At 40.4% G+C, this 72,089-nt stretch overlaps 2 protein-coding genes across 2 annotated transcripts; one reads left to right on the forward strand and one right to left on the reverse strand.

Moving 5' to 3' along the window:
* Window positions 1-603: 603 nt before the first annotated feature.
* syt9b (synaptotagmin IXb) lies at window positions 604-38,719 on the reverse strand. Its single transcript, XM_088299196.1, has 8 exons — window positions 38,226-38,719; window positions 17,484-17,659; window positions 16,013-16,230; window positions 15,313-15,853; window positions 9,262-9,382; window positions 8,940-9,111; window positions 8,741-8,870; window positions 604-1,848 (listed from the first exon to the last, which is right to left on the reverse strand). The coding sequence occupies exons 1-8, from the start codon at window positions 38,371-38,373 to the stop codon at window positions 1,771-1,773; spliced, it is 1,584 nt and encodes a 527-aa protein (XP_088155322.1). The 5' UTR covers window positions 38,374-38,719; the 3' UTR covers window positions 604-1,770.
* Window positions 38,720-60,273: 21,554 nt separating this feature from the next.
* olfml1 (olfactomedin-like 1) lies at window positions 60,274-66,085 on the forward strand. The gene is made up of 8 exons (XM_088298851.1): window positions 60,274-60,768; window positions 62,436-62,539; window positions 62,659-62,849; window positions 62,988-63,091; window positions 63,537-63,728; window positions 64,540-64,720; window positions 65,235-65,394; window positions 65,766-66,085. Exons 1-8 carry the CDS (start codon window positions 60,625-60,627, stop codon window positions 65,920-65,922), a joined length of 1,233 nt encoding a protein of 410 aa, XP_088154977.1. The 5' UTR covers window positions 60,274-60,624; the 3' UTR covers window positions 65,923-66,085.
* The last annotated feature ends 6,004 nt before the right edge of the window (window positions 66,086-72,089 follow it).

Consider the following 72,089-nt stretch of genomic DNA (forward strand, 5'->3'; position numbering starts at 1 on the left):
GAGAGCACCACTACCACCTACTGTAGTGGATGTGCAATTACACTTTATTCTAGTATATTAAAAAAAATGACCAAAGAAAAAATCTGCAAATATGCTGAACCACATCGATACATGGGTCAACATGTTTTACTAGCGCAAGTTTAAACTGGACCTCAGATTTGGGAAATGTGGCATTTTAAAAAGCATTGTATGACAATAAGTGCACGGCTGCAATGTTTAATGGCACAAGTTACGGTAAATATCCCAGACCTGAATATTTAAAGATTTCTGTTGCTATTGGATCCAACGTCAATCTCTGCATCATTTTTGACACTACCATGAGTAAAGAACATGTGATTAGTATCACAAGTTCTGAGAGCTTTTGATGACAGCAATCAGTAGAGTGTACTCACAGGGCAGTTATGAACTCTGGCACATTCAAGACGTTTTCTATTTCTATGACATAAACAAATCCATTCATGAAGAAAAAAATATGAATAACACCCAAAGAGACATTTTAACCGGTATAGATTATGTTTACATTATGGTCTGACACGAACAAAGCTTTAAAAGAAAAACCAAATTAAGCATAATGCATGCATTTATTTGACACAAAACAAATCATCACTGCTACAGTATTTATTAATTGTGTCTTCAACACTTTCTCAAAAACGAAAAATAAAACAGCTTTTAAAATACAACATGGTGTGAGCTCACGTTAAAGAACATCATTATCGATGATATGTTGACTGTTTTTGGCAACTCTTGAAATACAGAGCTTGCGCCAGGATCTGTCCATGATCAAATTTAAATTAAATTACTATATGTATGTTTGCAAAACATAGCAAAATTAAATGCAAATAAAGCAGTCATTGTGGGAAGGTTGGACTTGGTTTATTATGTTTAAATGTATATATAAATATACCATCGAATTAGGAAAATTTTTAAAATAGTATATTGGCAATGGTTGGTTGGTGCTACTTGCCAGTGCTTTTATTAAGTAAATCGATCCCTCATTTTGTTTCACTTACTGTATATGGGGCATATTTCTAAATTAGGATAGTTCCGTTAAATTGCCCAGAAGCGAAATTGAATACGTAAAAACTGTAACCGCCCACTATATAAACAGTGTTTGATCATAACAAATGGGAATGATTGCAAAAAAAAAGCATCACTTTGCTGAAAAATACACCACATCAATATTTCTCTACTATGGCTCTATTTTCTTTATTTTGACCAAACACTGTGAAAAATTCTACTTAAACATGCTATTCAAAAAGAAAAGAATGTCATTTTCTATTTGTTAGTCTCTTGACATATTCTTGAAGCAAATACATATTACTATAATCTTTGAGGAGAGACGTTGCATATGAGACAGCTTAATTAAAAAAAAAAAGCTAATATATTCACTACAAATCATTGACATTTCTGTTAAACACACCTTAACTTCATAAGCCTTACTGCAGAGACAATGTATGACAGCTCGTCAGTCACAGTTATCTAAAGTTTTAACTTGCACAAAAGTTAGTTTCAATTTTTTTAGTTTATTAATATTGTTAGTAACAGCTAAAATAATTATACACTGCAGCAGTTCAGTTGGAATGTTATTAAGTATTTTGTCAGTAAGAAAAAAGTAAGGATAAGCCTTCGTGGTACATTTTGTAGGTCCATTCTCTGTCGTTCTACCAACCTGATGCTTGGTGTTGTGTGTGTGTGTGTGTGTGTGTGCGTGTGCGTGCGTGCGTGTGGCTGAATGTTCATGCGGACGTGTGTGTAGATGTGTGTATGTACTCAGGGTGAGGGTGGTGCCTTCAGCGAATTGGTGGATCCTCCTTGACTTCCGCTGCCGGCTGCTCCCTGTCCAGACCACTGATTCATCACAAACAAAAACAAGAATGTTGCAGTTAGTTGCAGCAAATGAGTAAATACTGCCATGCTGTAGTTGGAAATTTAATTAATGACAATCTGCGAGAGTTCAGATTTTCTCTGATTCGTGGACACGCTGGTACCTTCTGATTGTGCTCGGCCCTACACTGCAAATTTGCCTGTGTTAATTCAACACTTTAGCACCGGCAAAGTGTCTATATGCATCAGGGGTATGCTGGACATTGTGAATTATGGGCAAATGTGGTGATTTAACCAAACAGCCAGTGTATTTCCAGGCTGGTTGAACCCCTCCATTGCCGATTACGTTTAATCGCATGGCGGCTGTCATTTGAACGGTCCGCATTTTTGTACATCCTGATATGCAGCCACACTAGTTGTGTTTAAGTAACATTTACTACAGTGTTAAATGTTCAATACCAATAGTGTGTTACAGCTACAAAATGCAGTGTTGACAATGCAGTAATATTGACACTATTGAATGTGTAAATTTCCACTAGTGTTCATGCCAATACAAAACATGGTGGGGGAAAACACCCCATACCGCTCCACCTTAAATAAAACACAACATTTAAATTGAAAAAATTTTCTTTTACTTTAAGACAAAACAACAGTAGAAAACAATGTATGTTCTTTAATCATTTTCATGTGAATGTTGCCCATCATGCTGATAATAAAATCAGCTCCGACACACGACTAACAGCGAACAAATCCTCCTAAATTCGATATGCATGCAACGAAACCCAAAATGCCTTATTGTTTTTAAGATGTTAACAATATTCCTGAAAGTAGGGAATTCATTTTCAGTACCCACACGTACAAACACGCCATTCTGGCATTCAGTTTCATAGTTTTCCACCCAGGAGATACATTATATACACTACAAAACAATTATACAATTACAATGCAAAAGTAAAAGCAATATAAGTTAACTGAAACAAACCTCCCGAGCAGAATTTCTCACTTGCCTGTAGAAGTCATGCCTCAATGTTGACTGAGTAACAACCTCTCTTTCTTTAAAAATTTTCACATGAGCATCCTGCGTGGCTGAGACGTTTGTGAGCCCAATAAACTATTGTTATTTCATGAAATAAAATGCAAAAGCTGGAACAAACCTAGAATTTTGAAGGATTATGAGTCATTGTGCGTTTTGGATATGACGTGAATGAACCTTCCATAAATTGCAGTACACAAAATTGTGATTACTCTGATTGGCTGCTGGATAGTAAATGCAAATTAGTCAAGACCTTTGCTGGCTGATGACGTCTCGCTGCAGCAACTTCAATCAGACAAGCTATATTATGCCCCATTAAATGAGAATCAGATGTGCTCATTTATTATACCCATTTGTTCATTCAATTCACCTCGAACATTTGTCCCCATGGAGTAAAGAGAATTACAACTAACTGAACTTAAAAAATGTATTATCGTCTATAATATTTTTCTTTTTCATTTTTATTATTATTATTGCTGATAATAACAATTATTATTATTATTATTAGTAATAGTAGTAGTAGTAGTAATAGCAATAATAATCATTATTACTATTAATTTATTACTATTAACATTATTATCATTATTATTATCAGTAATAAAAAGAAAAAGATGTACTCATGTTGGCTCTCTCATTATCAATAGATTTGTTTTATCCATTTTATTTTTACTTTTATTACACATTTCATCTATTTATCTATATATAATCTATCTATCTGATTTGTTCGACCAATTCTACTTCATCAATCACTATTAACTGTGAGACAAATGATCATGTAAACTGTACTTCAATACATAAAATAAATATATATTTTATTGATAATTGGAACACATTGGAAATAGATATTATTTCTTTACTGGACCAAATATCATTTCCATATTTTTGCTATTGATATTAATATTAATCAAAGGTGGTGATCCCCCACCATAGAGTCAAAACATTTAATATTATTCCCCATGCTATATTCTGGCGTAAAAGATCCTCATTACAAGTTGACACTATCAGCTGTGGTTGAAAGTTTGGTACTTAAAGGACATCTTTATCTTTCTCTTTAGTTTCTTTTGAAAATGTTGAAATCATAATTAAATCAATGAATCTCAGATTAAACATTTTAAAAAGTAACTTAACATTTTTTACGCGACACCAGAGCTATTCAAGGAGGCATTGTGGCGTTGTGCAGTGGTATGCCTCTCTACCAACAGTAGAAAACAAATAAGGAAGGAAGGAAGGACAGATGGAAGCGGCTTCATGACTCTTCAACCTGTACATGAAATTGAGGGCATTGCAGAGCGGGAGAGGTTGAGCGTTTTCACACCGGATGTTGCCCCCAAAAAGGAGGAAAAAAGGAAGAAGCCTGAGTAAGTCGTGGCGCACACTGCTCGTATGCTCAGTCTGAAAACATGTTGCTATAGAAACTGAAAAACAGAAAGGTCGATTTAAAAAATCGCCAGTTTAAAACGGAGTGGACAGACAAATATGAGTACAAATATACGTACATTGAAACTCTCTTGTTTAGTGTTGTTGTTCAAATTCATGTGATACATGTAAGTAATGAGCAGTCGCACATAATGCACTTATTTTTACTTTGAAATGTTGACATTTGAGAAGTCACCATAAAATTGAAGCACTTTTTTTTTTAAGTACTACTTTTCGAGGAAGTAGCTAAATAAACGAAATGCTGTTGCGTGTTGTGTCAAGTGTACACACATTCACAGCACAGGGGAGACACTCTGATAGTCTGGCCCACTTGGGTTTTTGATAACGCGGCCCCCTGAATAATTTAGTTGAATAGCTCTGACAGTAACATTGTAAATATGGTCATATGAAGTATATTACATTTTGTAATAACTTGCCCAACATTGTTGACATGATGTTTAAACCAGCTCTGGATAGTTTCGCCTCTCTCTGTGTGTGAACATTGCCTTCATTTTGACATTTTTGGAACATGGGTGGTTGGCCAAATATTTCATCTTGGACATGTATTCATCCGCTTATGACTGTGCAAATGTTGAGTGATCTTGCAGAGACTTTTGCCGATCTTAAGGAAGTTTGACTCTATCTTGCAAGTGAGGAGGAAAACGACGCTGACGAAAATTGTCCTGACTCCAAGTTCCAACCATGGCACTTCAATTGTTACGTGGGGTGTGGTTGCAATTTCAAATGGACACCAATCAAGGCACAATTAGTGAAAAAAGGCTCAAATATACCTTTCATATTATTTAGAGTACAGGTTTCAAACTCCAAACGGTCCTTGAGGGCAACTATCCTGCATGTTGTTTATGTTTCTATCCTCCAACACACCTGATTCAAAGATCAGGATCATTATCAGTCTTCTATAGAGCTTGTTGATGAGCTAATCATTTGAATGAGGTGTATTGGAGGATGGAAACATCGAAAACATGAAGGATACCGCCCTCAAGGACCAAAGTTTGAAACCTAGTATTTAGAAGATACGCTGGTAAAACGACTCCTATTTTTCAGCGACAAATTCCTGTGGAAATGGAGCCAAATGAGCTTCTGATCCCTTTATTGCCTTTGCTTTTTGCTCACTAACATAAAAGCTGGTTTTAAAATGAGTTTAGTGAATTGGAGAGCCTTTCATCGTTATCAATTTTGCGTGTCTGTCTGTTTAGAACCATGACTAAAGTCGATTATTATCATTTTTATTATCATTCTCAGTCCATTAAGTCAGCACAAAGTGTAATTAGAAGCCATAGCTGTGCAGAGAGCTTTGGAGGGGCAGGTGCTCAAAGTTAAAAGGGGGGCACAGCGCACAAAAGCAATGTGTGTGCGCGTGTGTTCCATGTCTGCTGCCGGCTTCTTATACAACATAGCAGATGATGCTTTGGAGCCCCAGACATGACAGCTGTAGTTTTTTATTTTGTCGGTCATACAAGCATGAAAAGATCGAATGTAAATATGATTAAAACAGCCTTTCCTACCCAAATGTTGGGATACCCACTTCATGTCCTCTCCCTAAAACCACAATTACAGTATATGGGACTTGGCCTTCAGTTTGGAGATGGTACCGGGGTTCACGTCAACAATGCCGCAACTTCGGTTCGTGGAGCATCACAATGTCACACTAATGCACGGGCCTTTTAGTCAAATGTGGCACGACGATTCGCGAAGCCCACACCGATTGACCAATGGAGCCAGAAGCTCAAAGTAAAGGTCAACAGCAAGATTCGTTGCCGATAAGCCATTTTTGAACAGAGAAACAGTACACCAAAATCAAATTTCCTTACTTTTTGTGCTGTTATTATATATGTTATACTGTAAATAATTGGCTAATTCAAACAATTATCTTGACTGCCTGTATGAAAGCTGGTTTTACCGCATCTGCCTACAGATACACACACTTTCAAAGCCACATTGACACCTAGAGCTCTGCAGCTTTAGAAGATTGTCCTAATTTCTTTATCAGGTCAGGACCAGACTATGTCTGGTCAGCTATTTTCAACCTCTCTGGCAATGAAGAAGGACAGTGTCTTATCGATGTTGATGCATGGCTTCATTCAGCAATCTCCTTATATCCTTAATTAGGGAGGGTATTATGATAAACTGCAATATTACGACGTAGAGTCTGCGTGGGATACGGATGGTAATGACATAATAGTTCCTAATGCCGTTATTATTGAGGATTTTTCAGATCCCTATTAAAAAACGCTTCCATCAGAAGAGGTTTGACTAAACAAGATTGATTCCATATTTGGATTTGAAACAGACATTTTGTTGGATGGAAGGCTTTGGGGCAAATGAATGTTACCTAATACGTGCACAAACGTAACAATGGAAATGCCGCCTTGCACAGTGTGCCCTTTGGAGTTGTGTGTAGCTCTTGTCAAGAAACACAAATAAGTCATTTGCTGTGATCTCAGTCCAATGCCAAAGCGAATAGCCTGAAGATAGAACACTGCTCATGGAGCCAGTGTGGTGTTTCGCTCCACAAAAGCCTTACAGACAACATTGGAGCTCATCTTACGTCATCACGACTGGAAGTCAGGGTCACTGCGCTCCAACCAACACAGCAAGTCCTATGCTCAACACAGGATGACAGCTAGTGCTTCGTTAACTTCTGAAGTGTGTGTTTTACGGGCAATGAAAGGATCCTGATGAGATTATGTCATGCTTAAAAATGTATTTGCAACAAATTCATAAAATACGTTAACAAGCGTGGTTCTCTCAGAGTCACCATAAGTCTTTAATAACACGGAAGTCTTTTTTTTTTCGGCACTTATTGGGTAAACAGAGTCAGTAAATTGGAAGAATGAATTCTCATTTTGAGGAAAAAACAAACAACAGACTTCAGCATTCCAAAGTCAATGTTAAACAGATTTACCATAACCCGCTTTATGGGCAACATTACCCCTCACGTGAAGCCGGTTAGCGGATGTGCGGCATATAATACTATGATTAACCTAACTACTGGCTAATGACATGATGTTTTGACTGTGGACCCAAACTTGCAGAACTATTGTTTGCTTTATGGATTATGTTGTTGGACACATGTACATCATTTATTTATACATAAATGCATAGACGGAAGCGGTGTTTCATTCATCCACAGAATCGTCACTAACCGACAAACTCTCTCAGTCCGGCACTGACAGACTGACGACTGATGGAAACACACACTATGTGTCTCGTGTGTTTGTTTTCAGAGATGAGAGGACACCGGGGTTTCTTCTGACTATGCTCAGCTTTAACATAGCCTGCCAAATCCCTTTGCCATTCCTGTACCGTAGGTTGAGTTATGCACCAAAGAGCTGTAATCCACCAATAAACTAAGAGAAGAAGAAAAAAACGAAAGCTCATGTTCAGTCTGAGCACACTATTTAGATCAGGGATCGATTTAGTAGAGACAGGAGCGTGGTTAAAATAACTTTGGCGGACTGATGATGACAGGCTGGCAGACTGGTGAAATTTACTGAGAGTCCTAAAATAGCGGCGACGAACCGTAGTTGACCCGGCCGCTGGCGAATGATGAATGCAGATGATATGATAAACTCTATTTTAATACGAATACTAAACCTTGGATAAGGAGTTTTTTGATCACGCCAGAAGACATTTGGTGTAAAACAAAAAACAGCGGAGATGATAATATTAGTACCGTTGCTTTGTACCATGCCTTAGGGCTCAACTAGTCACTTGATCCCAGAGAAACTGCTTTGATCTGTATCACAAAAAGCAAAAGTTGTTTGAGCATAACCCCTATTATTGTGAAAATTTTGAATGGCTGGTATCTCTGGAAAGTAGCTGGTGAGCAAAAAAAGTTTTTTTAGCCCTGGTGACCACCTATTGTTGACTTCACTTTCCTGTAATATAATCATGTGCATTAAATTTATCAAACAATATTAAAAATTGAAATATTTTATCTCGTGGAAGCATCTTTGAGAACTCAACATAAATTTACAGGAAACAGCCCAGTATCTGTTTTGGCATGCTCTGTTTTTTAATGAGCATGGGCTGGGAATTCAGAACTACAAACAGCTCTCTCACCGCACTCAGTAAGCTACGGCTCACTGTCTTTGTTGTGGAAATCACTGAAAAACCAGACAACTATAAATGAAAGCTATGCATTCTGTTTGTTATGTAATTGCTGTTTCTGCCAATTTCAACCTAAAAGAGCAGTACATTATGATGCAATAGAATTAAAAAAAAAAAAAAAACACATGCTGTGTATCTGACTTTCATGAAGTCAGATTTGATCTGTTTTATAATCTTTATTATTATACCGTTTAAATATTAAAACAGTTCATTTCAACAACAGCAGTAAACAACTTCCATGTCCAAAATTTAACACTGTGCTGTGTTGGTCTGCTTCTCGATTAGTCCACTTTAACTCTCAAGTCCTAATAGCGTCGATATAAAATGTCATACCTCTATTAGCGGATGCCAGTGTGCGACAGGCTTTCGTGGATATGTCAACATCTCACTCCAGTGGTCTCGTCCAAGAGTGTCAGCCTCATTACCCACCCTGCACACCCCGATGATTTCGTTATGTCCAACCCTACAGGAAACACAAAGTGTTCAAGCTCCCATTTGCTCAGCAAAAGAGCATCATGGTTGAGTAACTGACCGATCATAGTCCATGACGGCAATAAGTAGACTTATTTGATTGATGTTTTCTGGAGGGACATCGAAGACGATGGCTTCATTGTAAACTGGGTTTAGAGTGTTGCGTTTGGTTGATGTCTTCCTCTTCTTTAGTCTCCGGCCCTCACACATCAACGACACCTTTACATATGGATCTAAGAGTAAACAAAATCAATCGGGTAAATCAATTAATGGACATGAATAGCCTTGCAGCAAAAGGGTTTTATTTGATGAAAAACTAAAAGCTTAAACATACCGTTGGAATCTCCCATATCTGATGAAATGTAGCGTCAATAAAAACCCACCTGAAGCACCCGTGATATCCATGGCTTTGAGATTTCTGGCTTTGATCATGGTAATGGTGAGCCGGCCAGCCGTGGGGAGATAGCACAATGAGAACATCAGCTCGCCCAGGTCCACATTGTCCTAAAAACAAATATACACATTTTATATTAATACCTCCTGAATCTGAGAAGCAGTCTTTTTCCCTCGTAAACATGTTAACCAAAATCATTGGTTTCACTTTCAGTAACTTAATAATCGTGTCAGTCAAATGAAGTTGGCATATTGGTTACACTTTTTTTACATAAAATTTTGTTACCGTGACTTAACATTGTAGCCATCAATCCATCTTTTATGCACTGCTTTTGCTCTGACACATAACCAGTTGATGCATTTATTTGGTAATGTGGGAGGTCGCCTGAGTAACCCGTAACAGGGCTATTTTTAAAACCCATTTCTGAGTATTTTGGGACACCTCATACAATCTCATTCTGTTTGGAAGAAAACTAAAACTATTCTAAAAATACATGACCGTACAAACTTCTTGAGTATATACAGGGTGTCCTAAAAAATAGATGCACACTTGAAATTATATGTTTATTATCCTTCCATCCATTATCTGTACCACTTGTCCTCACAAGGGTCGCGGGGGTTGCTGGAGCCTATCCCAGCTATCTTCGGGCACTAGGCAAGGGTACACCTTGAACGGGTTGCCAGCCAATCGCAGGGCTCACAGAGACGAACAACCATCCGTGCTCACACTCATACCTAGGGGCAATTTAGAGTGTCCAATCAACCTGCCATGCATGTTTTTGGATGTGGGATGTGGGAGGAAACCGGAGTACCCGGAGGAAACCCACGCAGGCACGGGGAGAACATCCAATCTCCACACAGGAAGGCCGGAGCCGGAATCAAACTCATGACCTCTGCACTGTGAGGCCATCGTGCTAACCAGTCGTCCACCATGCCACCCATGTTTATTATAATTTGCTTAATTTTCAACATGCAACAGAATTGACCAACATCATTCTATTGTTTTGTCAGCGCCTGTTCTTAAACTGATGTCCGTGTCGCTTGGGAATCCGGTAGCCAAACAAACAGGCATACGAGTGTCGCACTCCAGAGATGTAATCTCTGGCAATCGTAATTGTTCCTCATGCTTAACTTGACTCATCTAATTTTCCCGACAAAGCTGCACCACTTTGCACTGACACTCAGTCACGGGCCATTCTTTTTTTAATTGGGAACAATAGGTCATTTTTGCCCACTTTTTAAGTCTTTAAAATATCATCATTTTCTTATTATGCGACACAATTTTGTTCTTTTTCAAGCTCTCTTTGGTATTCGTTGTTAAAAAGAAAAACAAAATCTTTTCACATGCCTACGTACTTACTTTAACTACACGATTACATGTCACTCATAGGTAAAATTAACAGTCAGCATAGCTTCTTCATCTTTCCTCCTCATCCTTCCATGATAATGATACTCGTCAAGTGTAGCTTTTTTGCCGCCACAGGGGGTGATGATTATTGACGTAGGAGCAACACCCTTATGTCTTCTAAGTGTGTAGGTAAGTGTAGAAAAAAGTCAAAAATAGTGTTGGGTAATTCTGGAAAATCATTTCTTCACATCAGACATCAATAAAGGCCACCTTATCCTACTGAGAAAACTGCAGGTGCACACTCAAGTTGCTTAGGTAGAGTCACCTAGTCTCGTCCTCAGAGACTCTATCCTGCATGTTTTAGATGTCTCCCTCCTCCAACACACCTGATTCGAATGATCAGGATCGTTCCCCAACCTCTACAGACTGCTTATTATCTGATCATTTGAATCAGGTGGAGAGAGGGGAAAATACACAGACAGTCTCTCTCAAGGAACAGGATTGAGCACAACTGGAGTGGATGTTCCAGCTATCCAATGAAGTTGTGAAAAAAAATCTCAATTTTGTGTTTAGAGTGCTACTTAGTTTCTCTCAGTCCTTGCTCCAAACATCATTTCCTGCTGACATCCCTTCATCAGCCCCGTGAACAATAAGAAAAGAACAATCTCATGGGGTTTGTTGTGACACATTTTGCTTTTGTGTGGATTATGTGAAAACGAAAGAAAACCAGAGGAAAATGCTGTTTATGCACTAATGTACTAAATGCTGCTTTGTTTTGACCAGAAAAGTGTGAGCACATTCTTAATGCTTACAGCAAACGAATAAAGTGTCTATGATAATGTAGGATTTATCCTTGATCACAAATGCAGTACATTGCTTCGAAGTGAGAAAACACAACATTTGATTGTGTACAGAAGCATACTTAAACAGGCAAGCAACTGATCAGCCATCCACTCCACAGATAATGTCATATCCTCCTACACAAACACCCAATGAGCTCGCTTTCAGACACCAGAGTGCTTGCTGGCCACTACTCTTCAGCACTTCAATCAAGGCCTGCGGTCAATATTATGGTCACATGTGCTCCGTCAATAAAATTAGACTAGAGGCCTTGAGCACTCCAATAAAGCCGAGAGAGATAGGACAGTTTATCTTTTCCATTTATAATAACACCTCTCAGAGGGAAAGTAAGGTTCTTTCATCAACTTTCTCATACTATGATCGATTTTGACAGTCCATTTTGATTTGTCACATTTTCTCAGTCATTTTCCCCTTTGCTTTGTCACTCACAGTGTGTTTATGACCCATATCCACAAAACTGTGCAATTTGGTTCAAGTACTATATTTGGAACAAAAATAATTGATTAGTTCCACTTTTTGGTCTCTTATGCCACTTTTCCATTTACTCCAGACAGCACCACACCACTTCACCTGGCCTGGCACCACATCATACTGCCTCCTTTGGTTTTCCATTAGAAGAGGCGCTGGGCAGGATCAACTGAACCGAGCAAGCCTGCATACTTGGAGCATGTGGGTTTCTGCCATATTTTTTGTGGTGATTCAAAATATGAATTGCCGTTGCATGATGTTGACGGAGTACACCCATCACAGTCCATCAAATATATCGAAATGAAAAATATTGCTGCATTCCTGTCGGCCACTCAGATGACAATGACGGCACGGCCCAGCTTGGCCCCGAACACTTTGGAACCACTTCCAAAATGGCTCTGAAAATCGGCTCCATTGAAACCTTCGGCTCCAAAAAAAGTCTACTGGAAAAGTGACTATTCAGGGTCAAGCAAGGTGTGGAACCGGGCTGATGGAAAAGTGCCAAGGCCCACGAATGTGGTCAAAGGTCTTTGAGTTTGTTACATGTGCTCTTGTTTTATAATGTAAATGGGTGTAATGCGAATAATAGTGAAACTAAGTATTTATGTACCGTCATCTTAGTTTGGATTCAGTGATATTTACTGATGTCCCTGGGGAGGCAGTACATTTAGTCCTTCGGGATTTGAGATGGAGATGTTCAAAATAGCCATAATGTATGCAACCCGAATATGCACCAGAATGAAAGAGAATGTCACCTCACGGATACAAGATTAATGAGAGAACAATTCTGATAAAAGAAAAGAGACGAGTTTGTCATTTCATTTCAAGTGCTATCATGTGCTGTGAGTGAGATGAGACGGCTGCTTGCCGTGTCACTTACTTCATGACTTTTCTGGAGGAAGGACACAATTCTTTGTCGCCAAATGAATGATAAATATATCTCTACTTCAATCGTAGCTTGTGTGGGCCATATTCAGATTAAATAGCGATAAAATATTGATAAACGTTAATTATTATTTTACAGACAAATGTATTTTAATACCGTACTCGTTCCAGCTTTGTTCTATACTGACCAAGGAGCGCTGGCCAGCAATAAAATAATATCTTATGCCTGACTAAATAATGGTGGAAGGAATTAAATCAGTCTCATGTTGGGACTTTTGACAGAATCAGGCTATTCCTTCATAACAGCGAAAAGTAACGCACGAGACTATGAGAAAATTGTTATTTTCCTGTACTTCCACCAACTTGAACTCTTCTTTGCTTCTAATATTAAGTCACTTTGTAATTAAACATTTATGTTCTGTGCGCATCAGAATTAGCAGAAGATAGTAAATGACGATAAAAACAAAATAAAAACACATGATTTCGTATGCAATTAGTCATCATTTGTGAAGGAATTAAAAAAAAAGTTGTGTGCCTAAAGAAAATACAGTATGTCATATGTAGTATTAAATGCAGAAAACAATAACATTTTAGTACGTAAGTAAGTATGTGATACATCAAAGATAACATAACTTTGAACCGCACTATTTCTTATCACTAAATATGTTTAGGCAATTACAGCATCTTACCTGTCTTTCTCTATTTCTCTAATTTGGAATAAAAAGGAAGGATCAATTTATTAATTCATTTATTATTTTATGTGCAAATATGAATCAACCAACGCTCAATTTAAAGTATTATAACACTGGTAAAAAAAAAAAAAAACACGAATGAAATATAAAAATCTGTGTGCCTAATTCCTTTACTCCACGCTAAACTATAGTGTGTTAATTACAGGATTGTTGAGCGCCTGTGCCTATGATTAATGCACATAGTCGAGAGCCTAGACCAGCGCAGAGTCCCTTCTTGCAATCCCAGAGGATGTAACCTACTTCTGCTCGAGGAAAAACAGATTCCCTGATCGTCTTTACTATGATCATGTGTTTACGGATACAGAACCTATGATATTAACCAAAAAACAGATTCATTGTACAGGAAGTCTGAATTATACAGTGTGTGTGTGTGTCTTTAAAATTTGAGATCCTCAGACTTTGCCATTGGAGACACCACAGCTGTATTTGACAAGAGTTAACCCGTACATGAGGCTGTAACCTATTTCTGTTGACCTTATTCAGCAGGCAGAGCTGGCGAAACCAGCAAGGTGTTAAGAAAATCACCATGTTGTAATTGAAGTGATTTTTTTTTTTTTCGCGGCAATGTGATGCAACATGCCTATCAAAGCTCTGTGCATAAAACCGGAAACACTCCCAAATAAGTCCCACTACAAAAAAATGCTGCAAACACTGCGAGCATTCACAAATTCTAATAACCGCAGTGTATTACTTTTTATCCAACTTTAACTCAACTTTTTTCAAATTAAATATTCAAATTAAGAAGAGACACAGCACTTTCAGGGTCCAAAATATTTTTTTGTTATAAAACAACCAGTAGATTTTTTTTTGCTTGTTTTTTTTGCATGACACGGCCTTAATAATAACACTCAAGCAGCACTTCCTTAGCAGGTGATGCTACCTCCTCACGCTGTCACAGTGTGCCAATTGCATACATACAGTCAAGTGAATAATTTAATATAGTGTCTGTGTGTTTCTGTCACACCATTTCATCGTTGTGTTTGGTTAGATCTGGGTCACCACCCATAAGGATTCATACAGCTTTCATTAAACATTAACTGTCTCTAAGTATATTTCAGTGTTTCTGTCTCTTGAAATGTCAGATGAGTTCTACTTGGAGGGAAAATTAGACACATATCCATTGATACACCTCCTGCCACTATTCTCTCTGGACACGATCTTGGCCTTTTTTAAATCATTTGAGCAGATGGCCTGTCTCATAGGCTTTTTGACCAAATTGGATACCCCTGGCCTATATATACACGCCGTATTTTCTGGACTATAAGCCGCAGTTTTCTATGTTGAAAAAAAATAGTTTTTTACTGCATGTACAGAACAATTTTGTACTGTGAATGCACATAAAGGTACATAAACAAATTGTTAAAACAATGCCTTTTAACGGCAACTCATTTGCTAATTAAAACAGAACAGACCTATGAGAAGAAAAAAATAGAGATTTATTTAGCGTATTTTCTGAACTATAGAGCACCCCTACCGGTGAAAGAAAAATCCACAGAAAAGCCGCACCGTGGTATTAGCCGCATGGTTCCAGATCTACGAAAAAAGTAGCGGCTTATTGTCCGGAAAATACGGTAATCTGCAAATACATCGGTTAACTGAACTGCTCCAAATGATCGTGACAGCAACAGAATGAAAACCGTTTTCAGACGTGGAACTGGTAATTATGCCGAATAGACAACAAAGGGATGGACACATTGTCAAATAACAGGTAAAGATTTTTATCTTACCGAAGTGACATATTGGATGTCCCGGCACAATTTAGTTTCTCGTGGGAAGTCTGCAAGATCCAGAAAATTGTCCACCACCACTTGCCCAATCAAATCATGGCGAGTGAACCTGTCAAAGTCATAGACACTGAAGTGCAGCTTCCTGTTCGACAGCTCGGCGTATGCCACTGGAAAGAGAAAAACCTCATCAAATACGGGGTTGAGAGTCTTGCGGTGCACCTTCGTCTGGTGCTTGGTTTTACGATCAGGCAGTAGGTAGATCTTCACGTAAGGATCAGAGGTCCCAGAGAAGTCCTTGGCAGGAAGATCTTGAGCTTTATGAATCTTAACTATCAGCTGCTCCAGATCAAAGTCAAACTTAAGGATGAAATGGAGACGTCCACAGTTGTCTGTCCTACGTCCATCGTCTGTATCCACAGAGCGCTGCTTGTAAAGCTCTGGTTTGAGCCGCCCTAAACCAGTCAGACTATCCTGCCGCTGAAACTGAGTTGGATTGAAGTCTGGATTGGACAAGTTCATCTGACGACGGATGGAGTTGTGACTGTAAGCAAAGGTTTTCGTTATCACCGTTGGCTTCATAATGACTATGCCTATGCTACTGACATCAGTCAAGATTTTAGTCATCAAAGATAACACCATCCTGTTTATTTACCCTCTATTACCTACACAAAGAATCACAATAGAACTGATGTGTACTGACCGTACTGATGATGTGGGTTCAGTGATTTGCCTCTGCACTCTGTCCCTGGCCAAGGTGTGGGCTTGGATATGGTCTACCTTGGCCTGGGTCTCCAGGTGGATGTCAGGTGAGGTGTGGCTGATCTTCAGACCTGACTCCGGAACCGAAACAGCCATTGGGAGGCCTGATGGCTCCTTTATACAGCCGTCCTCACTGTACTCCCGATCATCCCCATCCACCTGGGGATACAAATGATCAACGGTTATACTTAAAAGGGGAAGACAACCCCAAAATGTTTTTGACAGAATAATGTTCTATGTACTTCCACTAAACACGGTATTCTGATTAATATTGTGTTTGTGGAATGAGTTAAGCAGCTAAATTCACAGATTTTGAAAATGACACCACAGTTGCTCAGGGCTCAGATAACGACCAATCACTACTCACCTGTTTTCTGAAGCTTGGCCATGATTGAGTGTTATCGGAGCCTTGAACGACTGGGATGTCATTTTCAGTCAACAGAAAGTGGCAAAATGGCTGCCCCCCAAATAACATTTGCCACATTGGTATGTGAAACACTAACTACCGTAACCTATATGTTGTCCAAAATATTTCTACTGCAAATGCACTGCTCATCATTAATTTGGGTAGTATTGAGAATTTCAGTCCGTTTATTTGTTTTTTCTACAACAACTACAAAATCAATCTCAATTTGAATGGCCTTGAAGTTGAACGATTTGGAATTTTGCCGCAATTTTATGAAACAGTACCAGAAATTAACAGCGCAAGGTTGGCCTGCTGGCATTACTTGAGATTTCCGTCTGTCTTGCAGGACAGCTCAGTAATCATTCATTTAATGGGTGTTTTCTTTTCTTCAAGTTTTTCACTTTTTTTTTTTTTTTTATTATTCAACAACCAAAGTATGAAAGTGTGATGTAGAACCTCTGTATTGCATAGTGGGAAAGCTGAACAAGCGTCTCTGTCCTGGCTTATCCGTAAAATATGAGGAAAGTATGCAATAACATTCAACAGAACAGAATATATACCTGAAAATGAGTTGCATGAAGAGACTGTGTGCGTACATAATTCATTTTTATTTTTAATATAGACCTCTAACGTGTGAGTTGAGTTTCATTTATTTATTTTTTTACATTTTACACCCGTTAACTTGTTTTAACACTTCTAGTTAATGAATTGTAAAACGATGACTCGCTCTACAGTAATACTGGTTTTATAATTGAAACATGGTGAAATTGTGAATTAACCTCAGCGGTTCCACTGTAATCACAGGTATAATACAGCTTAAATGTTTGGTGGACCTTCATCTTATTCAGAATCAGGGAGCATTATTTATCCCATGAGGGATAATTCATTTGTATTATGTTAGCCATTAATTGTGATGGTAAAAAGTTGCATTAATTTTCATTATTGTTGTCTGCCAACTACATATCCAACGAATGGACGTTCAATTAAGGTCTCGTTATCATTTTACCTCTGTTAGGACAGGCTGTTGGTCCCCTCCCAGAAAATGAGCACCCTTGAGGACATCTGGTAGAAATCGGCCACTCAGAGGTACCCAGCACAGCTTCCATGATACAAATAGAGAGACGCTAAATAAAGCCAGACCACAGGTGGTCACCAGCAGAGACAACAGGCTCACTGATACATCTGGAGATAAAAGAGAGCAAGAGACTCAGTGAATGTCTTTCCAGTGACGAAACAGAAGCATAGAAAAAGAAACAAGCTCACGGGAGGGATATTTGTTAGTATTCCTAAAGAACAATATGTGTTACATGAGCCTGTTGATACTGTTGGAAAAGTATTTTTAATATAAGTCTCTTGTCTAATTCGACTACCCCAAATACTATACAATAAGTAAAAAGCATCAACCGAAGCCAGATAATTGTTTTCAGGCAGTATTGACTGGACTAGGGCTATCCAGTAATTCTCTTGACTTTTGAGTTATTTAATTTACTACATCTAATCTATGAAGTACACTATTTTCATACCTAAAGATTTCACAATTTCTTTGTTTAATTGTTATTTAAGTTAATGAAAACTTATAAGAAAACTAAAACTTTGTTGATGGAATAAAAACAAAAATTATTTTTTTTAAAATAGCAACTAATTACATTTAAAAAATAAAAATAAAAAAATTAATAACAACTCACTATAATAAAAATTCCCAAATTATATTAATCCTGGAGGTACATAATTAATTTTATGAATGTTGACCAATGAGTGGGATGCAAAATACATTACTGTGCAAAAGTCTTGGGCCATTGTTAGATTGGGTGTTTTCCTAATTCCATAATTATTACACAGGGCTGTTAAAAACATTTCACAATCAGAATGCCCTTTATAGCATAATTGGCAAAGTCATACATAAATGGTTTGGAAACAAGAAATAACACAACAAACTAACAAAGACAAGAAGAGGCCAAATGTTTTGTCACCATTTGTTGGTTCGTGATGGTATCAAAGAAGTGATTAAGTGCATTCCATCCCAGTGATTTTTTTGTTCTTGTTTTTATTTATGGAATCATTTTTAGCCATGAAAGAGAAAGTATGGCATCTTGTTTAAATGATGCTGGCGGTGGAGAAGAAAAGCTGCAGGCAACGCAGTGCTCAAGTGCAAAGTCTTGTCGGGCTGCTTAAGAAGTAAATGGAGAGAGACAGTGAAGAAACGACACACTTGGTTGCACTTCAGCAGGAGTTTTTGAAAATGACTTAGCAGGCTAAATCAAGTCATTCTCCAGTTGAATTGAACCAACTGCACATTGACACTGCATTACAAGTTTTCATCTTTTAAAACTTGCGCACAAGCATTGCTAGCTTATCCACTTCAGTTTTGTTGCGTATTGTTGTATTCTTTGTATCCGTAGTGGCCGATACCATACCATCAGTGTATGTTTTGATTTAAATTCATCTATGTCTCCCAACATGTCCTGAATTGGACTGCCAGGCTCAGTTTCCATTTCTTTCCACCTCCCACAACAATTCAAGTTAGATCACTCACATAAATTCAATTTGTGCTGCATAATAATATTTTTTAAGATTTGGCAATGCCATCCCTCCTTTTTCTTTGAAAAGCCGAAGCCTATCAAATTTCACCCTTGGCCTTCTATTTTCCCAGATAAACTTCATATAGCCCTGTCTCATGATGCAAATTGAGTTGGGGTGAGCTCCACTGATAAAGCTTGGAATAAGTCCAAATACCATGGGAGGATGTTCATTTTCACTATTTCAATCTGAGAGCTGAAATTTAAAGAGAGTGTCGTTGCATATCACTCTGTACATTGTCTTGATGTGTAATTTTTAGCATCCATCTTTATAAACCCTGTTTGGTCCTTGTGAATTAATTCAAACAACAATGAGTTTCAAATTGAGAGACGCATATATTTTGGACATTGTGGACATTCAATACTGACATTGGTCTGTAGTTTGCAGAACATTCTTTATTTTTCTCTGGTTTAGGAATAAGTCTAATTATCGCCTCTGACCATGAAATAGGAACATTACCGTTCTTTAAAATCCAGTATAGAAAATAATGAAGAATTGGCGTCAACTCAGTCTTTAAAACATTGTATCACTCTGCCGAATAAACATCGCTTCCAGCCGCCTTACCATTTTCTAATGAATTATGGCTTTTGACATTTCCTCTTTTGGAACAGTTTCTGTTTACTTATCTTATCTTATTTTGATTGCTTCCAACAGACGGAAGATCCGGTTGCAGTAGAAAGAATGAAAAATCCTCACCTCTTCCACACTTGCGGAAGAAGTCTTTAAAGATTGGCTCAATTTTTTTCAGGTTATGGGTTATTGATTGGGCAACTGGTTAGCATGTCTGCCTCAGAATTCAGAGGTGTGCGGTTCAATTCTTCCTGTGTGGGTTTTCTCCTGGTACACTGGAGTGTGAATGGCTGTTTGTCTTTGTGTGCCCTGTGATAGGCTCGCAAGCAGTTCAGGGTGTACGCCGCCAACTGCCCGGAGATAGCTGGGATAGGCTCCGGCTCCCCTGCGACCCTCGTGAGGAGAAGCGGATCTGATCATGGAAATAACCGAACTGCTTATCCTCACAATGTTTACTTGAGCCATGACGTCTTGGCAATTAGTTTTTCGTGAACAACCGCCTTGAGCGCATTCTGTACTACTGATGGGTCCATTTCCCCATTATTGTTTATTTCTATATACTGTGTGATATATATTTTTTAATTTCTTCAACCATAGAACTTCAACATTTAACCTCCATGTCATCACTTTCTTTCTTTTCTTAATCCTAATTGGACTGATTACACAATTTTTATGGAAAACATCTGCACCGCTAATATTTTTTGTGTTCCATTACCCATCAGATATATTTGAAAAAAGAGTCTACCCAAGAGAATTTGCCAAATAAGGAGTGTTTTGTATCTTGTATGGGTTTTAGCTTCAACAAAATCGATCAGCCCCAAGACTTTCAGCAATAGTTTTTAATTAATCTAGTTTCGCATGTCAGTTTTCTGTGCTTGTTATGTCCAATATAAAGTATGATTCAAAAATGCATTCCATTCCCCTCCACAGATTAACACTCCCACATATTCCAATGCAATATTATTGAAGAGAGACATGAAAAATTGTTTATCACTCCCAGTTGGCACATAAATAGTAATTATAGCCAGCATAATTTTCCCTTCAGGAAAACATATCGACCTTCACTTTCCTATATTTCTTTTTCACGATTGAATATTATAGAATTACTTACTAAAATATGCATTCTCCCCGTTACAGCTGTGTTTAAATGAACTACAAAAAGTATTTCTAAAACCTCCATCCATCCATTTTCAACCGCTTATCCGGGGTCGGATCGCAGGGGCAACAGCTTTAGCAGGGAAGCCACCTTTCGGAATTTTATTGATCATTCAGGTGTGTCTCTTGCAACAGAGCAAAGTGGATATATTGTTTCCTCAATTTTGTTACACGCTTTGGTCTCTTTACTGGACTTGACAAGTCTCGAACTTGAACCTTAAATTGGACTGTGATTTTAAATTGAACTGGCAAATCACAGTTGTTGTTGTAGCCAGCTTTTTTATGTTGGGCAGCTAGCTAAACAGAAAGCCCTTTCTTTCTCAATATCACTTAGAAACAGTAATCAAAGCCTTCGTTACATCTCGGTTAGATTACAGTAATGCCCTTTATTTTGGATTCAGCCAGTCCTCCCTTCAGTGTCTCCAGTTGGTTCAAAATGCTGCCCCTCACCTCCGAACTGGAGGTTGTAAGAAGAAGCATGTAATCCCACTTCTGTTCATTTTCAAATCTTAAAATGGCCTCGCCCCAGCATACCTCTCTGAGCTCCTTTACTCCTACGCACCTGTCCGGTGCCTCAGGTCTGTGGACCAGACGCCACTGGAGGTGCCGAGGACTAAGTGGAGTTTGATAGGGGATCGAGCCTTTTCTGTTGCTGGACCTTCCCTCTGGCAAACCTCTCTCTGCCCAATTTTTAAAACTCATTTGAAGACACATTTTTTATTCTTTGGCTTTCGTCACAACATCAGACTTACACAGCTCTATTGTTTTCTAGTGTCTACTGAATATGTGTTAGTAGAATTGATTTGTGTTTTAATTTACTTATCTGTCTTTATTGTTGCATTTGTGTCATTTTATATGTAATGTGCTTTGTTACAGCTGCAGCTGTGGTGCAATGCACTATAAAAATAAAGTTGTATTTTATTGCATAAACATTTTAAAAGGATCAAGGATAATGTACATTGTACAGTATTGGAAGATTGGCCTTCATCTGATAACTGCTGGGAAAATGGAGCTTTTGCAGTGAACAGATAGTGCTCAAGTCAGAAGCAACCTTCCACAAGCACTTCTAATAGCATGGCGGAGGCCAACTTCTGAATAGATACTTTCAGAGAGAAAGACTGTGAGGGATGATTATGTACACAGTGTCATATTCCATCATATACTGTAGATCTTTCTTCGTCTCACTTGTCATTCTGAGTCAGGCTCATTCCAGAGAGCTCCTTGCAATACAGCACTTGAAGCTGAATGTTGTGTTCCAACACATTCTTGATACAATGTCACAGTCAGGAAAGCACAGTAAAGGCAGAAAAGTAGATTAGTAGTTTGCTTCAAAATGCATCTATTGTGCCATATTCTATTGATTGATTATTTAGGCTCAAGCTTACCCATTACGTTGGTGAGGATACTAAGCAATATAGAAAATAAATGAATGGATGGAAAAGTGTAGTATATAAAAGCTTCTTTTCAGAAATCCTCTTTAGTGCAACAAATAAAAGTGGTACATAGTTCTCAAATCAACCTTCCCAAGTACTATAATGCATGCGTATCTGGGCAGGAAACATACCAACTAAATTAATTGAAAATCTTGATTGATGACCCTGTAATTCTTTGAAAACATCACAGCAAAATCATGGTCACTTTAAATTAAAATTATTAACCCATTCATGATTGGATTTGTACTCCTATTTCAAATCAAACTGGTAAAATGAGATCGAAAATCTGTAGATTTCTGCGTTCTGTTTGCCACATTTTTTTGAGCCATTTATTCAACAGGTGGTATAATTTATTGCATCCTGAAAAGGTTGGTATTCTGAAAGTGGGATGGATGTGTTACACTGTGATGATTACATATCCCGTTTGAGCAGTGTAGAACGATAAAGATCTTTAGAAAACTGACAAAAACTCATCACCAGTTAATGAAGGGTTTGGGAGAACAGGACATTGACTTGGAATTGTGGCGGGGTTAGAGTGACATGCCGAACTTCATGCTCACGTTTTCACAATGTCAACAGTCAGAAGAACATGCTCCTACTTAAATGAGCCTTCAAGCACAGCCAACTTTCTGTGAAATGAGGCCAATACAAGACCGTACACAGTGTGCTGTTCTGACCAGGGCTCCAGCTGAGCTGAAAGAGATGACGCAGTGCTGGCTGTATGTAATTTTTTTGGTCCTGACATAAAGGATGCAGCCTACTTCCGATGTGCCAATGCCATGTCACATCATATTAACATTGTTTTTATTTAAATCAATCCAATCTAATTTCAATTATTTTTCGTAAAAAAGTCACTTTCTCATAGCTACAGGGTGTCTCCACTTTCATTGTCTGCTTACAGTCTGTAATCAAAGCCTTCAGTTCTGCACAGCTCGGAGCAACTAATTGCATGCAGTAGCTGCACTAATCACCACAATCACTACATTATACCAGAAGATGCCACAATCATCATTACATATCATGAGAGATTTTCATTAATGTAATGTGATTGGGAATGTAGCCTGTGGAGTGAGCTGTGCTGCTGTTATGAGTTCCTAGACATGAATTAGAGCAACATGGAGATCCCAGCTCATGTTGTAGCCCAGCTGGCAGGGCATGCTCTTTCTGATGCTCAAACGTCCTCGCTCTTTTTTCAAGTTAGCACAGAGGACTGCTTCTACAGCACACATGGTGTTTGTCTCCGTATTTATTTAATTAGTATTTGGGTCTTTCCACAATACACAAGCTTTAATTTAGGTCAGGTAGGTTCATTTTAAAAGATCTTTCTTGGTGTGAAGCTTTTATTTTTATGGTTTCATGCATTTCTGGTATACGGTACGAATGCCTTTGTTGTGGCCTGTGTATGACGCTACAAAATATCCTTAGATGAACTTTTCTTCTTCTTGTGTTTGTTATTTACTATATTAGAAGTTTATTCATTCGTTCAATTCATATGAGTGACATTCAGAGTTCACTCACAAACTTCATTTTATTGCAGAATTGGCATTTTACTTGATTGACAATTCATTACAATCTAAATCAGTGATTCTCACAGATCGGGACCCAAAGGTGGCTCGCAAATTCATTAAGTGTGAGTCTTAGAAAGGTAGTAAAAAAAAATCACAGGCACCTGAAAGGGCACCAAACCAATTTATTTATATAGCACATGTAAAAGAAAAATGTTGAACTAAAGTGCTGTTCAAGTAAGGGAACAAAACTAACAAAAGGCAAGATACATGGCTAGACCGCTAGTGATGCTCCAACCCCTGATGAGATAAGTGCCCTTTTTTCAACATTTATCAGTATTTTCAAAATAAAAAAAAATACCCTCTGTCATAATTTCTCCCCAACATTGTTTTGATATAGATCACACCGTTCCGATTTGAGCTCTTGAGAAAATTCTGCCTGCCCCGTACTATGCAGCACACACAAGCCATAAACATTTGAGCAGAGGCATATGGATTTTTTATATCCACTCTAGTGTTTGTTTACCTCTTTAGTGTATAAGGCAATCAACCGTGTTGACTGTTGTAAACAGAAGTTAGGCTACTAAAGTTAAATGTACTTTTTTCTTGAATGTGAGAATAATTTGGGTGATTGGTGCCCTGTTTATTGGCTTGAGCATCTGCCCCCCAAAAATATCCTTCCTTGTTTTATAGCAGAATCAGAATCAGAAATGCCTTTGTCATTGTACTCAAGTGTGCAACGAGATTAGAGAGCTCCCCTCTGCAGTGCAATACAACAATAATTCAGTTAAATATATAAATTAGATAAGAGAATAGTTAGTGCAATGTTGATTTTAATTCTCATGCCTTTTTCATACAAATACTCTAATGACTGTAATTATGATTTTACTAATATTTGTCTTAGTTAGTAATATACTGTGACACGTTCCGACTGCCCTGCAATTGGCTGGCAACCAGTTCAGGGTGTCCCCTGCCTACTGCCCGAAGATAGCTGGGATAGGCTCCAGCACCCCCCGCGACCCTAGTGAGGACAAGCGGTACAGATGATGGATGGATGGACGTTCTGACTTGTGGACAAATTTGTCATAGCTTCAAACTCTGTGAACTGAGGAACCGGTGAAAACCCAATTTCCTTTTACAGGTGCATCTTCAGCTGTTGTTTTGTTTTGTTTTTTGTTACGTTCTTAACCTAATAAAAAAAATGCAGGTCGCAACATTTTGGGTTCTGGGGTGACAACAGTTGAGAATCACTCTAAAATCTGTTAGACATTTTATTGGCTAAAATGGTCCAAAAATTAGGTGTGAAAGGGTCCATTGTGATTAAAAATAGATGGATGGGGAAAAAGAAAAGAAAGGTTTTTGTCTTAAACCATTTGAGAAAATGTGCTGATTGTCAGTGGATTTTAATCGAAAAGCACCTTTGATTTGCCATTCAGGACAAGCAAAAGTAGGTTAAGCCAAAAGGCTACAATCGCATGAACGGACAACATCAAAGACACTTTATGAATGTCCAACAATATGGTTGCATTTCCCTGATAGAAGCTCTGACACTGATGCTCTCCTGACTGTGAGATGACTCAAGTTTAAAGCCCCATAGAGAACAGAAGCACAGATGGTTGCTTTTATTGATTTGTTCCAAATCTCTCTTTGATGAAAAATTGATGAAAACTTTTTTCTAGGATAGCTGACCAATCAACAATTCTTAACACTGTATTGTATTAAACTGGAAACTTGACGTGTACAAACTTTAGTTCTAAAAGTAATTTTAAACTCTATTTGCAACCTGACCTGTTCAAAGCCTAAACATTTTCTGCCAATGTTGTGATCTACTCGCAGGAGGGACATGCATCTCTGGAATTGGGGGCTGATATAGGTGAACGACAAGCAAAGAATAGTGATGTGCACGTTGATGCTGTCACGGTCCGGGTTGAGGTAGGTGAGGACCCAAACGCAGGGAAGCCAGGCAGGGGTAACCTAAAGGGCATTTAATAACAGAAAACAAAAGGCAAACGAGGGACTTGGAAAAACTGGACAGGCGACAGGGACAGGCGACAGGGACAGGCGACAGGGACAGGCGACAGGGACAGGCGACAGGCGACAGGAACAGGAACAGGCGACAGGAACAGGCGACAGGGACAATGACAATGAACCAACAAGAACTGAAAGCAACCAGGGAACTAAATACACAGAAATTGACGAGACAACGAGGAGCACCTGGACAAGACACGGAGGGTTGGAAGGACCGGATTGGTTAACACAAGGGCTTGGGTAAACAAACACAGGTGGACACAATAGACAAGACGAGACAAGACAAGACACAGGAACAAGGCCAAAACATGAAACCAAATACTAAACCAAAAATAACAAATACAAATCATGACAGATGCTGTGTAAACAGTTTGCTTTTACTATTTGTGTTCTCTCTGTATTGTATATATTTATAAGAAAAGTGCACCTTCATATGTGCACTTAGCCAAAGGAAAAAATGAATCTACAGTACAATTCACAAGTTTGGAGACATTTTCAGCGAAGAGACACAAAAGTATTTCTTTTTAGACAGGAATTGTATAGGTTTGAATGACATTGACAGGCTGCAGAATTGTATCTCTAGGATGAACTGAGATGATTGTTATTTGGCGGTGAATGAAAGAAGCACTGTTACCTTGTTCACTAAATCTCATAGCTGTGAGTCTCATGGGGGCTAGCGTTTTTCAAATTGGAGATCGTGGATACATTGCTTGGTCGGATGGCAATAGTCCACACTCCACACTGTGGTAGTTTGGATCTCCTTCATTGCACCCATCTACAAAGGCCTTATTAGATAAGTACATTTAATTGTTTTTTAGAAGGTTTGGCCAAATTTCTGCCACCATTTTATTAATGTAGTTGTCCCAGCAAGTTACAAAAAGCTGATATGTCTTAAAAAATATAGACTTCCAACAATCTTGCACTTTTTCTCCTTCTTGGAGGCTTATTGTAAAGTTATTGACGTCGGTTCATGTGTAACTGATGTCACCAATGAGCAGTTTTGTTGTTTGGTGGTGTAGCTGAGTACCGTAACCTGACAAACGGATTGCTTCACATCTCCATTTGGAAAACATATCTTTGTGCAGAAAGAAGACTGTGGGTGGGAACATGAGCTAAATCAGTGTTTTCACATCCTTATTGAATCCAGGTGCTTATTTTACATGAGGAAAATCTCACCAAAAATGGCGCAAAAATATAAATCCTGAAATTGGGATGAGTTTTCTCAATTTTATCACAAATGAAATGAAATTCAGTTTGAAAACCTTGAATACAAGGGTGATCTACTCACTGGTAGCCACAGCTTACTCTGTTGTATGAATGGCAACGAGTGGATGAACAATTTAATTGCACCTCCTGCCATCTAGTAGAAGTTGTAATTATTAAATAACAATTCTTGGACAACTATTTGAAATGTAATCATGTTATATGACCTCTCACAGCACACACCTGTGTCAGGGCACCCTAGTTGGGAGTTACTGGGCTCCATATGAAAAGTACTTTGTTACAGCTCCAGCTGTTGTGAAATGCGCCATTATAATAAAGTTGTATTGTATTTTATTTGAAAATTATCTTTCACTCACTCATCACCATGACTACCAACAATCAACTACTGGCTCAAGGTCACATCATCTCCAGATGGCATGGCACTGAAATACGGATCAGAGCTACTCAGATCAATCAATTCCACATACTCAGACATCTTCACCAGTTACATGCGGGGAGGCACCGACATTTGAGTCAGATTTGCAAATTCATGAGCCAAACTCAGTGGCGCATTTGTAAACGCGCAAAAACCCTAATATGCCGATATTTGAATTTTTAAAAACCAGAATAAGACCCTTAGGTTACCCCTTTTCTGACCCAAATATTGGGTCATGTAAATGTGATCGGAATCCCTCCTTTGATAGGAACATTGCTTTGTGTTACACGCATGCTCGACTCGCTGTTACGAACGGCGGGTGGAGGACGAGGAGGACCCAAAATGCAGGGAAGCCAGGCAAGGGTAACTTAAAGGGAATTTAATTAATGAAATAATAGGGCAAACGAGGTCATAGGAGAAACAAACGTATCAAAGTGCAAAATAACGAAGACGAACAAAACGTGACTAGACAGAACAAAACTTGACTAGGATACCGGGACAGGAACCAGGGATAAGCGACAATGACAAGGCTCCATAAGCACAGAGCGTGAACGAGGAACAAAGAGCGACAGTGATATAAAAAAAATAACAAATAAAAAAAGGGCAATGCAGCGACGCCGAATAGCCAGCCCGGGGCATTTAAGTAGTGACAATTAAAGGAGTCAACTAGTAACAGGTGCGGGGCAGGTGGGCGCGTCTCTCCAGCAGCGAGGTAATCAAGGAGTCAACGAGTAACGGGTGTGTGGCTGGTGAGTGCGTCTCAGTCTCTCCCCCAGCGAGGTGATCAAGGAGTCAACGAGTAACAGGTGCGTGGCTGGTGGGCGCGTCTCTCCAGCCATGACGACACGCGCTGGAAGGGAACGCCCCCACGCCCGTTGAGCAAACGTAAACAACAACAAGACATAACGGAAACGGACCATGACACTCGCAAGGAATCTTGGTCTTTGTAGTCCACAAAGTACTTGTATGTGCGGTGATCAGCGGCAATGTTACTCACTGTAGCGAGAAGAGAAGCCCGCGGCAGTTAAGTTGCCTCTCGCTATCGGCAAACCTAACTTGCGTTTTTTTCACATTACTTTCTGTCTCTACAGCGAAAATGACACAATGGTTATAAGGACACATATATGTGTGGATAAATCCTTGGATCTGTCGTGCCACTCGCATGAAATACAGTGTAAACAGAATAAGAATATACAATAAATGCTTACAATTCAGTGTCAGCAGTGGTAACCAATCATAGAAAAACTCAAAGCTGCAGCACAACAGCAAACTTTTGAAGCAAGGAAGAAACCGACTGTTTTATTGCTCTGGTGAGTGACATTAATATAATGTGTTTTATTAATGGAAAAAACTTACCATCAAAAACGAGGCCTAATTGTGTCCCGTTTTCCGTGGGTCGCCGTTAAAATCGTGATATTCAAATGTGGGAGTAGCTCTGTTCACTCACGCAGGCAAACGTGATGGGCACCTTATTTTGCCAGTGAGTTCTCCGTCCTCCGTCCCAACCTGTGCTCCCTTCATTCATCGTTCCTTCGTCCTTTTTCATAAAAATAATCATTCTCCCATCGCTGTCAATCCTTGTCCTGTCAAAATACTTCTGTCCCCCCCCCCAAAAAAAAAGCGAGAGAGGCTAAAAGCTTAACGGCTTTCTAAACCGGCTGGGAGTATCTATTGAGTGGACTGAAGTGTTTGCAACTGCTTAAATGATAACCAAATAGCATTTAGCTGCCAACATATGCACCGTAGGTCCCCAAACTGGCAAGTATAAAAATTTTTCACAGAGTGCTTGTCCTCTTGTGGACTTGAAGCAAAGTCACTCCCTACTGCATACAAACATGGTGAGCACGCATGAGACAAGCGGCGCATCGTGATCTTTCAAATTCGGTCTGAAGTACTGTATTGGCAGATTACGCATGAAAGACAGGCTGGGCGTGTTTCTGTAAGTGAAATGGGCATCCGTGGGTACATGACCCAGTTTGGGATGATTAAAGGGACGGACAGAAAACCACTTCCGTCCTCAACATTGTGTCCTCCATTCCCAAAAATGGGGGACATCCCTGGGATGGAATGGCCACCTCTGGTAAACGGGTTATGAATGTTTCAGAAACTTGAATTTGACCTTGATCCGAATATTGACTGCATCTAAACGTAGTCACTCTCATGTCAAAGACAAAAGGTAGTAACTAACACCATCATAATGTTATTTTTTTCATATTGTTGACATGCGGGTGGGGGTATTTCTATGGCTATATTATGAAGCACACAACTACACTAATTAACAAGTGTAGTTCAATAGCTTGGTGATTAAATGATTTCGCTACCAGGGACAACACAATTGAATCTCTATGGGCGACAGCTTTAAATGCGTGTGTAGGTGTTGGTAGATGTAGGGCCGGCTCGTTAAGTTGCTAAGTTGTGAGAGAGTCACCTATAGCCACCATAACAATTCACACTTATTCAATCAGAGATCACTGATGAAATTAAGTCAATTGAAAAATTTCAAATTTATAAAACTGGTATGCATTGAATCACAGCGGCTGCACTGAGGCGGACAGAGTGAGGCTCCAGAGGACGGTCAAAACAGCGCAAAGGATTATTGGCTGCCCTCTCCCCTCACTGTCGGACATCTACACCGCCCGGTGCCTCAGCAAGGCTCTCAATATCGTCAAAGACAATACCCACCCAAACTCACACCTGTTCGACCTGATGCCCTCTGGCAGGCGCTACAGGTGCATCAAATCAAGGACTAATAGACTGAGAAACAGTTTCTTTCCAAGAGCCATCTCCATTCTAAACTCTCACACACACACACGACCACCCTTACCTTGCAGAACAGCAACGTGATGTGTTTCTATATATCCTCTCCAGTATTATTTTCCATTGCACTAACTATTCTCTTATTTATCTAATTTATATATCTATCTGAATTATTGTTGTATTGCACTGGAGAGGGGATCTCTCTAATCTCGTTGCACACTTGAGTACAATGACAATAAAGGGATTTCTGATTCTGATTCTTATTCTGAATATGGTTTGGAGTGGACTATATCAAAGAATGATAAATACTGTAATCCAAGTTTACAGAATGGTGGTGCTTTCATACCACGATGTACACAAGACATTTGTTGAACACCAACCCTGTTTCTTTTCTTTGACTTTAACTTGAGGTTAGCTGTAGGTCATTATTTTACTGTACTAAACATAGTGTAGGAACGGATTACCCAATGAAAGCTTACGATTGAGGCCAGTTTATTGTTTTCTGTAGAATGCTGCTGTCAGTGGGAGAGAGAGTGGCTCCTTTTCATGCCATCACATTAGATTGTGCTGTATCGCCTCCTCCCAAGAGTCAACCTCTGAGAACAGCTCAATAAGATGCAGAAGCCAAGTCAGCAGTAGGTCAATAAGAGACAGAAAGTGAAGTGAAAGGGCATAGGAGAGTGAGTCCAAAGGGAAACATCTGCATAATGTTCTTCTGCAAAGTGGGAAAATAGCTCTGCATTAATAACACCTGGATGAATACAGCAAAATTAAAAGAAGGGAGGTATGTAGAACATTTGAGGGGGAAAAATGCAAATTTGTGACGAATGAAGTGCAAGACGAGACAGCGAGAGAACATAACTTTGTTGAGATCATCCAGAATCTCATTTTACCAAGTCCTAAACTGAGTACACAAAATTGCAATGTTGCCGAGCAACATCACACAATTAAGAAAGTAATGAGGAAATTCTACAAATGTTTAATGAATTCATTGAATCATCAGGAGACACTGAAAGTGCAAATGAAGCATATTTCCCAAGGTAACCACTGGTTTCTCTTTTGCATTACGAGAATATGAAGTAAGCCAAAACATTTTTGTTTTGCTTTTGAAAACTTCCTCAGCATATTGTCTATGTTAACTAATGTATCCCACATGAACACAAATAATTTATTGTAGTCATCCATCTTGAGGCCAAAATAAACTGAGAACTTATTGGCATTAATTTAGTGAGGTGACACGCCACAATAGATTCATCCTCAATGCTACTGCGTGTGTTTCAGGCACGAGACTGGACAGACTACTCTGTGCCAGCGACGGCACTGTTGCACCACTTCTGTCATAATTTAACCAAGTATATTTGCATATAAGAATGTCAACATGTTTTCAACCTCGTACATTCCATTCAGTGAAGTGCTGTAGTGTAAGCCTCACCTTGAGCACTTTATTTGCAGTTTATGAGCTGTGCAAAACTACAGTATGCGGCACATAAACATTAAATACACAAACCTGACGATGGAAAATTAGGAGTGCGTAGTTAAAGTGTCTGACAAAATTATATCGGAGACATGAAGAAAGACAGAGCGAGACACTTTTAGTGAGAGATTGACAATCTGCTGTGACTCTTGGCCACTTACTGACACACTCTGTGTCTCGTATTTGAACAAGAAAAATGCAAATCTAGTTAGTTTCAATATGAAATCATGGACATTAATGGACTAAAATATAAAATTGATAGAAAACATAGAGCAGAGAACTAAAATAGAAATTTTTATTTAAGGAAATTCGAGTCAGACATTGTCTTGACCCCCGCTACTCTAGACAGGACATTTTAATGAATATTGTGTTTGTGGAATATGAGTAAAGCAGCAAAATCCCCACATCTTTATGCTGTCGACTGAAAATGAAATCACAGGCTGTGGCCTCGGGTAATGACCAATCACTGCTCACCTGTTATCTCAGTTTGGTCATGTGACATTCGCAAGCTGAGATGTGATTGGTCGTTACCTGAGCAATCGTCAATCGATAGCCAGTGACAAAATGGCCAACCCCTTTTACTGCTTAATTCATATTACAAAAACGCAACATTAATCAGATCACATTATTTAGACAGGTGCGGCTGCATAGAAGATATTAGTCTAAAGGAAATTTTGGACTTGACTACCCCTTTAATCATAATTTGTTGATTTTGTTTTTTACTCTTTATGGTGCTGGAAAACCACCGTCTACCCTCTACATCTCTGATTCCCACGTGAAAACCTTTACGAGGGAATATTAGGCCAAGAGGACATCAGCCCGGCTTGTCGTTTTCCTGGTAATGGTTTAACACACAAAAACTCCCGCCAGCTTGTGTCATGTATTCACAAGAGAGTTTTGGGAGAGGCAGCCCGACCCAGTGCCTTTGGTGAAATTTTATTTGGCCCCCTCCATCAGGGATTCACATACTGTATGGTAAAAAAAAAGTCCAGTTGTTTATACCTTTGTCACCTAAAATTCACGAAACTATTCACCCATTTTCTATACCACTTATCAACATTAGTTGTGGGTACACTAGACACCGTACCATCTGACTTTGGGCAAGAGGCAGGAGCGGACGCAAACAATCACACTCATATTTAATTGTAAGGAACAACATGGGCTACTCAAGGAGTCCTTGGGGGGGCTAACTAATGCTTCTGGGCACCGTGATAGTGACCACTGCTCTCGAGTCTTCAGTTAACTTATCATGTGGGAGCAAACGGAGTACCTGGAGAAAACCCACACAAACACAAGGTGAATATGCAAACTCGACTCAACACGGGAAGGCCTGGATACGAAAGCATTTCAATTCCAAATTATGGGATTATTATAATTTCACGTAATATGTATGATATATATCATGTATTGTTGGGTATTAGTGATTGTCATGTTATTAATTGGGCATTGTTGCAACTTATGTTAGCTTTTATATTTTAAACGTTCAAAGTAATTCATTTTTAAAATTCATATTTTCACAATTTTGTGGCACTTGTAGACCTTGCGGTCTAGCTAGCTGTGTTTTGTTCACCATATGTGTTTGAGTGTGCACCTAAGGTCGAAGTGATAGAATTGGAAGAGTTGGAGAGAGATTTTACTAATTCAATTATTGCTCTGATAAGTTTGTGGAGGCCAGCAACCATATAAAAAAACATGCTTCCTTTGCTATAACTCGCTCCAAGGTCGTTGGATGTACAGGTTCAGTGAATACCATTCCATTACGGTTCGCTGAAATGATCCAGTTGATGGAAATAAGATGTGGTGGCCAGAGTTGGCCTTGGCCACTCCTTGTCACTTTCTGGTCACCCCCACATTGAGGGGAAAATGTTGTTATTTGTCATTTGTGTGCCTTTTCCTCTTGGATGCAGTATTCTTAGACACATTGATATTCTGCGAGAAAATAACAGAAACTGTATATTTGAAAAACAAATATACAAAGTACAATTGATCTGAACGCACACTTCAAACCAATCTGTTGTATATAGAGCCCATTTAATTTTTACAGTCAATAGCAATCAAAATTATTACTTTGATACCATCCATGGTTTCATGAAATAAAATGTACACATCTCAATCTTACATGCACACACTCCCAACAGAATTGAACCTAAGTAAAGAACAAACAAAAAAAACTGTTTAGAATAGTGGAACGTTAAGAGGTTTTTGTGTCGCTGTGCTTTTTAAATATGATTTGAATGAATGAGCTGTTTACATATCCTTGGCCTCACTTCAATTAAAATAATTTTTCCAACTGGCGCAATACAAGAAATGTCAACACTGTGTGAAGGACTGGAAAGCTACGTTTATCTTTATAATAAAAAATGCACTTCTAGCTCACAGTACAAAGGTCTAAGGTTCGAATCTGGCCAACCTGTGTTGAGCTTGCATCTTTTCCCTGTTCCTGCGAGAGTTTCCTCCCACATTCCAAAAACATGCAGGATAGGTTGATTGGATGCTCTTAATGGCTGTTAGTTTGTCTATGTGTGAGTTTGGGTGATTGCCTGACAACCAGTTCAAGATGTACCCTGCTTATTGCCTACAACTGGGTTAGATACGAGCATGCCCACGACCCTCGTGAGCATAAGCAGCTCGGATAATGGATGGATGGATAGACATTTCAGTAATGCCAAGCAAAAGGCTAATATGTTAAAGGACAGTAACCGTCTCCAGGTCATAATGAATAGAAAATGGCTGGACTGGTGCTGACCTAATTACAATTACAAGCTACAAGGATCTGCTTGTGCTGTTTGTTGCATCAACACATTACTGAGGCCAGTAAGTAGAGCAGCAACAACCATTTATTTGTTCATGCCATATCCCTTTGATCCAAGCAACTCCTTAGAAGGGCTCCAACCCAAAAGCAGCAGCTAACAGTGACTCCTGCTGCTTTGTTTATGTAGAATTAATCAAGACTCCAGCAAAATACTGCAATAGGGTTGAAATCAGAGAGACAAGACATAGATCATTTCTTAACAAAGATGTAGAGACAGGCTTACATTTTCAACAATTTCAGCTTTAACCTTTGCATTAACAGTGGTTATGTTTACAGACAGCAATGTCGTGAATGCAGTTATTCATTCTTGAAGAGATTATTTCAAATGGCATTTAAGCAAGTTTATGAGGGGGGATTGTAACATGTGTTTTATGTCATTTTATGTTATTTACAGTAAAGTAACTATTCTTACGGGGACCTTTATACATGTAGTTTTTTTTTTCCTCAGTGAAATGCCTAAATGTACTAATTGTAGTTTGGGTATTCATTCTTATTTAATTTAGTTGTATGCATGTTCCATGTTTTGCATGTACTGCATGTGTTTTAATTTAGAGATGCCAGACATACATTTAAAAATAATTTGTAGAACTTGATTGGAGCCATTCCCATCAACTATCAATGTGCAGCATGTTATTTTAGAAATATTAGCAGTCTGAGGAATTAATTTACAGAATACATGAGATTGTGCAGTTTTTGAGACATGCAAGCAAATGACAGCAAACATTCACATCAGCCATTGTGTTTGTGGGAAATAATCCTCATTAAATTCAGTATCAGGGCCTTATTTTTTTATGTTAGAGTAACAATAACAACCTTCGTATGACGGCATCTATTAAGTCAGCAATTGTGGGCCAACTAACACAGAGGTTTGGGTAATTCACACAAATATAATGATGATTATTAATTAAAAAGGTAAAATGGCAAATGGTGTTTTTTTTAAGTGAAAGGTGAAAGTTGGTTTTCCATCTGGATGCTACAATATGACACATCAACACCTCAACTGTCACATTCTGTGTACGCTGAATAAAATCTGTTGGAATTTAATTGACTTTATTTAATTAGGTGGTTGCAGGAAATATAAGCATCTGGATCCCAATAAAATTTTGAAGAAGATAAGTATGAAGTATGAATAAAAAGACTTGATGTAGAAGGCTTCAGGAGTGTTGAGCTTTAATTTGTTGTCCATCACCAACCACATGGTCTTATTTCGTGCAACCCTGTGACAAAATGCAGATAAGTGACCTGACCTCAGTCTCCAGGGGAGTACATAAAATGCATAAGTGGGGAGGGGCCGGTTATTATTAACAAATGCAAAAGTGCAACTTGTACGGATTCTTTGACACTAGTATTATGTCTGGTTTCAGACAGAATCTTTCACAATTTACAGTGTTTCTCAATGCACCAAAACATTGTGTCATGTTCACGCTGTTTCAGTCACTTTCTTTCATCCAAAATACGTACAAATAATTTGAGATTTATTTTTTGCCACTAAATCCATTAAATTATGTTCTGCATGCTCCTTAACTTCCGCCTTGCATTCCCTGTGTGTGACGCACTTGTTGCTTCCGCACTCGTATTTGTCATTGATTGGCTTCAGCTGACGTGCCACGGCTAGCATGTAACAAGGTTTGTGATTGGTTGGCCTTTGCATTGCATTTAAATGTACATGGAGTTTCAAGTATACGAAAACCTATATTTTGGATTTTGATATATGAATATCTTGCATGTTCATGTCCAGCTATAGCTTCTGCTTTGTAACAGCAATTCGTTCAGCTACACAGGAAATATGGCCAGCGAGAGCAGGTGCAGTTTAAGGCAACAGAGGGACATCAGCAGGGCACAAAATTACACACACACGCTTCAAACCGACTTTGCGCCATGATAGGCTGTTGCACATTTTATATTGTTAATGTCTGAGGGATAAACAAGTCAACACTAGCATTTCTTATCATAAAAATAGAAGAAATGATTGTTGATTGATACAAGTTCCTGGGCATCAACACAGACTGTTAAAAGCATTTGCAGCACCTTGCACACGACAGCCTCAGGCTTCATGATGTGTCGCCGACTCCTCAAGTCACACGTAACACCGTACATGCATAAGTCACGTGACCTCGCTTTCCACACAAAATTATTATATAAATTATACAAATTAGTAACCGTAGTAAAGGTTAACATACTTAAAGGGGAAGTCAACCCCAAAAAATTCTTTGGAACAATCTGTTCTGTGTAATATGAGTTAAGCAGCAAAATCATTTTAGGGGGGGGGCATTTTGTCACTTCTGTCAACTAAGAATGACATAACATTTGCCCCGGGCTCAGGTAACAAACAATCACGACTCACCTTTTTTATGAAGCTGAGCCATGATAAATTGTTAGCTGTGTCCTAAGCAACACTGATGTCATTTTCAGTCGACACAAGTAACAAAATAGCCGCCCTCTGAGATGGCTGAGAGACAGGTGAAGTTTGCTGCTTAAACTCACGGTCCAAAAAACATTAATTACAATGCCATGTTTAGAAGAGTGGTTCTGGCTCCGCATAGAACTTATTCTTGTAGAAACATTTTTTGGCTTGACTTCCCCCTTTAAGGCTGTAGCTTTTTCTACAATAATAAAATGAAATAAATACATTATTATAGTTTTTTTTTGTTTGTTTTTTTTGGGGGGGGGGTACTTTATAGAGCTCCATACCTCAATGGGGGGTGGGGGTGGGGGGCAGGTAGAAACAACTTAGTGGACGTAATGGAACAAATGTAATGCATGTACTGTGACAAAAAATATTTTATCTTGTGAAAACCACTTGTCTGAGTGTCTTAACTGGATCCCCAAAGGAGGTTTTTGTTTTGTTTAGTTTTGTTATGTTATCAGATTGCACAACTACTCATTGTTCTGGACTTGACTGACTGCAGTCTTCCAGTTTACAGGACAGTTGCTTGATGTGGATCAAAAAATGTGTGCATGCATTTAGAGCAGTCTAATACAAGAGGAAGTGGGTCACAGCTCCTCGGGGGAACCAATCTGGTAGCTTGAAATTCCTCTTCATCATACATGTTTAATGATGGATTGTATCATTTTAAAAAGACAACAGCCACGCCTCAGAGGCTATTAACTTCGTCAACTAGCACCAAACACACTAAAAAACATCTATCTGCTCAGTGTGTGGAAAATATAAATACGTCAAGCTTGCTCATAATGTATTACCAATGTACAGTATAGAGTGGAGATACAGCATAACCTTATTTTATATTTAATTCATGTCCTGTTATTGTTTTGCTTAACGATTTTATTTGAAAGTTTTCGGTTTGGCTTTTTGCAAACGCGAAAAATGCCTCTATCTGCGAGTCAAACAAGCAACATAAACGCGTTCTGAATATCTTGTTTGTTTTTGCGGGAGCCATGTCTGCAAAGTGCTCATCCGAGATAAAAGGAATGTTGGGTGGGGCTTTTCTACCTCACTATCCATCTAGTCCATTAGAAGATGATTTTTACTAAATCAAAACAGCTCTCCGTTCAGCATGCTGCGTTGAGTTCGAAAATTGATAGTTTCACAGATACAAGCAACAAGTTCCAAATTGCCACTTTTTTCCCCCACATTTGGAATTAACTTTGTCGCCATAGATATTGTTTGCACACGCAAATGGCTATAGTTGCGTGCATACTGTATGACAAGAGTGTTGCGTGAGGTTGTAATGAAAATAAAAATCTATTCGAAATAAGTACCCTGTATAATTGACAATCCAGTTTAAGGAGCCATATGCAGTGTTGAGTGTCAACTCTTAATAATGCTTAGAGCCTTACCAGAATCCGTGTACCGAGGTCTGGCCAGGTCCCTGAAGTAGTAGGTGAAATCCAAGCAGTTGTCGTCCTGCACCTCTCCTTTGGAGCACAGGTCGGAGAGCAGCTCGAGCGCCTTTCGACAAATCTCATACTCTCTTTCTCCAGGCATTGCCCTCCAGCATCCTCCTGACTGCTCGGCCACCCTGCCCGATCCTGCACCTCAGTCACACGGCCGGAGACGTACCACAGGCACGATCCACCGCGGCTACACCCCTGGATGGCGATCGACGCATCCGCCAAGTCGAGCGAAACCAGAGTTTGTCTGACTTTCACCTTATTTCCCCACAATAATCAAGGTTTTTATGAGTGTCCTTCTATTTAAAACATCCTCGGAGATTTTTTTTTTTTTTTTACATTTACACGCCCGCGCTAAAATGATGGCTCCCAAGACTTTCCTCGTGCTGTTGTTTCTCCCGTGTCAGCTACTGAAGCATCAATGGCTGCGAATGACTGAGTGACTGAGTGACTGGATGCTCTCTGCTCTCAGTGATCCTCTCAACGCAATGGGATGCTGAGACGCACAGGAAGTTAAAATGACTCCATCAACTCCCCCCTCTTTTTCCTTCACGATCCTCCATCCTGCAATTCTAACAGCACAGCTTCTCTTCCGCTGTGATCCTTTTATTAAAAACAATAAATAAATAAACAAACAAAAAACGTATGTATGTAGGTATGCATGTATGTGTGTATGTATGTACGTGTGTATGTATGTTTACTAAGATGGCTGGTAAAGAGTGACCATGCTGACCATTTACTTAAAACAACAATCCACTTTATTCCTACACTCTATTGCGCAAATTATGAGCGTGATTTCCAGTTTTAACTGTTTTGGTTACATGGTAACTGTATGTGCAAGTTCATTTTCAACAACAGTTACACCAGTTGTTGCAGCTTAAAGGTTAAAACATCCCTCAGTGAGATACCGGTTTAAGGTGAATAGATTAAGTCAATGATTTGATTCTTCCCACTGGCGCCACACTCATGTGATGAGGTAATGTTCCCAAGGCACCTTCATGTTGCAGATGGTTGGCAGGCCTAAATAATGAGTTGTAATGCATGTGTCTGACCTTTACTGATAGGAGTAATAAAGAACAAGCAGAATGAATAAATGTGCCATTAAAGCACTGATGAATCCAATACAGGTCTCTCTGACCATGCCTGTCTCACTCAGTTTATAAATAGACAGGTTCACCAACATTGTAAAACAGCACCAATCTCAATAAATGTGATGAAAAAAAATCCTCTAAATATAATTTAGCTTGATGTGCAAACCTGATGAACTTCACTCAACTGATCCAGATATATTTTTGCACAGATGAACATTGAAACAATTTTACTTTGCATGTGGTTGGTTATCAAGACTCAAGTGGAACTGGGACTAATATTTTGGTTCACCCAGAAGTGTTCGGGTTTATTAGCCCGTATTAGATTGAGTGGCAAATGCTTGTTAATGTAAGGAATGTTGGGCTTTTGTTAAGGTTTGCATGTTACTTATGGCAAATTGAAAAAACAGTTTTTCATTTCACCATTTATAATGATAACCAGGTGAAAAAAGGTACCTGTTAAAAATGTCATGTCTGCCACTCCGCTTATCCTGTACAGGGTCGCAGTGGGTGCCGGATCCCATCCCAGCTGACTACGAGTGAAAGGTGCACCACATCCTGAACAGGTCACCAGCCAGTCACAGGGCAGACATAGACACCGTCACCGAGTGTGAACCGATCCCAAGCTGTCTGCTCACAAGTCAGGCGGATGTACCACTACTAAAAATCTTCTTACCTATTCACCAATGTGTCAATGTAATACCTGTGTGTTAATGGATAGTGCTTGTTCCTCCAACAGTCACTGATGGTGTAGTTATACACGCCCCTGACTTGTTTGTGGGAGTGTTTCCCACTCCCTGTCGCTGGCTAAATCAGCCGGGATAAGCTCCTCCATCCTCTAGCACTTCACACTGGGAATTCTTGCAAGCATCTTGAAAATAATTTTCTCACTCGAACCGAGTTTGAATTGCCTGCGCTGATTCTGCGGATGTGACATCATGTGCGTTCTTGTCGTAGTCTCACAGAGTCACGCGAAGAAAGGAGTGTGCGATTTTATTTTTAAGCCGCAGGTGACAGTTGAGATTAAAAACGCAAAATTGTGTGAAGTTCTTTTTTAAAGTTAACCTAAAACAGAACAATGATTGTGGTGTGACAAAATGTCTGTATCTGAAAATATTTAGAATGAAATGAGACAGAGAAATCAAATAGTTTAACCCCATTCCACTAAACTTTAACCATGAAAATGTGTTTCTCCGAATTGAGAATCGATCGGATTCGTCCAAATTCAAATGATGCCCAACTAACTATGGACATTGTGCACATTGATGGCAACCCCAAACACACCCCAAAACTCCATTTACTTTGGCATGTTCTGTATGCTTGTGCTGTGTTCACTCCTGTGACGGGTTGAAGGCAATGGTCGAATTTGTGGTCAAAAGTGTGACCTCCACTATTCGTGAAAATTATTATTTTTTTCTTAATTGCAAGTCTTGATGTCGAATAACACTTATTAACTGGGTGGGTGTTAAGTAAACAGAACATTTTCCTATAGCTAACTCTGTAAAATGTGATAAGGGTCAGACAGTTCTGCATTACTCCAGGGAACCATGACTACCACATGCATTTTAAATTTTCAGGCCAGCGGAATTACATTTTTGACAGGGGAAACAATGTGATGTTTTTTCATGTAGATGGAGAGTCAAAAAGGCTGCGTTACCAGTAAACGTCATGAATTAACAATGACACTTACACTGTACAGCAGGAGTAACCAACGGGGTGCCAAGCAACTGGTTACCTGCTGGGAGCCAGCACCGCCCGTAGAGGATTTAATGAAGCACAAGCCTAGTTGATGTAAATGTAATCAAGTGACGGTTCTTCAAGCCCGTTATTAATGGCAACACCTACCATATAATTGCACAATAGGAATAAACCATTCAATTTATAATGAGCCACATATCAGGTTATTCATGCTTTGTTATGGAACCCATAAACTATTGCGTGGATGAGAGCAGCGTAATGAGATAGCGGGTGAATTGGGGATTGGCATTAGGTAAATCATACCAAAACAGAAAACTGGCATGCTGACATAATGATTCTATAGCTCTTGTGAGTAACATTCATAGACATTCAATTTGCTTTTGAATTATTAATAGTGAATATTTTCCGTTGAGAAGACAAACATAAAACTCTGAATATATATATATATATATATATATATATATTCTAACATACTATAGATATAAAAAAGAACTTATTATTGTTCTAAAATGCTCTTCACAATAACAAGATTTGATAATGTCTGAAAGTCACTGATAAAGACTGTACAAAGTAATTACACAATATCCCATCTCGTATGTTTGCTGTTGAATGGATTTGCGGATAATCATTTATTGCAATGTAAAGTTACACTTTAATTTTATATATTGTTGAGGAAGGTTTTTAACATATTGGCCTCCACTTGACTCTTTATGGTAAAGTGGAACCTCAATTTAAGAATTAAATCCATTCCGTGACTTCTTTCCCAAACCGAAACGTTTGAGACGTGAAAGGCATGGAAACACAATTAAGCCATTCCAAACCCCAGAATTTAGTAGTTTACTTTGGTCTTATCTGTGTGTAATTCAAAATAAATACAGCATAAGATAAAGGTAAGGAAAAACACTTTATCAAGTGGAGTCGCCGATGATGTAGTGGTACATCCGCCTGACTTGTGTGCGAGCAGCGTGGGATCGGTTCCCACTCGGTGACAGTGTCAATGTCTGCACTGTGACTGGCTGGCGACCACTTCAGGGTGTGGTGCACCTTTTGCCCATTGTCAGATGGGATGGGCTCCATCACCCTCACACGACCCTGTACAGGATGATGACATGATGACTTTATCAAGAAATAACAGAAGGATGTTCAACAGCAAATCAATGTGCAAGGAATATAATCAAATGGAATGGAATAATCTTTCTTGTCATTGTAGTAGGGCGTCACGGTGACCGATTGGTTAGCACGATGGCCTCACAGTGCAAAGGTGCGTGGTTCGAATCCGGCTCCGGTCTTTCTGTGTGTAGTTTGCATGTTCTCCCCGTACCTGCGTGGGTTTCCTCTGTGAACTACGGTTTCCTCCCATATTCTAAAAACATGCACGGCAGGTTGATTGGACACTCTAAATTGCCCCTAGGTATGAGTGTGGGCGCGGATGGTTGTTTGTCTTTGTGTGTCCTGCGATTATCTGGCAACCAGTTCAGGGTGTCTCCCGCCCTCTGCCCAAAGCCAGCTGGGATAGGCTCCAGCACCCCCCACGACCCTTGTGAAGAGAAGCGGTACGGATGGAGACATCCAGTGTTCTCTTTGTTAGAATAATAATGATCATTATAGGAAATAAAATAAGGTGATAGATGGTGCAGACCAGATCAAAGTCTACAATACTCGTGTAAATAATCGATTCTCTTGTCAGTAATGCTGGGACACATGGCATTTATTTACAATATAAATACATATCCATCCATTAGCTGATGATAGAAATATTCCACTTGCAGCGTTGCGCAGGTAAAATGTAAAGCCCCACTTCGGATTTTGCATTTGTTATATATTTAAAGGCAGTATGGCTCGCAAATGGACAGCCTGCTGGCAGACGCTGCATCTATTCTGTGGGTATAATAACGGGATATGAGTATGCAATTGGGAGTTAGTGCACTTGAGTGATGTTGTGGAAAAGTCAAGGTGTATGTATTGTGGTGAAATATGTCGGGGTTTGTTTATGGCTGTTGAGTGTGTTGATGGCTCTTGGGAAGAAGCTGTCCCTGAGACTGTTTGTGCTGCTTTTGTGTGCTCTGTAGCACCGGTCAGAGGGTTGCAGTTTAAACAAGTGATTGCTGGGTTGGGAGTTGTCCTTGATGAGTGTTGCTTCGCTGTTGAGGTAGTGACAGGCCAGTGTAATGAGTACATCATCACCATCATGACGTAAGTCCTTATTTAGGCTTGGACTGATATTAGATTCTGACGGTATGATAGCCATGAGCAGAAATATTGCGGTATCAAAGTATTAAAATTACAGGTCAAAAATGACCTTTTTTAAGTAATAGAATAAAAGTTCAATAAAAACAGCATGTTTAATTTGTTGAACAAATGTAGTGGATCTCGGCACCCAAAACATGAATGTCCTGCCAATGATGCCAAATGCCATTTATGTGGGAAAAAAGGCCAACGTGTCTGTAGACGTATTCAGAACGTCCAATACATTGAGGAGGAAGAGGAACAAAGTTTTTTCCTCGGCTCAATCTCAACTGATGACCAGGCATGGACAGCGGAGATAAATGTGAAGGACACAAAAATCATGTTCAAGCTTGACACTGGAGCGGATGTTACTGCCGTATTGCAGTCAGACTTGAAAAATATATTTTCAGGATCCACATGCCTGTTCTTCAGCAGCCGGAGAAGCCATTGCTTGGTCCCGGAAGGAATCCACTGAAGGTTGCTGGACTCCTGGAACTGCAACTCAACTAAAGACCAAAACAGACTGTGGAAAAGGTCTACGTTGTCAGAAATCTTGGCATGCCACTGTTATGCCTTCCTGCCATCATAGCCCTGGGTCTTCTTGTACGTGTTGATGTTGTTTCGATGGACACTTTAAAAGCAACCTACCCCAAGCTGTGCAGTGGATTAGGTGAAGTACAGTAAGCATACCACATAAAACTCAAGCCAAAAGCTGTGCCATACTCATTGAAAACCCCTAGGAGGATTCCAATACCTTTGATGGGGAAAGTAAAGGAGGAACTACAAAGGATGGAAGAGCTCGGAGTCATCACCCGAGTGGAGGAACCTACAGACTGGTGCGCTGGCATAGTCGTTGTTCCGAAGAAAAATAGTCCAAGGCTGAGACTGTGTGTGGACTTTACCGGACTGAATGAGTATGTGTGCCGGGAAAGGTTTGTGTTGCCATCAGTCGAACAGAGTCTTGGGAGGTTAGCAGGAGCCAAAGTGTTCAGCAAACTGGATGCAAACGTGGGCTTCTGGCAAATTCCTTTGTCAGCCGAATCAGCCAGACTAACGACTTTCATAACACCCTTCGGGCGATTCCACTTCAATCGCCTTCCTTTCGGCATCAACTCTGCGCCGGAGCATTTTCAGCGCATAATGTTGGAAGTCATCGAGGGAGTTGAAGGTGTAGTCTGTCACATGGACGATGTGCTAGTATGGGGACGTAACCAAGAGGAGCATGATGCCCGACTTCATGCAACCCTGCAAAGGCTTCAAAAAGCAGGCATAACTCTTAATGTCGAAAAATGTGACCTGTCGCGGAGCACAATGACTTTCCTTGGTCACATCATTACGGACACTGGTTTAAGTCCCGACCCAAAGAAAACAGAGTCCATCATGAAGATGAAGGAGCCGGCAAATGTGACGGAGCTCAGGAGTTTTCTGGGAATGGTGAACCAGGTGGGCAAGTTCATCCCCAATTTAACAGAGAAGGATGACGCTCTGAGAGATCTTCTGTCCAAAAGGAACAGCTGGTATTGGGGCGTGGACCAAGAGAAGGCCTTCAAAACACTGAAAGAAGCTTTAACTTCACCCCCAGTACTTGCAATGTATGATCCAAAAAGAGACACTAAAGTATCGGCGGATGCTTCAGCGTATGGACTAGGTGGTGTTCTTCTTCAGCTGTGGGGGGAGGAAGGATGGAGACCGGTCGCCTATGCTTCAAGATCACTCTCTCCTCCAGAACAACGCTATGCACAAGTAGAGAAAGAGGCTTTGGCGTGTACATGGGCGTGTGAGCGGTTCCGTGATTTTCTGATCGGCAAATACATCTGTCTGGAAACCGATCACAAACCCCTTGTGTCTTTATTGGGAGGACAAGCTCTGGATTTACTGCCACCTAGGATCCAGCGGTTTAGAATGAGACTCATGCGTTATGCTTACAAGATAACGTATGCACCAGGTAAATCGCTTTCGACAGCAGATACTCTGTCGCGAGCTCCACTGGAAAAGGAGTCGACGAAGTCGGACATAGAAATCATAGAGAGCACAGACATATGTCGACAGCATTATTGGACATATACCAGTCAGTTCATCCTATATGCGAACGCTAAAAGACCAATTGAAATTGGACAGTGTGTGCTCGTGTCATGGATTTGTGCAGGCAAGGTTGGCCGGATCACGCAAAACAAGAACCACTGCTGAGAAACTATTGGCCCGACCGAGCCACGCTCACAATCAAGGACGACTTGCTGTTGAAAGACTCAAGACTGGTTATTCCTTCAGCAATGTGAAATGATGTGTTAGCGAAATTGCATGAAGGACATCATGGAGTTGTGAAATGCAAAGCCCGAGCTCGCCAGACAGTATGATGGCCTGGGCTCAGTCAACAAATAAGTGAGATGGTGTTGAAGTGCAGAACATGTATACAGGAAAGAGAAAACCCTCATGAGCCACTGAGGCCAACTGAATGCCCCAAACGCCCGTGGCAAAGAGTGGGTACAGATTTGTTCGAGCTCGGAGGGAAAACTTACCTAATCGCTGTGGATTATTTTTCCAGGTTTGTTGAGATTGCCTGTCTGAACAAAACCAAATCCAAAGACATTGTTACCCATCTGAAATCTTTTTTTGCCCGTCATGGCATCCCTGAGGTCCTGATGTCAGATAATGGACCCCAGTTTTCTGGTCAGGTGTTCGCAGACTTCGCAGCGGCATATGGATTTGAACACGTAACAAGTAGCCCAAAGTTTCCGCAAAGTAACGGGGAGGCGGAACGTGCGGTACAGACTGTAAAGAACTCACTGAAAAAAGCTGCGGATCCATATTTAGCTCTTCTTGCTTATAGAGCTACTCCTCTACAGAATGGATACAGCCCTGCCGAACTACTCATGGGTCGTCGCCTGAGGACAACACTACCTTCTTTTCCTTCGCAGTTGGACCCTTCACTGCCGGACAGCGTCGCGCTCGCACAAAAGGAACGGGAGAAGAGGATATCAGACATGTCTTACTACAACAGTCGTCACAGAGTAAAACCCTTGTGTAAGGTGTCATCAGGAGAGCGAGTGTGGGTGACAGATGCAAGAACACCAGGCACTGTTATCCAGAGTCATACAACACCAAGATCCTATACTCTGGACTTATCACCGGGGACAGTGAGACGCAATCGCAGACATTTGATCCCATTACATTCACATTCACCTTTGGGTGATGAGTATAAAGGAAAGCAGAGTAAGGCAAGTGTATCTGCGGAGCAGGTAAAACAATCACCCATTGTACCTCCTGTATTTCCTGTTAATCCTGATGTTGTGAAAACTCGATCAGGAAGAGTCGTTATCAAACCAGTAAGGCTAAATCTATGAAGCGTAGCTAGACATGCAACATACTTTTCATTCACGTTATTTTTTTTCTAAAAAAGAAAAAAAGGGAGATGTGGTGTATTGTATTGTTTGGGACTGACGGTGCTGTGCATGAGACAGCTTCATCCGGTCTGCAGCTGATCCTTGATTACGGTCTGCAGCTGATCCTGATTACGGGGATGGTATATATTGGGGAGGCACTGTTGCTAGGGGGGTGATGTGTAAGCAGAGACAAATAAAGCCACCGACAAGCCTGCAGTTGTTCCCCCGTCTACTTTGTTCCGTTGAAGAACACGACAGGTACCTCTGTTCTGTAGTCTTCAAATCTTCAATGTCCGCACATCTGGGATTAAGCTGAGACGAAATCACAGGAACAGGTGTCCTTAATCTCCTCCCCATGAGGAGTTCCGTGGGACTGTAGCCATTCGCCAAGGGAGCAGCACGGTAGGCCATAAGGGCAAGATACGGGTCTACAGACTTCTTGAGAAGACCCTTTATGGTCCTCACTGCACGCTCAGCCTCCCCATTTCCCCGTGAAAAACGTGGGCTGGACGTCACATGCTTGAATCCCCATTCCGAGGCAAACTTGTTGAAGACCACAGAAGCAAACTGTGGCCCGTTGTCGGAGCGCACTTCTTCAGGAATTCCATGACGAGCAAGGATAGACTTGAAGTGTTCGATCACAGCCTCCGATGTAGTAGACGTCAGCCTAGCCACTTTGAAGAACCTTGAAAAATAGTCCACTATGACCAGATAATCTTTGTTGTTTACCCGGAACAGATCAGCCCCTACCAAGGACCATGGCCTCGATGGGAACTCAGTAGGCATCATTGTTTCTCTGAGAGTCGTCCTCTCCCTGGCACACACATCACAGTCCGCAATCGTCCTGGACAGATCTTTACTGAGACCTGGCCACCACACAGACTGTTTCACCTTCTCCCTGCATTTAGCAATCCCAAGGTGGCCCTCGTGAAGCTTGGACAGCATGTCTGCTCCAAGCAACGCTGGAATCACAATCCTGCAGCCATACAGCAGTAGTCCATTCTGAACTGTGAGCTCACCAGAAAACGGCAGATAGGGCTGGAATGTACGGTCCACAGAAAATTTGTCCGGCCATCACCTCCAGGCAGAACTTCTTCAGCTGTAGGAGAATGGCATCGTTGTCTTGACTTTCTTGTATTTCCACCAGCCTCGACTCAGGAGCAGGAAGGTTCGGAATGACAGAATCAACATACAAGTTGACCTCTTCTTCTTGCAACCCGTCCGACGTGGCGCTGACAGGGGCCCGTGACAGCACATCTGCTGTTGCAATATTCTTACCAGCTACATGAGAGATAGTGTAAGAAAACCTCATCAATCTCATTCGAAGACGCTGGATGCGTGGCGGAAGCATCTCTAGACTCTTGGAGCCCAGCAGGGGAACTAGAGGCTTGTGGTCTGTCTCGATATGGAACTGCTTTCCTATGAGGAACTCTGAAAACCTCTCACAGGCCCATGTCGACGCAAGTGCCTCTTTCTCGATCTGGGCGTATCGCTGTTCGGTGCTGCTGAGGGCTCTCGAAGCATACGCCACTGGTTTCCAACTAGTATCAGCTTGCTTCTGGAGAAGCACACTGCCCAACCCGAAGGAGGATGCATCAGCAGAGACCAGTGTTTCAGCATTTGGGTCATATAACGCCAGCCCCGGGGTCGTCGTCAAGTCCTCTTTAATGCCATCAAATGCTTGCTGCTGTTGTTTTCCCCAGACCCACATGTTGGACTTCCTAAGCAGGTCTCTGAGAGGACGTGTCTTCTCCGCCAGGTGAGGTAGGAACTTGCCAAGATGATTTGTCATCCCTAAGAAACGTCTCACCTCGCTGATGTTGCTTGGTTCCTTCATAACTTTTACAGCACTCACTTTGTCAGGGTCTGCACTAACCCCAGATGAGTCGATAACTTGTCCCAAGAACTTTATTGTGTTCTTTGAGAACTCACACTTTTCATTCAGTGTGACGCCCGCATCCTGCAGACGTAATAAAGTCCTCCTCAGTCTCTCATCATGCTCACACTGCGTCGCTCCCCAGATGAGCACATCATCCATTTGACATAAAACTCCATCCAGGCCCTCCAAAATGCGTGACATACGCTTCTGGAAGTTTTCCGGTGCAGACGAGATTCCAAAACACAGACGGTTGTAGCAGTAGCGTCCAAACGGAGTGATGAACGTAGTCAGCACAGAAGACTCCTTGGATAGCGGAATCTGCCAGAATCCAGCATTGGAATCTAACTTTGAAAACACCTTAGCGCCTGCCAACTGACCTAAGGTGTGTTCGACTGAGGGAAGAGGGTGTTTTTCTCTCATGACAGATTTATTCAGTTCAGTGAGGTCCGTGCATATTCTCACTCTGCTCTTGCAAGTCCGCTTCGGCGCCACCACCATTGGTGCACACCATTCCGTTGGCACCTCCACCTTAGAGATGACTCCTTGCGCCTCCATACGCTTCAGCTCCTCTTTAACTTTTGGCAGGAGTGGGAGAGAAATACGTCGGGGCGTCGAAAGAGAGAAAGGTTGTGCACCAGGCTTCAGTACAATGTTGTACTCACCCTCCATTTTACCTAATCCACTGAAAAGCTTGGGAAACTCCTCCTTTACAGATTCCATGGAGTCCAGGCTGATGTTCTCCAGTCGAGCGACCAGCTGCAGTTTCATCGCAGCCATCCCACCCAGCAGTGGTGTGCTCAGCCCTTTCACAACATATATGTTCTCCTTGACGCAATTATTGTTCTTACTGAGTGTGGCTGTGAACATGCCCTTGACCTTTAGGCGTGTGCCCCCTGGTCCCTTCAGAACTTTAAGAGGTCTCACCAGTCTTCTGAATGTACCACGGCTGTAAAAGTGTTTCTGAAACAGCTGTAACATCCGCGCCAGTGTCAATCTTAAACACTGCACTGTAATTGTCCATGTTTATGTCTGTCATCCATGGACTGGTCATTTTATCGGCTGACAAGGAGCCAAGGAATGCAACTTCTGCCTCATCATCAGTCTCCGTGACAGCACTCACTCCTCTTGTTTTTTTCGTTCTGCACACTCTTGCATAATGCCCCTTTTTCTTGCAGTAATTACACATTGCTTCTCTAGCTGGGCATTGTTGCAGACTATGTCCTTTTGGATCACCGCATCGTTTGCATTGTGTCTGTCTGTCCTTCGGTGCTTTTTTAAATGTCCCTCCATGTTGTCGCTGCATTTGTTTCGGCCGCGCGCCTCCGCGGTGACGTGCGTGCACGCTGTCCAGCTGAGTGTTGGCGATGTCAACTTTAAAGTTAGACTTTAAACATCTCCTGTTGCTTCTTTATTTGCTCACTTTGACGAGCTCTGGTAATTGCTTTCACTAGTGTTAATTCTGGGTCCATCTGCAGTTGTTCTGATAAACGTTTATCTCTCAAGCCGACAATAAATCTGTCTCTCACAGATTTCGTCGTGAAGAGCTCCGTATCCGCAGTACCCCGCGAGACAAGGTAGTGCCGTGTGAAAGCCATCAGCCGACTCCCCCTCTTCTTGTTGACGCAAATTAAACTTTGCCCTCTCGAAGATGACATTTCAAAGTGGGTATCCAACTTATTTTTGACTGTGTCATAGTCACTCGCTTCCACGGCGCTCAGGTGGAGAGAAACTAGTATGTCCTCCGCTTCATCCCCCATGGTGTAGATAAGCGTATTCACCTGATTCTCGTCTGCTTGCGTTTCCAGCCCAGACGCAATGCGAAACCGTTCAAAACGCTTTTTTTCGCCCCCGCAGCTCGAACTGTTTCGTATGAAACGAAAACTCGCGTGTACGCAGGACACTCTCTCGGTAAGATTCAGCTCCAAAAAGAACCCTGTTCTCCCACTTCTGACACCATGTATTGTTAGTTCGTGAGTCTGGCCGAACTATATTGGCAGGAGGCGACAGGAGGAACAACACACACCGTCTAGTATTATTGCGTAACGTTTTATTTGCCCCATGCCACACAGTCCATATGTAAGGTTCCTACCTACATACGTCACCTAATACTACAAAAATGACCTCAAGCTTCAAAATTACATGACAACAATTTCAACATACACTCTAAAATATTGTAAAAAGTTTTCTCAGAAGTGAAATAATACCGTATTATTGTGGAGCCGTTTGGCTGTTAAAGTCATTGAAAAAAAATATTAGACCACACCTTTTTTCAGTTTCTTGCACATTCTAAACTTTTGTTTGCGACAAATATAATAATGACAACAAAAAATAGCTAATAAGAATTTCGCGCTGTTGTTGAGCCAAGCTTTCTTTTCGGTCTCTTAGTCACACGATACACCATTTGTGGTACCAGGCATTAAAATGGATATTTCCTTTCTCTATGACTGCATATATCATCTAGTTCAAACATGTTTTATTTACGATGAGTCATTTGTCAACAAAGTACTATTTATGTATTTGTTTTTGCATTTGTGTATTATTAAGATTAGAATACAGGCACCCTTCCTAGTTGTAAATTCCTGGCAGTAAGACGTAACATTCAATTTAGTGGTTTAGTAGTAATACTGGTGGGCGCACCTGCAATTCACTCCACAGATGCTCTGTTGTATTTCAGTTGTGGGTGATTCAAATTTATTATTCGAGGCGTTGGAGCCAGGCTGAGAGCCAGGCCCAGCTGCCTCGGAGCAACACAACAGATCTGTTCACCTCCACACCGGCTGCTCTGTTCCTCATAGCTTGCGAAAGAGCAGCATCCGCTGATCAATAATGAGGTTAAATAGGATAATTGATACAAGTTTCATAATCTTGGTTCTGAATCGTAAATCTGGTATGTCGTAGAAAATGTATGACTCCACCTAGAATGCATTGTGGCGTTGACTAAATTGCAATCAAGTTTGTCGCTTATTGGTAGCCACACTTGAATGCTGTAATGCTTTATTTATTATATCCAGTTGTCAGATATAATTTCCATTCTTTTCAAATTTCAATCATTCCCATCACTGTATATAACTCAATAAAATTGATGTATATACTGTAAGACTAAATAAGGGATCACTCATAAATCTGAAGATTGAAAGAGAATTTCAAGTATCATTGTAAGGTAAGACTAGAGAAAAATAGGAATGAGAGTAAAACATAAATGAAAGACAATATTTAAATAAACACAACTTGTCCAATATAGAACAAGAAACAGTAATTTAAAAGGAAACTTATACCAGGCTCATTTATTATTCAGCTATCTTAGTATAGGTTTCCAAAGCCTAAAACAATCCTGGCTTTATTGCTTATTTGTATTTAAATTGGACCATCATTTACAAACAAAATGTATAGCGTATATTGAAAAAAGATATTGGATTAGCCATTGAGACCATAAACAAACTGTGTTATTGAGGTAATGAATCAACAGAAAAATAGGGTAATTTTTTTCATGTAAATCTGACATTTTGCTGCCACGGCCAATGCTCTATGAGTTAAAAGGAGATTTGGATTCGACTAGAGGATGACACAAGAGTGAATTTTCACTCTCGTCCCATCCCTCTCCCTGTACTGTCCCGTCCCGGACCATAGCAAAAAAAAAAAAATTTAAATCCCATCCCGTTCTGCTGAAAACAAGTCCCATACCACCACAGTACAGTTCAGAATGATTCCCACTCTCCTACCTCTCACATTTTCAAGATCAGCAACATTAAGAAAAAAAAAATCAGTTTGTCGCCATTTTTTCTTGATTGGTTACTGGATCATCCCGCTCCTGTCTGCTCCAGTGAACATTTTATCCTGGACAGGGATTCCCGTGACCCTCGGGATTCCTGAAAAAATGTCAGCCTCTACGCCACACTTCAGACCATTTTTCAGTAATATACTGAAAATGGGTGGAGTGAATATTTTATTCCCAGGCGATTTATAGTGTGGGGTGGCACGGTGGCCCGAATGGTTAGCACGATGGCCTCACAATACGGAGGTCGTGGGTTTGATGTGTGGAGTTTGCATGTTCTCCCCGTGCCTGCGTGGGTTTCCTCAGGGTACTCCGGTTTCCTCCCACATTCCAAAAACATGCATGGCAGGTTGATTGGACACTTTAAATTGCCCCTAGGTATGATGGTTGTTTGTCTATGTGTGCCCTGCGATTGGCTGGCAACCAGTTCAGGGTGTACCCTGCTTACTACCCGAAGACAGCTGGGATAGGCTCCAGCACCCCCCGCGACCCGAGTGAGGAGAAGCGCGACAGATAATGGATGGATGGATTTATAGTGTGTGCACATAAATTTAGTGCTTACCAAAAAAAAATCAGTTTAGGAGCCACTGCACTGCTTGTAAAAAAAAAGTTAACATGCAATATAAAGCCAAGGCGGCATTTTAAAAATGTTACATTTGAGGGTGTTTCTCGTTTTACAAGTGTCCCAGTGAAACCGTGTCAGTGACGTGGCAGAAAGTTAATATTTTACAATGAATTAAAATTATACCACACCATATGTCATGCGATCCCAAGACCTATGTCTGACGTGTGGGTGTGTGTGTGCGAGTGTGTGCGTGTGTGTGTGACTCAGCCTGGTAATTAAACTGAACATTTGGGGACATTGATAAATATACTGTAGCTGTGTGTCATCTGGATAGCCACAATAGCCAACACCAGCCTTCTGAAGCATTTCACCCAATGATAATGTATAATGACGGAACAAAAGAGGTCGAAGGACTGACCTCACCTGTCATGGCCATTCGATCACATTCAAAACTTCCAATGGTCACAAATTAAGTCCCTGAACCATTTAATGCCACCCAAGGTTACAACCTGTGAAACAGTTTATTATGATCAATATATCAAATGCTGCACTGAGATCCAATAAGACTATCATCAACACCTACCCTCCATCAATGTTCAATTTTATATCATTTAGTACTTTAAAAGAGCTGTTTATTTGCGTGATGAGTTCTGAAGCCTGACTGGAATCGATCAAAAAGACTTCAAATATTTGCTGTGTTGATTAAAAATCACTTTCTCGACAATCTTGATTCAAAGAGAATGTTTGAGATGGATTGTTTAATTTGCTAACAAGGATACATCCAGGGGCAGCAAGGTGGGGTACTGGTTAGCACGATGGCCTCACAGTGCAGAGGTCGTGAGTTCGATTCCGGCTCTGGCCTTCCTCTGTGGAGTTTGTATGTTCTCCCTGTGCCTGCGTGGGTTTCCTCCAGGTACTCCGGTTTCCTCCCACATCCCACATCCAAAAACATGCATGGCAGGTTGATTGGACACTCGAAATTGCCCCTAGGTATGGCTGTTTGTCTATGTGTGCCCTGCGATTGGCTGGCAACGAGTTCAGGGTGTCCCCCACCTATTTACCCGAAGACAGCTGGGATAGGCTCCAGCACCCCCGTGACCCTTGTGAGGAGAAGCGGTAAAAGATAATGGATGGATGGAGACATCCAGTGTTCTCTTCTTTAGATGAGACTTGATGGCAACTTAGTTTCATGAGTTTAGGAAGCTTATTTACTGTTACCCAGTTAGAACAGATTTCACAATAGTTTTTAAGCATTCTGATGAACTTCCAGTATGGTTGTTGTGGTGTCAGGCTTGGTGCTTTTAGAGTACACAACACATGTAAATTACCATAAAAATAGATACGTTTGAACAAAAAGAAAAAAACCCCGCTGATCAGCACAAAAAAACAGAGACATAGGCCTATGCCGCAACCATGCAAAAGATTAAGGTCAGGCCAAATTCCTTCGGAAGTGTATCACAGAGCGCACACGTTATATTGTATATGACAGGAGCAAGGAACTACACAAAGCATATGCATGGGGTATGTGCAGCGTTAATCCTATATGCCAGATTCAAGGACCAGTCAAGACTCTTTCAAACATCACACAATAATTGAGTCTAAAAGAGACCAAGTTGTACGGCTTAGAAAGCACACCATAAGCAGATGCAGAATTCTGACAGATACGGACATTTTTTAACGGGGTCTGCGGCAGGATACCCTCTTCCAAAAGAGTACCCTACAGGCGTATGCAGAGCCAAATGAGGAACCAACAATAAGATCATTTATGTGACTACAAATGCCTTAAATAAACTCTCAGTATAACACAGTCTGGAACACCACCAAAAGTAAACAAGGGCGGAAAAATAAACATAACTTTGGAAACACTGTTGGAATGGACCAAGCCCACTCTCGCCCAATCAGAGAAAGGGGCATGGTCTTGAAAAATTGTATAAAAGTTGTCGTTTAAGTCGGCATTAAGCCAGATCCTTCTCGTCAGCGCTGGAGAACTGTTTCGGGTATTTTTGCACCATAAAAAACTCTGTGCGATCAGTCCGAAGCCTGCAGTCCTGCCTCAAATTATTTGGAGTCTTTTCTGTTGAACCAACAAGGCCTTGAAGGATCCCTCTTGTTGCTGCGGACCGGCATAAAGTGCTTCGCTTTTCCTTTTTTACTCGTGTCGGCCCAAGACTGCGCCTCTCATTTGAAATGAGAGGAGCAACTTTGATTAATGGCAAATTGAGGTCACTGTGTTCATGCCCACAATGGCGCAAAACACACTTTTTGTGAAAATATCAGAACTTGGTCATGCCTCTGCATAGAGTTAGACCACGCCACGCACTAGACTTGTGCTGCACATTGTTAGTGCCTCAGCTGTGGGCTTCTCAAGTTACTGGTACTTAAAAAATGGTCATATTGCCATCATATCAAAACTGAAAATTGAGGGCTTTGCTTTGAAATATGAAGGATGTAACTGACAATACAAATGTCTCTGTGAGGTAACAACAATGCATTGTGACTTAATTAGCTCTAAATAATTTATATACCGGGGTTGACTTGGCATTCAACTCTGTCTTGTTGCACTAGGGAGCCTCACTGTAATTACATTTTTAAAGATAGCGCTACAGGAGGACCAACTCTCCACAGAGAGAGCATGAGTGAGGAAGAGAAAGTAAAGTATTACAGTAGAACGAAACGCTGTCAATAAAGGTCAAAGAGTGGTTATCAAATACTGTTGGGAGCAAAGCCGTTAAAGGTATAGTAAATCTTGTACCTAAGATAGTTGTAAATGAATGGTGATCCTAAAGATGCCCTAACTTATTTCATATTATGTGGGTTGCAAATCGGATTTGTTCTGTTGATGTGTGTTGCTCTTTTTAAAATGAATCCCACAGAAAATGGTGTTATTAACAACCTTGCCCACTTTAAATGATTAAAAAAAAAACCTTCAGTTCAATTAAAATGATTTTTTTTCCAGAAAGTTCAATTGTGTGTAGTTAAAATACTTTTTGCTTGCCCCTCATATTTACAAATAAATCTTATTCCATGAATTGACAGTAAAACTACCTCTACCTTTTGATCACTTGTGTAACGAAACAGACAGCGGCTAACATTGCTATCCACATTGTCAACTACGTACTTTTTCTCAGCAAACATTCCATACATAAAGTACTACTAATGATGCAACTAAACTTGTAGACAAGTAATAAATGGATGAAAAAGGAATAAGTCACTAAAATATTACAACAAGCCGTGACGTGATTATCAGACAGCAGCGCTGTTTTTCTCTGAATGGCTCTATTACTCCGTTTTAATGCCCATTGCCTCAACAGCTGTTCATTAAAGTCTGTCTGCTCTTATTCTTTCTGGTATGCAACATAAAATCATTACCTCGTGATTTTAATATGACACCACATAACTTTTTGTGTGTGTGTGTGTGCTTTTTTGGAGCATTGAATTTTTGCCGCCAAAGCTGCTTTTACTGTACGTACAGCCCGTCTGTTGGTGACGGAAACATCTAAACAAAGCCACAAGTAAAGTGACCTCAGAGTTTTGCAAAGTTGCATTCGAACAAACAATCAGCATTCTCATCATTACTGACTCATCAACACACATTATAGAGGAAGACAAAGGTTAGACTCGTAGACAGCGTCAGATGTCTTGCTGAGACTTCAGGGATATTTTAAAGGTCTCCTTACAAATTGCATTGAATTTTTCATGAGGGTATATCTGAACGTGTGTATGGGGTGGTTGGCATGTATGTGAACAATGCGCACACAGTGATATTGATTGGTAAGCATATCACCAAATGAATGTTTTACAGGACAGTTTTGTTTTATATTTTAATTGAATTAATTTATTTTTGTCATTGGAGCAAATGTTGAACTCCAGCCCAAAAGTGCAAAGCGAGTGTCGCTTCACCTGGTGCACGAGCAGCTTCTGAATTCAATTGGTTAGGTCAGCAGCAAGGGTAAAGGTCATTTGCATGCAGCTCAGAGCAAGACATTCTGAGAAGTCTTTTTTTTCAACCACAACCATCTTGGGTGGTTATACACGCGTTGCACCCACAGACATACAGCACATCAACTTGTTTTATTATGGCATTTCGGTATTTTGACGACTTCCAATGGCAATGTCGGCAGAAGTTTACTCTGTGTGGAGGAATAGCATACACTCTGTGCCAGGCTGATATTTCGGTGGAGAATGCTTGGCCAAGTGTGTCTTATATCGACATTGTTTGCCACCTGGAGTTGACAACATGCTCTGTGAAACACTGCCAGATGAAAGTTTACAAATCACTGGAGGCTTATACTCTGACAAATTACAATCACATGAGTTTATTTAATGGTCAGCCAGAACACAAGTCATAACTCATACTGAAAAGCTTTAGCAGTTGCATTGGAACAATGCATATTGCACACACAGTTATTCCCCTACAAATAAAATTCTCATGAGCACTTAGAGGTTATCTGCACATTTTTGAACAATAATCTGGCGATGAAGAATCAAGTTTGTTAACTTTATTGGGTGTTGTCAAATTAACTGCTGCATTTGGCTCGTTGACGTGTTCACACACCTCTCAGTCATGTGACTTGCGACAGTGAAAGACAGACCGATGAGCAGGACATTGTATTGGTTAGTCAACTGGGGCTTTATTCCATCCCAATTCAGCTGGAACCAATTCAGCCGCAACCAAGTTGGAAGTAGACAAGTGCGCGCGGCGGGTTAGGCCTGGGGCGAAGCGGTCGAGGCGGGGCCCCTGACCGATACAACGGGGCATCGCCGAGGGAGCCGCACAACAACGGCCCCCGCGCCCCGCGGGCCACACAACCGCGCGGTCTGCCCCTCCTTGCGCCGCCGGCCGCGCAGCGGTGCCGGAGGCGCGTCGAGAAGACGATCAAACTTGACTAAGGAAGTAAAAGTCGTAACAAGGTTTCCATAGGTATTTCCCGAATGTCAGGCCACGGAGGTGCCGGGCACGTGAGGCTGGTGCAGAGGGTAGCACGGAGCGCAATGCGGACACGTGCGGGGCCAAATTGCACTAAGTTCAATCACATGGAAGCTCTGGAGGAGACAGGCCGGCTAGCGTAACAGCCAGGCCGAGGGCGGCGGGTGCGAACACACAGCCCGGACCGCGCGCCACTCTCCGCCACTCTCACAAGATAGCTCCGGGGGCGCCAGGCCGGCGAGCGGAGCGTAACAGTTTTGCCAAGGAGGAGCACCTTCCCCGGACACGCATGGGGCGTATTTCAAAGTTGAACAAATATATTGCTCACAAAGTGATTGCTGCTCACAAAAGCCCAAACTATGGATTGGCCATGGAGGTCTGCACCGGAGATCTTACTCAGCCACTTTGCCAGCCGTATTTTAGACATTTCATCTGTGTCCAGGAGCCAGTCCAAAGCACACTTCTTGGCTGCCCATAGAATTATAAAATTATTATTATCAATTATACTTTTGCCTCGTCTTTGAGTATTATAATAAACGCCTAAGTGATGTTACATGCAAGCCACCGATTAGTAGCTGCGGCCAAGTGCAAAACACCACCAGCACAAATTTCTGTTGTGAAGGCCGGAGTGAAGTCAAGGCCAGGGCACGAGACCGTCTGTCTCCAGCCTTGGACTGGCAACTTCTGATAGATGTGGAGATTCGGTTGAGGTTCCCACAACACATCATCAGTACTACTCAGTGGCACAAATATCAACGGTGCAACCGGTGGGGCCCAACACCTCGATGTTACACTTCTGGTACAACTTAAGGCCTGATTTATTTTGGGTCTCCCAGGCCACAAAGAGCATCCTTAACATGGAGCGGACAGCTCCATGGGAAGAGAACTTGGGGGGAGGTGCATGAAAGAAAGAGGACCAAATATGAACATCTGGTCATCAGCTGTAAAAAAGCAGGGCTGGAAGGAAAATGTGTGACTTGCAAAATAGGCTGAAGACAAATGTGGCTTTAACAGTAGCCTGCACTGACAAGGGATATGAGAGGTTATTGTGTGAGTGCGTGCGTGTGCGTGTGTGGGTGGGCTTAGTATTTCATAAGATGTGCTGCTCTCTCGTGGATAAAATGTGCAATAACTTCAGTGGTCCATCAAGCAACAAAAGCCAGATGGGAAACTGCAGTTTGCTCATTTGGTAGCTTGTTAGTCCCTTCTCTTAAGACACTTTTTTAATGTTCACCAGATCTTGCATCTTGTCAAAAGATGTTGTGTGCCATAACAAAAAGTCCCAGAAGCAGACATTGCCGGCTCCGAAAAGATACAGATGGAGACTAAACACTAGAAAAGCATGAAATATTTATAACAGTTCGGCTCTAAATATGTCAAATTACACAATGAATCACAAAGAATTATTAAAAAAAAGCCACAATACATGAATACGTTTACTTGTAAAAATTATTTAACAAAGAAATAAATTAATAGTCGTAATTAATATTAAATTAATAAAAATAATACCATACATGACTATAAAGAGTTTAGAAGCCCCACAAAAATATGACACTTCCTAACAGTATGCACAAATAATTAGGAGTGTTGCTATCAAATAGTTTTAGGATTGATTAATGTTTTGATTATTCCGTTAAATTATCATGTGAAATGTAATTTCATATTAAAAGAGGATCACAAAGCATGTTGTTATTTGGTATTGTTTAGTGATTTAAAAAAACAACTTAACACCAACCAAGCAAATGAACATGAGAGTGATTAATGTTGTACTCACCAGCCTTTTGAAACTGATTCACCTATAGGTTCGGTCACTGCTTTCCAAAGTAAAAGAAAATGTTTGAAAATGTCTTATTTTGACAAAACACGAACGAGAATCAGTCTGCTTTCATGGAGCACTGCATAAATTAGAAATGTATCTAATATATATAATAATATTTTAAGAGACATAAATGAGAGTATTTAGATCATTTTAAGTTTTAAGTCGTTCTTACACCGAGCGCCAGGGTGCCTGTCCGCGAAAATAGGGCCCTTAGTATTTTGCACCACTTTAATGTGATTAAATCATGCCAACAACGTAGATTTACGGCTCGTTTACAAACGTGCGAGTCTAATGGACGTTCATGCCAGTGAGAAGAGTGGGTTTGGTCAAAAAAGTGGGGGAGGGGTGTGTGGAGTCGAGTGTGACTACATTCAAATCTTGCTTGCATTTTGAAAACCGCAAACTCCCTCTTTAATGATTGCAGTTTTCAGTTGCTGTACAGCTTAGTGTGAGAGTTGGGGACGTGTCATCGGGCCAAATTAAAAATAAAATACTGACCACCATCTTGGCTCGTTGTCTTGCTATTTCCTACCTTGGTTGTTTTAAGGTGCACCACCCATTTTTTTATTTTCATTGCTCATACCTCAAAATCACAAACTCCAAGAAAGGGTGAGAACAAAAGAGGGAGTCACATGTGGTCAGATTGGCGAGGAGAGAGGGGCTGGAATCTCTTAAGTGCATCTGGATCCAAAAAGCACTGGCCTCTAAGCAACAACTAAATGAGAAACAACACAGTGTGTTCTGGAGTTACAAATCAAAGCAGAGTCTTTTCTAACGCCAGCAAGACGAAAAGGAGTGGGAAGAACATCAATTTTCAAGAAATCTTTTAACACAGCAGGACTGTCGGCACAGACTCCAATCCCAAGGATTTCAGTTTTGTGTGTGGGTCTTTTCAGGCAAACTCTTGAAAGTCTTCTGCGGGAGAGCTGCAGAACTGTTGAAAAAAAACATCTTGAAACTTTGCAATTGATTCAGTGCAGAACTATTTAACATGGGAATGCAAATAATGTCAGACAGAGACTTTTTTGTTGTTTTCCTTTGTGTTTGTCTGAGTGTGAGTTGTGTCAAGAGCCAGGGTTCCCCCCAGGATGCCTTTATACTACAGTACCTGGAGAGGAGACTGACTCAGATAGAGGTAAGTCTAGGATATTTTTTTCATTTATACATAATGCACACAAGGTTTGCGTGTGCGTGTATGTGTATGTATCTACTGTATGTGTGTGTATGCATGTATAAATGTGGTAAAAATGTGCAAATGTAAATTGTTGGTCAACTAATTACATGTGAGAATATTAGAACGAAACTCGCCATGGACTAATAGAAGATTGGAAGCGTTGAGATGGATTTTTATATTAATGAGACAACGTTTCCGACATGACTATCGTCCAAAATATTCTGAGTTTCATTCTAATATTTTCAGATTATGATTCTCATAATTGTATACGTTCACATAGATTTCGGTGACAATCACCCCTATTTTTTGTTCAATAAGTGACGAAATGTTGCCAACCTCACCACGAGGCTATCACCCAAAATATTGCAAGTTTCCTTCAAAGAGTTTCAGAGAATGATTATCACAAGCCTACACTTGCGGAAATTAATGTATGTGATAATTGATTATGTTTTGTGATAGAAGTCGCATTGGAGGCTCACAGCCAGACTGTATTGTCAGCCATTGTGCTGCGAATGTCTCTTTTTCCACCCTTCCTCCGAGAAAGAACATGAAACCTGATGGGAGGAGTGATATCTAAATTATGGGAATACTTGACGCCATCCGGCATTTTTATAGCACAATACAAGTGCGAAATTTACAGTCTAGTGTACAGCACACGTGTTGTCGCAGGGATTCCGTGAAGAGGTCAAAGAGTTCAATACGGATGCGTACAGTTTATGTCGAGGGTCACCAACCCTGATCCTTGGGGGCTCCCATCCTGCATGTTTTCCATCCTCGCTGCTGCAACGCGCCTGATTCAAATGTTCATATAATCATCAAGCTCTTCAGAAGCCTGACAATGACCTTGATCATTTGAATCTGGTGCAGTACTGCAGGGAGACATGGAAAACATGCAGGGTAGGTGCCCTCAAGGACCCGAGATGGTGATCCCTGGTATGACGTTGTTTTGATGTTCAATCCATTTGAACCTTTTTTCAGGAAATCAGGCGCCATTGATTTTTGCACTTTTATTTTATATACGCTGACTTATCCAATGCTAGAAAATGAATTTGACCAGCCTGTTCCATTAAAGCATCTCTGATAAATTCAGCTCAATCATTCAATTCTACCCCTGAAAATAAGTAATCCGTATTTGCTTCAGTTTTTCATGTTTTTGGAAAAACTGAAGAAAATTACTTGCCATTATTTTTGGCAAGGACTAATGTGTGTGTGTGTCATTGTGGCAAGAAAATACATTTACAGTCTTATTAAGAGTACATCTTTATTAAATAGCGAGGTACAAAAAGTATTGAATCTGTACAGAATATTTTATGGTAAATGCTTAGCTAACATTCTCTATTGAAACACATTTATAAAAAAGGTTTTTGGCTGGAAGAGCTCGTTAAAGCTGAGCATATGCATTCAAACAAGAATGTGTTTACTTGCTTCAGCTTCTGCATTTCTATTTTTTAAAAGGAACATTTTGGTGTGGGCTCGTTCATGATTTTATTGAATCATGTAAATTGGTGTGACCTATCCACTATGCTTCTAAAATAAATGGTGCTTTTTCATGTCAATGCTAACATTGCCTCAACTCTGTATTTATTTATTTATTTTTAAAGTTCTTCCATGTAATTGATGTTACGCAGGAACGTCTGAATCAATGTGAGCAAAACACAGTGAGCATAACCCAGAAGACCTACGACGTCTCCTCGGAAATGAGAGGTCATCTGTCCACCTTGAATGTTATAAGGTATGTTTACTGCTGACCAGTAGCCTGCATGATGAGAGATTTATATGCATGTTGTACCAAGAGACTTCAAGATTTGCTGAACAAGGACGGTGTGAAATGAGAAGTGATTTCCCCTTCAGGTCAGAGGTGAGGAGCCAGCTGGAGAGCATCTCTGCGCGTGTTGAGCGAGTGGAGAGAGAGCTGGAATATCTCGAAAACAAGATGCCCGCCCAATCTGACATTGAGATGGAAGAGGCGCTGCTGGAACAACAGATAAAAGCAGCAGAACTGGACCAACTCAAGAGGAAAGCTAAGATCAAAGTGGAAAATGGTATGGTAATACTGTACATGAAGCGTATTTACATGAATTGGACAAGTAGACAAAGAAAAACACAAGAGAAGGGCAAATCCAAAATAGATCTATCCACAGAAGTGCTCGATTAAGAAATATTATTTGTGTCCTTTCCAGATTGCAACGTGGCCTTGAGTCAAATTAAGTCGCTCAAAATGGTGAAGAAAATGGGAGATAACGCTGGCTCTTGGTTCAAAGACCCTTCAGTTGGAGCATCCAAGGTATGTACCAACGTTTTGTCGCTGCCGGGAATTGAAAGGCATTTGTTGTACTCAGAGCTGCCTTTTGTTGTCATTTGCCGATTTCGCTGAGTAGATTGAGATGAACTTTTGGTCGCCTCGCGACCACATCATATGCACGAGGGCCAGACTAAAATCCACCCGCCTTGCTTAATTGAGCCCTTTTTTATTTCAAATTTGTCACCAACCAACCCCGCCCCAAAAATGGGCGTCCAGCCGGGCCGGCGGGCCAGGACGTTGCGCCCCCTGTGATGGACTGTTCAGCTCTGGTTGTACTTATTTTTGTCTCAGTCTTGAATTGACGATGGCTGATGTGATCGTCTCAGAACTAAAGTGAAAAAGTACAATGTTATTATATGAGTGAAACAAAAGTGATGAGTTAGACTGCAATAATGTTCACTCACATCATGTCTGATTATACTTAAAGGTCTACCTGCTGAGTGGAATTCGTAACGACACACTGTTGGAGTACGCATCTCTACAAAGCTTCTCGGAAAGAATTGCTGTACCGCCGGCGAAAGAGGTCAAGCTGCCTTTTTCATGGCAGGGAACAGGCCACATGTTCTACAATGGATTCCTCTACTACCACAAAGCAGACACACCCAACCAGATATTAAAAGTGTGTTAAGTATATCCAGCCTAATACGCATAATGATTATGGTGATCTTTCTGTAGATTTGTAAATTATCCAAATTCCGGCAGTGGCCCCCTACACAGAGAGTGGATAGTTTGGTACCAGCGGTCATTTGTAATTCCTAATTCATTTTAAACTTGCAATGGGTTGCATAACACGCCTCTTGGCTGGAGACCGAGTGCACTCTAAGTGAACTTGGTCATTGGGGAGGATTATTTTTCCAGTTTCTTGGCTATCCAATATTATTTGAGGCCAGTAAATTGAATTTTCTAAAACAAACTTATGGTTTGAAGGTGACCACAGAGCTGACCTTCGCTCATCACATAGTTCTTTAGGATACATCATTACCAAAGACAGTTCAGGCAGGAACGCATACAAAACAGCAAGCTCACATAGCATACCTGCGTTGGTGGTTAAGGTGATATAAAATGAAGATCAAATGAGATGTAAAAGAAGAAAACTGTTTTTAAAAGTACAAGTATTTTTGTATTTCAACTGAGCTTGAATCATGCTGTCGATAGAGGTTGCTATTCTCCTATATTAATTTATTTTGTTCAACCTCTCAGTGGTTAGAGTGATATTTACAAAAATAACGACATATTGTGATTGTGATTTACAACAAAGTGACTATGAAACCAAAGTCAGGGGTCAACTGATTATAGTTAGACTCTTTTCTCCCAAATTAGACTGCAAATATTCTGCATCATCAAATTAGTCTTCCCATAGCAATTACAGTACAGGATTCTCATACTAACCATTTATATTGAAACTCTAACTTCTGCCATTTCTCTTTCAGGTTGACCTTTCGAACGGCACAGTGGTCGACAGCACCCTTCTTCCTGGTGCTGGTCGCCTCCCAGTGTACAGCTTGAATGCCAACACCTACTTGGACATGGCAGTGGATGAACTAGGTCTTTGGGTTATTCACGCTGACCCAGAATTCGGAGGAAACTTGGTTCTAACTAAACTGGATAAAGGTAGAGTACTGCAGTAAAATAACTTCCTCCGCACATAGTGCCTCACCGTTGTGTTTCTTTGAATTTATAAATCAAAATTGCTCATCTGGATAAAAATGTCAGGTTGTAAAAATCAAGTGGCACATTTTGGATTGGTACATCACTAGTTTTTTGGTTCGCAACATGTGTGTGACTGACTTCTGGCAGAATGATGCATGAGCTCCATAATAGCTTGACATAGTAGCAAGACGCCATGTAACATGCCAGGAAAAAAAAAAAAAGAAAAGTGACATCTACAATGCTAGTTCCAGACCGCTGGTTCCCAAGCTTTTTTGTATCACGGACTGCTTTAAACAAAGACAAGCTTTTCTCAGGCTGGCAACCAGTAAATGTAGGAAAGCAACATTTTAGAAAAATACTATTTTTTTCATTAATTTCAAATAGTTTTATTCGACAATGAAACAAAATGTAGGATTATATGAAATAATAGCGCACTACTAAAAATGAATCATTGGTGACAATTATTCTTTTCTAGGAAATCTGGCAGTTGAGTACATCTGGGATACACAGTGTAAAAGTCAGGATGCTGAAGGATCATTCATAATATGTGGAACTCTTTATGTCGTCTACAACACACACTATGGTGGCCGGTCAACTGTACAGTGTCTCTATGATATTCACGACACCATCCACAGGTGTGCCTTGCATTCACATTCACAAAAATATACACTTTATGGCAGGGGTTTCGAACTCCGGTCTTCGAGGGCTACTTTCCTGACAGTTTTTAAAGGTTTCCCACTTGCAACACACTTGACTCAAATGATCACCTCATCAGAAAGTTCTTCAGGGTCCTGATAACGATCCTCATCATTTGAATCAGGTGTGCAGCAGGAGGAATCCTCTAAAACATTGCAGGAAAGTAGGCCCTCAAATACCGGTATTTGAGACCCATGCTTTATGCTAATGTTTTGTACCACAATTAAGCAGTCATACAATATTCATATGAAATGGCACATCCTTCCTAACTAAATAACCATTTTCTCTTTGCTATGCCATCACGTGGAAGTGCTGAGAGTCCTGTGGTGTTCTTCCCAAAACGCTACACAAGCCACAGCAGCATCCACTACCACCCTGGAGACAAACAGCTGTATGCCTGGGATGACGGCTACCAGACAATATACAACGTGGAGACGCACATCAGTGATCAAATTACATCTGAATGACAGTTTGTTTCACATGTTTTCCCTTCAAAAGTTATTATATTCCTACTAATTATTACACACAATAAAAACATGTAAATCACAGTTTTTTTTCCTGGTACTTTGCTGTAAACAGTCATACAAATGTTACATATTGTATCACAAGAATAAAGAGCATTAAAAGGCATGTGTGTTTTCCTTCAAATTTCAGAAGCGAGTTTTAGAGTATAAGTAGAGATCCTTGCAGCCTCACAAACAGCGCCTGAATAAACTTGAGAAATGTACGTTTGGAGTATAAAATAAAATACGATGAACTGGCAGACTCTACTTGTAGTACTGAATGGGTCAATAAAATGGGTCAGCTGGTAATGTGTATGCTTTGGCTCTGTTTGCTAACTAACTTTTCATTTGCATTTCATTTTGTTTTTAGAATTTATTTTATTGTCATTGTATAATCATGAATTTGATTCAACAAAGCTGTGGGGGCATTTGTGAACTTCTGTCAGCGATCGTCACATTGAGTGAAACTCAGAATTATCTGGTTTTGAACCGTGCACAGCCTTATAGCGGCCCACGGTGCCGAGAGCCGGAAAACTCTGAGGATGACATCACACTCTCTCGGCAGCATGCCCTAAACCAGGATTCACGAAGGATGACCTAAGTAGCCCGTTGGGCCTGTTCTAAAACTAGGTCACCAGTGATGAAACATTGTAATTTCCTTGGAATGTTGTAAAAGTGACCATTTCAAAATTAAAACAATTTGCAAATTGATACTCTGTTTCCGACTAATTCCTGTGAGAAATGAGTAACATGATCAGCGTCTTTACATAGATGGAAAAAGTATGTACAAAACTGATAGCTTCATCAATAATCAGATTGATCAATAGCCCAAAAGTGGCTCTCTGTTGCGAAACGGACGGTGAGTTCACACACGACTGAGGAATTGGCGAATGTAAATATGTTACAGTATTGTGTGAAAAAAAATGTTCTATTGTTTATCATACAAACATGAAGCTTTTTACTACTTTTTGTCCTACTCTAGATAATTTTACTTTCCAATTCACCGATCACTTATTGGCAAGAGCACTGAAGCTATTGAGGCATTTGAGGGTCAAGCCAAACTCTTCACAGTTCTCATCGCCTATACTCATATGCCCAATAAGAACCCGAGGTTGCATAAAGCCAAGTTATTTAAGTGACACAATAATGAAAATGATAAATTTTTAATTTTTGTAATGTGTGGTCCGTCAATAAAATACAGCCATAGACACGTTTACTGTATCAAACATTTCTACAAAAACACAAAATCCCAGTGTATGGATTTGAAAAAAAATTCCAGCTGGTAGTCGCAGTGCAGTTTATGACCACTAGATGGGGATGCAATGTAATCAATAAATTTCTGCCTCGTTGCTATCAGATCATTAAACCCATAAATTGAAGTTAATAAGAACATTGGCATAGGTTCCCGGACTCTTGTGATCATGTCAAGGTGTCTTTGAGCATGATACTAACCCCCAGTTGCTCCTGAAGCTGCGTCATAAGGAGGTGAATGCAATTTAAAGTCATGCAGCTGAGGATATGGTTTATTATTTAGAATAATGAGAGGGAAAAAACTTAAATTGCTTGTATACAAAAGGTTGGATGGCTGGAGCACTTGGTTGTTCAAGTGTGAAATGAGACCAAGTCAGTATTTTGTTAGCCAATATCCGAAAGTATGTCTTTTAGCAAGCTGTTATTATTTTTGCTGGATTGTCATGTAAAAGTAGTCCACTACTTACTTCCTTAAAGATTAACATAATCGAGCTACCACACCATGTTTCTCTACCCGTGACCAGGCTGTGCAAAGACACAAAATCTGGACTAGTCCGCACTATGATATCTAAGATAAAGAGCTGACTAACATCATCGAACAATGTCTCCAGTGTAAACTTCTGAAAGGCAACTGATAAATAAATGTTTGGCTAAGATGTTGAATTGAAGGCATGGGACACAGTATTTGTTTCTGGCAGTGTCCACAGCATCCACCACATGCATTGGTCCACTCCACCAAATGGCAACTATAATTCATTTGGTGAAGAGGTATTGCCCCATTTACAGACGACAGAACCACCTCATCAAAATAAAGTAATTTCAATCAGCGTGGTAAAAGTTGCCATACTTCTTTATCCTTTGTGTATCACTGAATAATGTCAGGGACCTTTTATTAAGACACCTGGCAACAGTGCTAAATTGTCTAAAAATGTAGCATATTGTAAAATAACATCTCCTATTTGTATTCTATTAGTGCAGTAACTGCCCACTTGGCTGACTTCTGTGAGGCAGCATGGGTTCAATTCACACTAGTAACAGTGTGACTGTGAGTGCGAAAAATTGTCGATCTGTCTTTGCACAGTGTGTGTCCTATGTGACTCAGTATTTGCTGCGATCGAGAATGGGATTTGCATGATATAAAATGGATGGATGAGTACAATATCTATCTATCTACACAAAAAGAATGAGGAAATGTGGAAGTGAGCAGAGCTACATATATGTAGGCTGGGAAGACGCGCACACGACTTCTTAGCTGGTGAGGACGTGAGCGGCAAATATGTACAGAGACTAAAGTGGGAAAGAGTAAATGTGCACATGGGTGAGGATTGGCCCGAGTTTATCGACAGTAGGCGACGTTAATACCTACAACTGAGCATTGCTGTTAATTTAAAATTATTTAACCCATTGGGGGTGGGGATGTGTTAACATCCATGCCTGGTTTCCCGTTGCCTCCTGACACTTAACAGAAGATTATTGTAGCTAAATGTCTGGAAGAAAACCAGTCGGGGTTTCGTGTGCACATTCATGTTCTTGTCCGCATCAGCCCGTGCAAGTTAGACATTGGACCCTATTACACTATAATGTTTTTTTTCCGTCCCATTCTTTTATACATTTTCACGTGTTGTAATGTTAAGTAAAAATTGTATTAATATTTTTCTATGGTCATATTTGTTTTTCTTTCATTTATAGTATTTTATTGTTAAAATATTGAAGTACTTTCTATTTTAGTATTAAATACAGAAGCTTTAAAACTGGAAAGTTAATTTTTTTTTATAATAATCAAGATCGTACAGTATGAAAAAGTTCATTTTTAACTAACCCTCCACCCCCTTCCCTGCTGTTTGAAATTTTTGGAAAATCACAAGCATGTCATGCCCCTGAAGAACTCAGCAAGACTGGAAACGTACTTTATTCAGCATCTCATTGATATCAAGCACTTCATCAGCCTGTTTTTGCATTAGAAGAAACCGAGATTTTCATTTTGTTTTTTTTATCGGATGTATATGCATTACACAGTAGGCTGAATTATTTTCCTCAAAAGCACCCCGTCCGGCTTTCTGCCGGACGTCTCTGTGGGATTCACTTTGTTTTGAATAGAACTGTGACATGCTGCTCGACGTGTTTTTTGATGCAAAATTGTCGTTATGGCAACTTGCGGAGCAGGGTTATTGGGTTTGTGTTTAAATTACATACTGCTATTTGATTCCTTTGCCATACTTTTTAAAATGTAAATAATCACATTTGTTTTACCCCATCCTTTTCCTTTAACAAATTTAATTGCTAAATGCTTCTCAACAAACTTGTTTATTTCTTTTCAGTGTGTTGACTTGGAATGAGTTTAGTTTGGACAAATATCTTTGGACCTAACCCGATTCATTCAAGGACTTTCCATTCAATGTGTAATTAGCAGTGATAAGTATCGGTTATAAATTTGGTTTACGAAAGACAAAAAAAAAGAAGCTACAAATTAATGAACACTTGTTTTTCTAGTGAAAGCTCAATTTACAGTTTTAAGCCAGAAAAAATTATGTTGCGACATCACACTGAAAAAAATTGAGTGATATTTACTTTAAAAAAAAAAACTAAAAAAAATTGTAAAATTCGAAGTAAATTTTAGAAGGAGAGGTTTTAAGTAAACTTTACTAGCATAATATTATACATCCATTATCTGTACCACTTTTCATCACAAGGGGGTGCTGCTACAACCTGAACTGGTTGCCAGCCAATCGCAGGGCACACATAGATGAAGAAACATCCCCACTCACAGCTAGGGATAATTTAGAGAGTCCAATCAACCTGCCATGCATGTTTTTGGAATGTGGGAGGAAACCGGAATACCCGGAGGAATCCCACGCAGGCACGGGGAGAACATGCAAACTCCACACAGGAGCTGGAATCGAACCCTGCACCTCTGCACTGTGAGGCCATCAGGCTAACCAGTCGCCCACCACACTCTTTCCTAGCACATCTATCGCATCTTTATACCCATATCATTAGTACATCAGGCGGAACTCATTCTATCAAAAGAAGACGGAGTTTTTGGGGTCTCCATTTATACACATGCAGCAGTATATGGACACGCATTTTTTTTTCAGTGCACTGGCCCATTTTTCTCTGTCTCCAGTGGGCAATATTTCATCATCTATCATCTATATGGGAAGGCCTTTTTTACCTCATTGACATTATAAAAGACTAGAAGTCAACACCCAGTTATTGAGCTGTCTTCCAGTATCTTCTTACACTGGGATAATGCCGCAAAACAATTAAACCGGAACCGGTGAGTAAGTTAAAGACAGACAGGAAGTTGCTAATGCAGTAGTGTAACTGCCCAAATGCCACAGCTACATGATGCTGTCAGTTAGTGTCAAACCAGAAATGCGTTGTAATATTGAATTCCAAAATACTGGTCAACCTACATTATGACAACTCTGTACCACAAGGTGTTGTTAGTTATTATTTGTCACTCTTCAAATCTTGATGAGTCAACCCTAATGGAAACATAAGTATTAAGGTTTAGGAAGGTTACCATAAGATTCAGTTCATATCTCCAATGCAACATTTACTGCTTATTAATATTCACCACCAGTTATAGTTCCATCTGGTTTGGAAACGCCGTCACGGTCAGTCGTCACGTCTCATAAATGCGACTTCTCTATGTTGTTCTTTGTACTGACTCTTCTCTGTGCTTTGTTTCCATTTATCCTCATTGACAAATTGACACCCCATTCAGCTGGAGGGGTTGACATGTTATTTGTTTGCGACTCACTGACTAGGCCCCATTCAGTAAAGATTCCCTTTCATTTAACCCATTTTAACGCTTGAGAATGGGCCGAACATATTCACACGGTGGACAGCTTGTTTTGTCATCTTTTCATTAAAATTCAAAATTAATGTTTGCCATGGTAGAGGATGTTTTGTAGTGTGCACACCACTGCTTTATTTTAGAGGTAGTCAAGATTCATTCAAAATGCTTTTATCATTTAATACATTTATAGAACAGGCGGCACAGTGTCAGACTAGTTAGCGCGTCTGCGGCCTGCCTGACAGTTCAGAGGTGCAGGTTCAATTCCGGGCACCGGCCTTCCTGTGGGAAGGTCCTGTGAGAAATTTGTGCAGGCGGGCGCAAGGCGTATTTATCAGTCACAAACTTCGCCCTTAACAATAGGGTCGTGCAACGCCCCTGTTACACTGACTGCTCAACTCTCTCATTCATAGAACGTGATCACTTGTAAGCATTGCAGAATGCATGTTGGTACACGCTGCTGGTCAAAGTCAGACTCTTAAGCGCCTCGAATACATTATGTGAACACGTTTTTGGGTGAGGGTGCAAGAGAAAGGTGGACAAAGGGGCATCTGTCCACAATGTCATAGTCTGTCTTATCATTCATGTTATTGCAGGCAAGAAACATCACAGGTTTAGACAAATGACTGCAAAAAAAATAAAAAAACACACTGCCCAAAGCACACTTCCCTCTCACATCTCTCTAACCAGCCATCTGATTGGCTGAGGCTCCCAGCATGCATCAGTGGCATTTTTGTGTTATTTTTATTTCTTTTGGGGATATGAATGGCATGAGAGGTGCACGTTTTGTGATAATTTTGTATTTGTTTCACTATTTGCTTGTATGCTGTTCAGAGATGTTTTTGGTTTTAATTTGAAACCGTGACTCTAAGGAGTGTGGTGACCAGTGAAATCCATCCCCTGACGATATTCATTGGTGTTGTTACCTTATACCAATTATCTGAGGTGCTACTGTTAGCAGAGAGTCCTTATTTTCATGAATGCTGCAGTGCATTTTTTGGCTGTAAGAGTTAGTTATTCTTAACCGTGTAGGTTTACTAACAGAGGCATCATCATCATGTGCTTTGCAGAGTGAGCC

Source organism: Idiotropiscis lumnitzeri, chromosome 6 (genome assembly GCF_059441095.1).
Source record: "Idiotropiscis lumnitzeri isolate Australia: NSW breed Sydney's pygmy pipehorse chromosome 6, RoL_Ilum_1.0, whole genome shotgun sequence".
NCBI lineage: Eukaryota > Metazoa > Chordata > Actinopteri > Syngnathiformes > Syngnathidae > Idiotropiscis > Idiotropiscis lumnitzeri.

Excerpts from the sequence above, each read along its gene's own strand:
- syt9b (XM_088299196.1), bottom strand. The coding sequence starts at position 38,373 with ATGCCTGGAGAAAGAGAGTATGAGATTTGTCGAAAGGCGCTCGAGCTG. Across the intron at positions 16,231-17,483 it reads AACAGCCTGTCCTAACAGAG|GTGGATGGGGATGATCGGGA; the intron begins GTAAAATGATAA and ends TTGTATCCCCAG. Across the intron at positions 1,849-8,740 it reads ACTGGCATCCGCTAATAGAG|TGGTCTGGACAGGGAGCAGC; the intron begins GTATGACATTTT and ends GTGATGAATCAG.
- olfml1 (XM_088298851.1), top strand. The coding sequence starts at position 60,625 with ATGGGAATGCAAATAATGTCAGACAGAGACTTTTTTGTTGTTTTCCTT. Across the intron at positions 62,540-62,658 it reads TCCACCTTGAATGTTATAAG|GTCAGAGGTGAGGAGCCAGC; the intron begins GTATGTTTACTG and ends TTTCCCCTTCAG. Across the intron at positions 63,092-63,536 it reads CTTCAGTTGGAGCATCCAAG|GTCTACCTGCTGAGTGGAAT; the intron begins GTATGTACCAAC and ends TTATACTTAAAG.